At 33.8% G+C, this 61,669-nt stretch overlaps 1 protein-coding gene and 1 long non-coding RNA gene across 2 annotated transcripts; both read left to right on the forward strand.

Annotated features, from left to right (window-relative positions):
- The first annotated feature begins 1,262 nt into the window (after positions 1-1,262).
- Dyrk2 (Dual-specificity tyrosine phosphorylation-regulated kinase 2) lies at positions 1,263-51,238 on the forward strand. The gene is made up of 7 exons (XM_017623000.1): positions 1,263-1,441; positions 5,065-5,623; positions 8,960-9,129; positions 9,307-9,584; positions 35,327-35,465; positions 36,242-36,413; positions 49,425-51,238. The coding sequence occupies exons 1-7, from the start codon at positions 1,418-1,420 to the stop codon at positions 50,558-50,560; spliced, it is 2,478 nt and encodes an 825-aa protein (XP_017478489.1). The 5' UTR covers positions 1,263-1,417; the 3' UTR covers positions 50,561-51,238.
- Positions 51,239-57,713: 6,475 nt separating this feature from the next.
- On the forward strand, positions 57,714-58,674 carry LOC108368205 (uncharacterized). Its single transcript, XR_001848341.1, has 2 exons — positions 57,714-57,937; positions 58,089-58,674. It is a non-coding gene; the product is annotated as an uncharacterized LOC108368205 (long non-coding RNA).
- Positions 58,675-61,669: the final 2,995 nt, after the last annotated feature.

A 61,669-nucleotide genomic window follows, 5' to 3' on the forward strand; every position in this document is an offset into this window, starting at 1 on the left:
CTATCGGAAAACTCTGTTTATCGGCAGGAGATTCCCAATAATAATACCCCATTGTTTTTTTAATCATTTTCTCATCGCAACTATAATTTATAGGTCCACCTAAAATGCCCAAAAATGCAATGGGGGGACAAATAAAAAATCGTTAGTATTTAAAAAGGACTAAATAAACAATTATGTATTATTACTAAAAGTCTCCTGAAGAGAACCACAGTTTTCCGATCGAAAAATATTGATTTTCGAGAATTCTATACCATTTCTACGAAATATTTTATTTTCCCATATAAAAACGCATGGAAAACTTTGAGCGCTTTGAGCGACCTGTAAATATTTTTTGATTTCAAAATAAAAAAATTGGCGTATAATTTTTTTTTTTTGATATAGAACAATCCTAGGGGGTGAGCGCATTAAAATTCCGACTTTACTGTTTTTGGATCACCCTAATGTACATAGTTTGGCGTGAGAACTTTATATACTAAGCTAGGGCCATAAGTATGTGAGTATAGAAAAATATGTTTTTAAACGCAGGTTCGTAAATAAAAACGGCTTAGTAAAGATATTTTTATGCAATATTTTTTACCGATGTATCTTTTTTTATGTAAAATGCATCGATTCTATAAAGAAGTTTTGTGAGAAGATTGAAAAAAGGGGCATTTGGCGGCGAAGCTACTACTTTTACATTCAAGTAACAATGGATTTCAAAAACTTCCAGACTTAAGCGATTAATTTTCTCCAAAAATTGCACACAAAAAAAAAACATTTTCATCAATTTTTTAAGGCAATTGGCAACTCTGTTTAATAAAGGTTGAGCGTGAAACCTTTCCAAAACATCTTCACGTTTACTGAGCTAAATTTTCTAACAAATTAAAAAAAAAATGCACGAAAATTTTAAATAGGTGGCAACTTCAATAAAAATTTGTTTTTAACAATATTGAGATATTTTACTTAACGTACTTATCGTTTAATTTTCGAAACAGCTAGCAATCCTCACCAATAATTCTGCGTTATGTATATATAAAATTGAATTAGATTTTATCCAGTTGGCAACCCTATCCGAAATATGCCCTGTTTAACTTTTCTCGAAACCTTTATCAATTGCTGCACATATTGAGCTTTTGATTGTGAAAATAAAAACATAATTTAGCTGTTGTGAATTCTTATGCAAAATCTTTAAACATAAGAAAATAAGATAAGATATTAGATCGATTCCGCTATTATTTTTAAAAACTAGTTTATTTTTATTGAACTACTACATATGTACTAATCAAAGTTACCGCTTTCATTTATTTCAGCTCTCCGCAACACAAATCGCAAATGTACGCGTGTCCGGTAAAACTAGACAAATTTCCTTAAACTGAACTATAAAAGTAAAATCCTTGAGGATTCTTAAAAAACATTCTCAATTTGAGAATATTGGAAAATGTTGGATCGTTGCGAAATGCCGGTGAGTAGAATTTTTATTTCCTATATAAAAAATATTTAAGCATGAACGAGTTAATTTATATTACTTCACAAATCAAATGAAAATTTAGACTTAAAGCACTCGTTATATAATTTTTTGTTCATCACTTGTTTAGATACAAAGTAGGTAAGTAGAAATTTGGGTGCTAGCACAATTATTTTGTAAAAAAAAAAAAGTAGAGGGAAACAAAGCATAATCCAGCCTATCGTTTTCTTACTATCAAGCTTATCTTAGTAAAAAACTAAAAACCTTTTGGCGTCTTAAACCTTTGTCTACCATTGGACCCCTATGCAAGCAACAATGTGGGTTCAACGGACCCGGGCTGGTAGTTCCCGCTAGATTTGCAATAACAATACCAATTGCATATTAAAAAAAAAAATATATATATATTTAAAGAATAGACTACATGAAAATATGCAAAGTAAAGCAGTTACGGAGTTCAAAATCATCAGACATTGAAAATCTCATTCGGGTCCATTGGACGCGGGCGGTAGAAAAAGCGTTAATACAAAATTCATCAAAATTTCAAACTCTTGAGTAGGAGTTTCGTACTAAAGAGAAGAGTTTTCCAAAACAGTCCCCTTTCTAATTTTATTTTGCATTTGCTTTACTCTAAAACCCAAACCAAAAGGGAAGGTTTGGTACATAGATGGATCCGAACTTGATGATGGTAAAACTGGCCCCGGCATATTTGGCCCCACTTCAAAAAATCTATACGAATGGGTACCTAACTCACCGTCTTTCAAGCGAAGGTTCATGCAATAGAAATTTGCGGCAGAGAATGCACATCGTTAGTTAGGCAGTCCTACTGACACTTAAGTGCCACAAAACGAATTATCGGCTAGCACATGACTGCTTCAGTGTCCCAAATGCCCCTAGAGCTAAGAATATAGTTCTATTAGGATGAGTATCGAGGCATGAGGGACATGATGGCAACGAGGAAGCTGACTACCTAGTGAAACAAGGAGCCACCGCTGTATTTCATGTTCCGGAACCCTTTTGTGGGCTCGCCAAAGCACACACAAAGGGGGTCATAAATGACTAGGCAGAAAAAATGTTCAACAGGAACTGAATGTAATGTGGGTACAGGTCAGCGGTAAGCCAAGCGATTTATCTGTATTTCAAATGAAGCTTCAAAGGAACTACTTAATTTAAGCAAAGAGGACCTTAAAACTCTGACTGGGTACTACACGGGACACTGCTCCCTTCGGTACCATCTTAGTAAAATGAACCTCTCAGAAACAAACGACTGTCGATTTTGTGAGCTGGACGAAGAAATGCCAGAACACATCCTCTGTGAGTGTGAAGCTCTTCTAATCCGTTTGGAAACATGGAAAAAAGCTCTTGTAAGTTCTAGGCTACATCAAAAGCCTTCCCATATAGGGCAGATGGTTACGAAGATGAGAGCACTTTAGAGGTTGCATATGGCTTAAAATAATAACTTATTTTTAAGGGACATTGTTTAATTACAAGGCAAATGTCTTTGCTAATAATTCTACCCCTGTGATCATTCAATGATGAGATTCAACCATAAATAACTTTGTCGCCAAGATTAAATCCTTTTTCCTTTGAAATTTTCAATTTCCTGTATTCTAAGTATTGTGCTCCAGTGCCTACAAGTTGCTGCTTAAGAGCATGGTATATATTACATACATATATGTATGGTGAGTGGTGAGTGAGGGCCTCCACTCTTATAACACCGCGAGCAGATTGATCTATTTTTCCCCCCTAATAAGGTGCTCGTTATTTAGTGTACTTAGATTTAGAAATTGAATAAGCTCCTTCTGTGGTATTACTGTTAGTTGCATAAGAATTTCGTTCTTCTAGTTGTTAGCGGTAAAGTGTTCCATTGTCCCCTTAAAATAACCGCAGAATCTACATTTGTTAGTATTGATTATACCAAATTGTTTAAAATGCTTATCACACTTATGGTGGCTCGTTAGTGTCCCACACAGAGTTTTCAGCTGTCTCCTATCAGATTCAGCTCTTTTAGCATTATACAAAGGTGAAGAGGTTTTTCCAAATTCCCAAGGTCATTAAGGTTATTCCAGTGTGGGTGTGTGTATTTTAGTCGCTAGTTTTAAATATCCCGCTTTAATTGTCTCTTACTAAATCCAAGCAGTGGGATGGGATCTGGGAAAATGTCTTCAGCTCCCTTCTCCCTATTCCAGCTCCTACTCAATGGAATGTTCCGGTACTATTCGTCTACCACTTTTGTAATTTTTTAACTCATTTGGGTTTGTGTACCACATCTCTTTGGTGGGAGAAGGACTATATTTCCCTTATGAAATATTATTATATATTTCGAAGAACAGGCCTCACGAACGAATCGTCTGCATATGCCATCATTTTTCGGCCATTTTGTAACTCTATCGGTTCGTCTTTGTCTTGCTTTGCGAATACATTGAACTCGTTTTGGTTACATTGAAACTTGGGTATAACAGCGATTTTTAGATTGAACTTTTTAAATTAGAAAATTGCCTTAAAACCTAAGCGAAAATATAATTTTCCCACATTTTCTCATATGGCAACACAGTAGAAATGGATGCCCATATTTCCTTTTCCTTATTATTGAAATTTTTTTAGTCATTGCATATACATATATGGCAAAGCAATCCTTTCCCAAAAATCCTTCGAATTCAAAAGAAAGTCCTGAAAGGAGGAGTTTGGTATCTACTTTAAGAATACGTATACAAAAATCTTTTTGCGTTAAAGATTAATTTCCTGGAAAATTAAATAAAAATTAAAAGAATCGGCGTTAAAACAACTGGGAATAAAAAACTGCACCCAATGAAAAAATCATCATTTTCTTGTAGAAATCGTCAAATCATCAAGACAGTTAAAAATCTTCCAAATGACGACCAAATCTTCAATCTGGCAACACTGACTGAAACCCAAGATTTCTGCTTATTCGTAAAAAGTTTTTGTAGCTACAGCTTTTAACTAAAAACTCACTCATATGTACACACATACGTATATTTTATTCCACTCGTTTACGATTCGCCTAAAATCATACAACAAAATCGTTTTTATTCGGCAGAAATTTATTTAAGCTGAAATTAGTCAAGAACGTAAACCTACCGGTACGTAAACCCGAGTCAGCTGACACGATCTGTCTTACCAAAGCGCCATGTAAATGAAAACTCAACACCGCAGAATTTTTCTGTAGTTGTAGCCCGTAGCGCAGAAATCTGCGGAATTTAGATTTTTCCGTGTCAGCTGATTTCTCCTTCTTTAGATGGTTGCCACTTCGTCAGTTTTGCAGATGGTAAAAAAGTTATAAGTTCCTATTCGAAATATGTTTAAAATATTTGAAATTTACTATTAAATAAGGTTTTTGTTGAAAACTAAGTAGTTTATATTTAGTTACAATCTATTATAGCACGAAAAATTGTGGTTGAAAGGGTAAGTTTATGAAAAGGCATTGAAGAGTGGCAACACTGTAGTAAGCAACACTGAGGGCTCCAGTAATCGACAAAATTCTGCGTATACAGACTACGTTTAAGTATACGTTCTGCGTTCTCGACTAATTTTAGCTTTACACTTTCATTCAATTTCGTTCTGTAATTTTTTTTTTCTCCCTCTCTCTCTCTCTCTCATTGCAGATTCAAATAGACAACGATAAGTTGCGGCGCGTTAGCGCCGTTGTCGATCGCGACAATCGTCTCTCAAATTCACGCATCGATTTGCCAAATGTATGCAATGGGGGCGTGGGTGGTGGTGGTGGTGTCGGTAGTATTGCTGGTGGTGGCAATGGTACAACGCGTGGCTCATCGCGCTCCAGCCGTTGCCTAGATGCACACAATAATCATTTGAATAGTCACAGCCATAGTCATCACAATGGCCATCATCAGCGCAGCCCAACTAGTGGCAACAACAACAATAACAGTAACAGCAACACTAATACAAATAACAAAATTCAACAACAACAACAACAAACAATTAATGCCAGCAAACAAAACAACAGCAGCGGCAGCAACAACAACAACAACAACAACAACAATAACAATAATATTGGTTCACCAGTATCATCGACAACGATCTCATCGCATGGCAACAGCTCGACAAGCGGCGGTGAGCGGGGCTCATCGACCAAATCGAATAGCAGCAGCGGCAGTGGCAGCAGTGACAATATGAAATGCATTACACCGATGACGCCGGCAGGTGGGTGCAACAAATACATACATACATACCTACAACAAAAAAGATACAAAAAAAAATTAAATTAAATAGAAAGAGTGTACGCTGTTTGGGTGTGTTTGGGGATTTGTTTTAGTTTGTCCTTCAACTGCTTGTTGGGCGCACTCATTCGTATGTGTGTGTGTGTGTGTGTGTATGTATTTACCTTGTGTTAACGTATTTATTCAAGTTCAGCTAACCATATTTGCGCTCTGAGCTGAGGCTATTTACGCTTGACGCTTATTTGCTTAACAATTTCATTTCCCACAACCCACCTTCCTCGTGCTGCTAGTATGACGTTCAACGTTCGACGCTTGCTCGTTTGGCCCGCTCAGCCAATGGCAGGATATGACCGATAGCATTTAGTGAAAGTTTTTTTTTTTCAATTTTATATTTATTTTTTGCTAGTTTCAGCAGCATTATACGCATCACTGTCATTCAATACCTCGCAACTCTCGCTTGAGTGTGCGCTTGTATGCGCTGCTAACCACAAGCATTTTGCCTCTTTGAATGCTCTTCGCGTTGTTGCTAATTAAATTTTAAATAAATAATATTAAGGTCAAGGATAACTGCGGCGGCTAGAGAAATAGCAAAAAAAGTGAATGGCAGAAGGCAAAAGGCAAAAGGCAGAAGGCAGAAGGCAAGAGAAATTAAAGCTATGTCAAGCGAAAATGTAAAAGTGAAAAGCGCAAGTGAAACTAAATTAAATAAATAAGGCGCTTTAGTTTCGTTGGCGAATTGCATAGATGCCCAGCAAGCAATAATAAAAGTGATGCATTTTCTAAGAGAAAGGGCCACGATAGGTTATTGCTGTAGATTTGTTTATCGATAAATTTATACACAATGCATGCGAGCAATCTGTTAATAGTGGTGTCGATTGCTAAATCGATAATATTATTGTTAAAGTTATAAAGAGCGAATGTGATAAATAGTCGATAACTTAATCGATAGCACCATCGGTCAGTTAAAATGGCGATTCATGTATCGACAGAAGTGCCGATTATTAAACTGAAAACATGTTCGATAGATTTATGGATAACATCAGTGTTAAATATACATAAAAACATTGAAAAATAAAAGGAAAAATCGGTAAACCGACAAATGTTTCGATAATTTTATAGCTGCATATATCGATAACAAATTCGATGTACATATATAACCAATGAACACATCGACAGATATCTTTACAGCTTAAACCTATTTTGATTGCAGCATCAATATGTTGAACAACACCCGATAAACATTTCGATAAAATCATGAATGCGTATATCGATAAGGTCGTTGTAATATATACATATCGAATGCGATTCAGATGAAGGATCTTTAACAAAACAACCGAGTTTCCCTTAAAAAATTTTTTCATATAGTAACGAATCAGTATACCATTTTTTTCTAATATATTCATAGGTTTTCGGTTTAAAGGAGTTATGATACATTCTCGTTAAGTTCTGAGAGGAAAATACTGATATTTAGCTTTGACCCGGTCTTCATTATTCTATGAGAGTATTTGATCTAACGGATTACCAACAAAATAACTGATTATATTCCCAGTTTAGCCCGCTTATTGGATATCGTGGATTTGGAAAAAGTGAGTAGCGATCACGTCAGCGCAGTTAAAAGGAATATCACTTATGGCTTAGCTTTATATAAGCAAATCTTACGAGTTGCTTTTTCAGTATACATAATTCCTTTCTCTCGCCAGAAAAAAGCGCTAAAACATTCTTGAATTTATTTGAATTAATGGAGTTGCAGAAACAAATACAATCAAAAATAAATCAAGTATTTAAACAATTTTAGCCTTACAAGGCTTATTTGGGCGAAAAAGTAACGAAATTACAAATTTTTGTTATTGTCACTCGACAAAATCGTAATTGTCTTTTTTAATAACTTTGGGAAGTTTTCAAATTGAATGTTCATATTAGAAGCAGTGAAAGTTGGCATCAAGTAAAGCATATCTGAGAAGTTTCAAGAGTGTGCCACCGAATTAAAAAACAAATGGCAGCATGCAAAATATCTGTCGCAGCTATTTTGTAATTTTTAAAATTTAACGATTTTTTCATTTAAAAGTTTAAGATACTTCAAAATTGTTAACATTAAACGGTGAAACTTTTTTTCTTGCTAAAACAAACCAATCAATAAAACTATTGTGCCACCAAATGAAAAAAAAATACATTGATTATAAGGAAGGTGACCATGATTCGCGAAAGAAAAATTCCAATCTTCTTTTTTTTTCTGGCACACTCGAAATGCAATCTTAAATTATTATATGCATGAAGAAATTAATATATATATTCGTGAAGAATACTGCAGAAAAACTTTCCATGCCAATATTTAATTACTTTTAAATAATATGACTTTTAAATTAAGGAGTGCGAGTAAACGTGTTCGCTGACTGTTTATGGTACTACGGAGCACGTATGTACGTTTCATACACAATTACGGGTATATGAGCAGGAGTTTTTATTTAAATTTTTTAGTATATCTTTTTTAAGTTTTCATTTAAACACAATTTCGCGATGGAATCCATAGGTCACATATTGATGCCACAAATTCTGATAACACAAATTTCAAATATACATACAAAAAGTAATAAAAAAAAAATTTAAAAAATTTACAAATTTAATTGCCCAATGCTCTACTGGGTGTAAATTCAAATAAAAATTATACTTATAAAATATTAATTAAATCATTTTTTCAGTGACGACCAGCACTGTTACTGAAATGGCTGAACATAAAATAGGATTTGTTTATTTCTATGTTTTATCTCTTTTGAACATTCGGCCCTCCTCATATATGCGAGTACCTATGTATGTATGTATGTATGTATGTATGTATGTATTTAAATGAATTTCCATTTGACGGAGCTAACGAGTGCGCTGATATTTTATTCATATCCGAGTACAAATGGATTTCATGTGTAAAAATAAATTGAAAATTTGCGTTTTTTTTTTTTAATTCGTACGTAATTTAAATGCACTCAGCGAGGAGAGAGGCGTTAAATGGCAGCGGGGTTTTGACGTACATGTAAATACGTAAATGCGTGTTTGTTTGAGGCTTTGACAGACACATGGAAATGCATGGAAATGTTAAGCAGTCTCTAGCAAATGGTAGCAAGGTAGCCTACGTTAAGGATATATTTGCAGTAGGCGTACGTGAAATGCAAAGCGTGTATTTTTAATTTAACTTAATTTTAAACTTTGATTTTTTTTTTTTTGTTATTGGCGCTATTTTTTCGAGTTTATATTCCCTCTATTTATTCTTATTTTTTCATTATTTAAGTTAAGAAATTTTTAACCAAGTTATTGTCTTTTATTTTCGCAGAGCTCGTTAAGAAGTACCGCAACTATTTGACTGATGTGGAATTTGAAGAACTAAAAGTTTACAAAGAGATTTGGTATTTCGGACAAAATGCCAGCAAAAATTACAATAAGACCACAACGAACGGAACTGCCAATGCGGGCTTCGATGATGATAATGGAAATTATAAAATTGTGAGTAGCAACGATTGTTAAAAAAAAAAAAATAATTCCTTAACTTGTCAGTCCAAAAGTTTAGGGTTTTTCGATTCGCAAAATGAAAAAGAACATGGCTCTTTTATGTGAATTATATTTGTTTTATTGTGAATAAAAAATACTCTGAATTTCTTTGCATTATTCATTTCCTCACAGATTGAACACGATCACATTGCCTTCCGCTATGAGATACTCGAAGTAATCGGTAAGGGTAGCTTCGGTCAAGTTATACGCGCCATGGATCACAAAACCAATACATACGTGGCCATTAAGATTATACGCAATAAGAGGCGTTTCCTCAATCAGGCTGTGGTAGAATTGAATATTTTGGATGAATTGCGCGAAAAGGATGCCGATGGATCTCACAATGTCATACATATGCTGGATTATACATATTTCCGCAAGCATTTATGCATTACATTCGAGTTGTTGAGGTGAGTGAAATAAGTAGATAAAAAGCTGAAGATTAATTGAAAAGAAAAAGCACTAGTTGTGCAAAGACAAAAGTGAATTACAATTGCTATGGGAGATAAATTTATTATCGATAGCGATAAGTACTTATTAACTAAAAGTATTTTCTTGCTATTTGCCTTTAACACTTATTGTGGTTACCTTAGACCTTTCTAGTCCTGGATAGGAAGACTTAGGTTGCAATAGTTAAGGATTTTTTCGACATATTTCAGTCCAGAGGTTTCGATAGGGTGCCAGTCATGCACCCGTTAACCTTTGAACAAGTCTTCGGAACTTCTTCTCTGCTAACCGTCTTCAAGTAAAACTACTGAGGTCTTTTAGGTTGTAGCTCACCGTTCTTGGAGGCGATTTTGCTTACGTTTTAACCACCTTCAAGAAACCAGTAGAGGTAACCCACATCATGCGCTATTATTTCGTCCTGAATTCTTCGCATGCTCTTTGCTAGGGTACACAACGCCGAGAACATTGAAAGCTCAGCTGCTAACAATGCCATCTGTTCGCGTGTCTTGGAGCTTTGGAAGAAAATACCGTTCGGGTATAGTTACATCCTAAACGTACAACCGCCTGCTGTCCGCCGACTACTTCACCGCGCGAAATTCCCAATCTGCAGCGGAAGGAAGGGTCCCGTTCTTGAAGGACTTAACGGTCTGTTGCAGGTGTTTTCATTGAACAAACTAACCTAATGCTAAACGTCCGCCTACCAGACCATGCACTCGTTTTCGCGGGAAAAATGTTTGCAATTAAGGAGGCGAGAACGCTGGTGAATATCTGCTTAGATAGCCAAGCGACTGTTCAAGCACTCTCTTCTACCTCTGATCGTTCTAAACTAGTGCATGACCGTAAAAGACAGCTGGCTCCGATTTCTGATCAATACGGAAATTAACCTTACATGGGTCCTGGGACATACTAGGGACATTTACAGAAACGAGACAGCGGACGAACAAGCGAGGTGCGGCTCAGCACTGAATCTGTCGCACGCGGTAGAAATGGGTGCCTCGCTCCAGGATATCAAAGGCAGAATTTCCGAAATTTATCATTCGAAGACTTGAAAGAGGTAGTAGTAGTAGGATTACCCACCAGTGCTGGGTGTCTTATGGCCCAAATAAAACCAGGGTTTTTTCGGGAATAAGCAATACCTGCAAACTCACGGCAGTCTGTAAAGAATTGGCATATACTTTATGTGACATATGTATGTGCGGCAATCATATGAATATATAAGTAGGTAATTAAATTATGTACAGCTACAATTAAATACTTGCACTAGCTGGTAAAAAATTTCAAACCACACACTCCGCTATTCGAAAAACTTTGCTTCTTCGAATATTAGATACTGAAAAATGCCACTTCATCTACATACATACTCGTATAACAAAAAAAAAGGGTTCGTTTTGCTCTCCAGTCAATAATTTTATGTTTATATGGCACATACGTATATGTATGTATGTACATTTTAGCTGTGGAATACATACATATCTTTTGCTCACCCCTGCCCCCTTGTCTGAACTAATTCAAATGTCAAAAGTGAATTTCGAACTTTTACTGCTCACTTTCAATCGAACCGCCAACTGTCTGAATTGTTTCCGTGCATTTCCTATTTTTTTGCTTGTTCGTTGCTCGCACTCCTTTCCTACTACTATTGTAGGTAAATGACGTGTGACGTTTTGGCATGTGGTTTGTGGCGTGCAGCATGTGACGTGTGCAGCGTACTTATTTGCGTATGCCAATGCGAGTTACCCGACAGCAAATGGGACTGTCTGGCAAACTAGTGGGACATTGCTAAATTTTGGGCATTTTAAATGCACATACATACATTTGTCGAGAAGTAGTAGTTTTGACTACCAATCGCTGTCAGTCAGATCAATTCAAGAAAACACAGACAATGGCCCACAACAGAGGTATTTTTTTACTCTCCGCAGTGGTAACTAAAAGCAAACACGAGCAAGTTGCATCTGAGTACAAAGGACCGATACTGAACTAGTCTTTTTACGCGACTTCAAAAATGTACTCCATTGGCTATTTACAAAATTTTAATCTGTACTTTAATTTATTTACTTTGCGGTCTACCGGCTGCTCTCTTTAATTTATTTGTTTTTTCTGTTAAGCACAAAACAAAGTTACCCATGTCTATTTGTTGGTAAAATTTTAAAGTTTGCAAGTTGTCAGTTGGCAGTTGTGCTGTGCCTAGCACCGGCATATGGATTCCCAAGTCATAGTTCCTCCACAAAAACGGTACGAGGGAATGCGAAGCGTGCATTTTGCTGCGTGTACGGAAATATCTGGCGCACATTTTGTCTATACATACATACATATGTACAGACAACCATGCTTGCATTTAGTTAAAGCTGCTTGTTGGTAGGTTGGCTTACTCCTTTTTTTTTTGTATTTACTACCACTCAACAATTTTGTGGGCTTCCACTTATCAACAATTCAATCACGACAAGTAAACAATTCCGCGAGAAGTCGTCGCTGGCAGGGTAGAGAATATTGGTGGCCATGGCCGTGACAATGGCGGTGTGGGGGCATGGTTGTTTGTTGTTGTGCACTTTGCTGTTGTGCTGTTTGGGCTTGCGAGTAGGTATTTAATTGGTTCATATTTAATTTTATTGCAGTTGAAAGTTGGTTTGTTTTATTTTTTGGGGACTTTTATTGTCATATGAAATCCATGAGCGGCATTTCACTGATATTTTGCTTGGAGGCTCCTTTCAACATTTTTATAATTTGTTGCGAATACTACAGGGTAGAGCTGGAACACCTCATATTTCGAACAAGAAATTTATACGACACAATCTTTGCTCTTTTAGGGTAATATTTATTTGCGTAGCTTGCAGAATTTAGGTTGGACTTACAAAATAAATGGTTTCGTTGGCTAGAGAAGACTAACGGGGCGTTTTCTGCGAAATGTATTTTATTTCATACACATGAAGAAAAATATGGCCTAAAAGTAGGCAGCATTGCATGCCACAGTAACTTTTGTTTATTCCTACTTAGCAAAGGCATTTATGGACTTCTCGAATGGCGAATGAAACACTTCATTGAAGTGAATACAAGAATTCATGTATGTGAAATTAAATTTTGTAAGCTACTGATAGAAAACCGAAGGGTTATAGAAAACGGGGCTTCCATGAAATGAACTGGAAATGGAAAGGCGCGCGACTTGGAGATTTTCGTGGCTTAAAGCCCTTTATTTAATAATGAAAATGAAATTTTTATTTTTAAGAACTCAAAAAATTATATTTTGTCAAAGTAAATATCAAAATGAAATAATTTTTATCCGACTTATTTATAAATTTTTGAGCAGTGAATCCATAATAAACTGAAAACTACCCATCTTCCCTCTCTAAAATGGAGGGAAATATTTCTTATTGAAAAAGGCAAACATTTCAGCTTCCAAATCGGGCATGCTCTATCTTTTGTTCGTATGACCGCCCTCCGGTTTCGACCGTAAATAGATTAAAATATTCAACATGTTTTTACTACAGATATGAATTCTGACAATACAAATACGTAAGTTTTGTTTGAAACTTTTTTCTCGGAGGCGCCTTTTTCAATCCTTAAATGACCTTCGAATTGCAACTGGTCCTAGACTTCCGAAATGAGTGAAAATTTTATTTTTGGAAAAGGAAAAACTGTGAACTACCAAGTCGGGGATGCTATATATTTTGGTCATATTACCGACTTGCGGTGTAGAAAGTTGAATTTTCTGATACTTGAATGCGATTTTGCTGCTCCTTTTGAAGCTTCTGATCCTTTTTTTCCGATTTCAGCGATGGCTTCGTACTTTTACGAGGAAGGTAAAGCAATTGCATTTGTCAAATTGTCTTCGCTAACATTACGTGACTTTTTTTCAGTGAAGATCCTCCTCCAAGATCTTTCTCCACCTCTCTCACCTCGAGTTATGTTTTTATTGTCGTCAGCTGGGTTGCGCCTCTTAAGGCAAAGGTTCATAAGTAGTACTCCACGACATTATCCGAATTACGTGTATAGCGTTCGGCCGTCTTATTCGCAAGTTTATACGGAATGCAGTTCCAGTTTCCTACTTCAAGGAAGGCTTCTTCCCCTGATCTCAAAGCCTTTTCACAGCCTCTTTTATCCTAACCAGCGAGGTTTTGTACTTTCATTTAATTATTTTGACACCGCTGTATGACCATGCTCTGTCAAATGCTGAGGAGTGGCTTCACTCTGATCAATGAATGCTACAATCAAGCCCTCGACATCGGAGACTTTTCGCCGACGCGCCTTACTCTAGATGTCATAGACATCGTTCTGAACTCCAACAATTTAGATGGCATCATCATCTTAGCTTCCTGGAAGCATCGTCTCTTCCCCACTACCTGATTGATCCAATTTGCGAACCTCGAGTAAAGAGTGGTCTCGCCATCCACTCCAATTTCCATTTCATTCTTAGAGGAAACCAACTGTCACGCTTCTTCCTTTATCGGGCTGAACTTATAGTTAAGCAGGTGTAGCTGCCTTGTTAAGTGCTTTTCCGTCCAAATCCATAATTGCTGGGCTTAATCCTAAGCCTTTTAATAGCTGCCATATTAACATACTCATTTGGATCCAGCCGTAAAGCATATTTAGAAGAGCATTTTCTTCGGCAATATCGACGTTAGTAGAGCTCCCAGGGTTCGAGCTTTCTGGGGCGCTCACACCTGTGCGTTTCGTGCTTTTTCGGCGGTCACAATACAATTACCGCGAACTGTTTACTTTATAGTGGAGGCAGCGCCACTGGCGCCAGAGCTTAAAAGTTTGCTGTGTCCATTCCCACAGACTTCTTGGCTGATATATATACCAGACCGAGTTTCTACTCCCTTTATTGCCAAAGCGTGTTCTTATAGTGCTGAAAGGGTTCAAACGTATATGTCCAAATTCAAAAAAAGAATTATTGGGCTAAAGGATTTCCGCTTCCGTTCGTCATTAAGGTTACACCGCCAATTACAAATCACACAAATAAACGCGCAGAATAGTGTTTGTAAGCAATTGTTATATAAAAGGTCATATTTAATTGCTGGGCGTATTGTTGGTGGCATGCGAAACTGAAATTAAAAATGTGACTCCAGACCAAAGAGGAAAGAGAAAGAAAGGTAATGCCAGAGAAAGCACCAGAAAAATCAGTAGAAAATATAAAACTGAAAATAAAGCAAAAACTTTCACAGTTTACCAATTTTTTCAAATTACGCCTACACTTGCGCAAGTAAATGGAGCGCGCGCATATGCACAATCGAAAGCGCACAGCAAGCTCACTAGCGGTGCGCCTAATAGCATGCAATGCGCTTTTATGGATTTATGAAACGTCAAAACTTTTGAAGTGTGTGCATAGCTGCACCCATGTGTGTATGTATGTGTGTGCATGTGTATAAGAGGCGCATTTTGACCTTCATTGCTTGTAGCGGAATTATGGCGGCACTAAAATTTAATCAAATGATTTTATAATTACCTACACTGTTACAGCAAATGCCAAGCGCCAATTTTTTTACGATGATGATGTCGCTGAGTCGCGTGCAAGGCGTAATTTCTTGTTGTAACGATATTGCTGTTTTTATGGAGTTCACTCTACCCCTCCGCTACATTTCGCATATGAGGAGCAGCAGCAAATTTCGCTTCAACTATGAACATAGTATAAGTGTAGTATGTACATACATACGTATGTACTACGTACTGCGCTTATAAGTTGCAAGTCGTGTAGCGCCACTCAAGCTCTAATCCAGGGGTAATTTGCAAAAGCACATGTGATTTGTGCAAACATTACGACAGGCAATCAATTTATTTCGCCCTTTTTTCTGCCGCTGGCGTAGTTGCCAGTTTACTGCCAGCATTTGATGTGCCATTGAATTGTCAAAATAAAGCACAACCAATTAAATGCCACACATGGTTACCTGCATGTGTACCTGCGGGTTTGCAACTCAAGTTGCCATAAAAAAAAAGTAGCCAACAGGTGGGCCAATGGTGTATAAAAAGGTTCGCATGCCTTTGCGCCCATCATTAGCCATAAATAAAATGTTTCAACTGACACTTTCGTACAACTAACATATAACTCTATTTTCAAAGCCCAGAAGGACATACGTGTGCGGGTAAGCGTGAGAGCTTACTTGGCTTTTAGAAGATTTATGGCTTGGTATCAGCGTACATATAAGCCCGTATGTAGGTATGAATATTCGTAGGCTTCCATCGCTCTGAAATATTTTCGTATTTTTTCGTCTGTAGATAGGTACATTTTGTTAGGTCTTTGCATATTTATGTATATCGTACCACACGTTGCAAGAAATAGCGCACGCGTGCTGCTAATAAAAATGTTATTTTACGTATTTCTTGTATTGGAATGTATGGAAATCATGTGAAAACACTCATGGGTTTTGCCTGGCTTGGGGCGCAAAGACACATACATAATTGAATTGCAAGAATATTGGCTATGCGTGGGAATATTTTTAGCAAGTTACGGTTGACATATGAAAACTTACATTTATGTATTCAATTTTTGGCTTACGAAATTTATATAAGTAGACAAGTATAAGTACTTTTAAAGTATTCGAAGTTTATTTACCACAAAAAATTTAAGCAAACACAGTCAGAAAATGTGTCGTTATGCGGCTAAATATACTTGTATAGTACCTCCTTTGCAACAACAAAGCTAAACACGAGGATAAAAAATAATTCAAATAAAGGAGGCAATAAAATATTTAGGAACTTTGAGCTCTCAGCTATAAGCTCTCATACCGGGCTGATCGCGCTTTGCTCGGAATGCATAAACATTTTAAATTTTTCAAAATTTGGATATCAAATTGACCACTATTGCATAACTTTAATTAAAAGATATTTTTATACAATACCACTTTCCATAAAAATTATGTCGACAAAAAAATATTATCAATGTGTAATCAATTATGTATCAATTCGTTCATATTATATTAACAACAGTGACACAAAATAAAAATAAAAAAAACTTTGAAAAATAATGTTAATTAGCAAAAATATTATAAAAATTTTCACAAAATTTATTGTTTTTGGAAACCACTATGGTAAGCAGAGTATTTTCGATTTCAACTATGATATGGAGGAATTATTTAAAACTTAGATTTTAACAATACTAAATAGTCTTTATCTATAATTTTGTCGTAGACATTTTCCTGAGAACCTTTTTGTATTTGTCAGAACTAAAACACAAAAGCAAAGCATGCAGAAAACAGCAGTCAGTACCTCAGAATTCTAGAAAAAAATGTTTTTAAAACAAATTTAAAAAAAATTCCTTTTTGAATCTTGCAAATTTAAAAAATAAATAAGAAGTACGCCAGGTTGATTAATACACATTTTTAGTACTTTTGATGTACTTAACTTACTATACCGTAAAGAGTAATATTGTATCTTAGTTTTCTAAATAAAAAAATTAAATAAAAATACGTTAGAAAATAGGTGGCAGCCCTATTCAAAAATACTTTTGAATTAGGGATTTTCAAAATACTTTCCATTTGATACTATGATGTGCTATTTAGTTAGTACTTAATTTCGTATAGGTGGCAACTTTATAAGAATTTTTTTGGGAGATAAAACCTACCTAGACAGCGCTAAAATGCAAACATATGAATTAAAAATTTCAACAAAATCGTTAGAGCTTTTTCCGCTGAGAAGAACCCTCCCTTTAAAGCGATTGACTAGGCGTGGATAAGAAAAAAGTTTTTTACATAGGAAGTGCAATCATTTCGGGCTTGCAATTAGTTGTCTAGCATTCACAGCTGCTGATATAAACAAAATATTTCTTGTGCCATGTAGGAAGTGTATAAATACGCATAAGGAAAAAATAAACATGAATGCGAATTTTTTTTCATAAACTTTAGTTGCAGGAAGGCTTTCCTTTCAGTCTTGGCAAAAAATATTTTTGGGATTTCAGCAGCCAAATAACATTTTTCAAAACATCAAAATCAGTCCCTAAATGATTTGTAAGTTGGAGTAGCCATAAACTTTAACAAACATTCGGTCTTGCAAGACAAGGCTGTTCTTTAATGGGCGGTATATAGCCTGAGTGCTGTTTTCTGCATGCTTTTGATTTGATAAAAACAAAAAGGTTCTCAGGAAAATGTCTGCGACAAAATTATAGATAAAGACTATTTAGTATTGTTAAAATCTAAGTTTTAAATAATTCCTCGATATGATAGTTGAAATTGAAAATACTCTGTTTACCATAGTGGTTCCCAAAAACAATAAATTTTGTGAAAATCTGATTTTAACTGCCTGAACTGTCTGCATGTCAAAATAAATTCATGTTCAAATACCTTCATTTCATACGTAAGAAAACGTATTCGTAAATATGTATGTATGTATATCCATTGTTTATAGTTCACACTAAAAAATACAAACACAAATACATACATACATAAAATTACTACAGCAGCAGAGAATGAAAAATTATTGGCAGTAGGTGCTGTGTCAACGCCTACAACTATAAATATTTAATTGACGCTGTCAGGAGAAAGAAAAATAAGAGCACGAAAGCCCGCTGCGAAAAAGGTAGTAAAGAGTTGAAAGATAGACATTAATCATTTATGCTGCTGGCAGGTAAACAATGTAAATGCTCAAGTATGTTAGTGAAAAAAAAAAAAATAAGAAGAAGTTACAGATTAAAGGCTGAAGAATGAGGTGGAATTAAAAAGATTTCTTGTGAAAAAATTCAAAATACCTAAGGTTTGAAAATCAAAAATTGTCTTCATATTGGAGCCAAACGCGAGAATATTGCCAAACTTGCTTTGGTATCTAGGCTAGTAAACAATCTGAATTTTTCACAACAAAAAAATTCACACATAAATCACGCAAAGTCCGAATTACACTTAGTCACCTGCACCAATACGCCAATAAAATTGTGTCACCACGAACTAACCAAAAGAAAAAAAAAAAAAAACACAAAATAAAGGCAACACTCGCCTCCATTTCAGCAGCTGCGTAAACCTACACTCACCTACATAGAGCCATAACGATTCAATGTGTCCACTAACATTTAAGTGTTGCCATAATTTACTATTTTATGGCAACACTTTAGCATTACGCCCATTGAATTTTCATGCTGCTCCGTGAGTCGAAGGCGTCAAAAGCTTGGCGTTGTGTGTGTGTGCGTGAGTGTTGGACACAAACAAAGCTCCACCGGTCTGAACAGAGCAAAATATGCTTAACATTGTTGCTATGTTTGATGTTTAGGTGGTCACTTGTGTGGCATTACTGGCACTTTACGACATAAGACCACTGCAATTTTCATGTATGTACATAAATATGTACCATATGTTCGTATGTACATGCATAAATATACAACAAAGCAAGCAAGCAAGCAAAGGCTACACACACCCATACACATCTTGTAAGCAAGTAAGCTCATTTCAATGTATGTATATGCAGTAATTGTTGTTGTGTGAGGTCATGTCTGGGTTAGTATTTAGGTTTTAGTAAAGAAAATGTCATTGGGGCATTGCGAAGCTTCTAAATTGCACGTTAAGTAGGTTGCTTTGTAGTAAACACATGCAGGACATTCGGCTATGTGTGTGCATGTGTGGCAAAAAAGAAGAAGAAAAAAAAAAAACAAATTTGCTGTCCAAAAATTTGGAAATTTAGTCCTTTAGCAAACCGAAAATCGGTATGAAGCATTAAGTTAAGCCTCCAACCTCGAAAGCGATTTGAGCTTCCCATGAATGCGGGTACATACATACATACATAATTACACACCTATGTACTATGTACATGCATTCATAGGTATATTCTCTATTATATGCTGGTGTTAACCTGAATATATATTACTTGATTGCTGCTGGGAATTGCTGATTGTATCAGTAATTGTATGCGGCAGCCAGGTGAAATATGTACAGGGCACGTGTATGTTTCTGTATGCAGCATATTGGGGTGTTAAACCGAGTATATTAGCTGCCCAAAAATTATGCACCAAAAGATTAAATTTATGCACATTTGTGTGCGGCCAGATTCAAGCCATTGGTTTATGTATTTACAAGCGAATAATTGTGTGGTTTAAGAAATTAAATTGGCAAATTGAACATGAATAATGGATGAGTAAGTAATATCACCTTCAGGATTAGGATAGGCTCGGGATTGAGGATTATTGTAATTAACACAAGAGAAATTTAACCAGCTGTCACATTAACTTGTTTCTCTAGAATTTTTTATACCTACTCGCCAAGCACGTCTTGAAAATGCGCTTTTATTAAATTTTATCTTTTTAAGTTAATAAAGTTTGCAGTACGAAATTCGATGATGAGATTGTGGGTATATTAGACCTCAAACAATAATTAAAACAAAAAGAAAAAATTGTGGAAATTTTCGAGGATATAAATATAAGGGCAAAAGTTGAAAAAATATTTTTCATATATTTTATAAGTTAGAATTCTACAGAATTTTTTCTTTTATATGATAGCTATACTGTTATCCTACTTTGCACTAAATTTTTTAAACAATTTTTTGAAATAATCATATTTTTTAAATTTCAAAGTCCTAAAAAAAAAATTCTGACGTCAGAAAGAAAAACTAAAAACACAGTTTTACTATATTTGGCCCATAGTTTCAGAGTATATCGATTCGTTTTTGTGTGTGTTTGAAACTTTTTTTTTACTATAGTTTACCCATAGTTTCGCGAATATATTTTTTTGTGTGTCAAATTTACTGTCGCACGGTGTAATAACTCAAAGTTTAACAAGGAAAAATAACACTTTATGGTATTTTTTTATTTCTATTAAAGCTGGTTCTGTTTCCAAAAAATAAAACTGCTAACGATGAATATCGGTACATAAATAAACCACTTTTGAATGGTCAAATGAAAATGTGTAATAATTTTTTGTATGAAATATAAGCAGGAAATAATGTTACTCATACGCCATATCGTACATGTCCATAGTCTTACATACATTTTCGATATTAAAATTTGAATTTAAAACATAAAATGAAAATATTTGGAGAAACCGACGTGATTGTAAAAAACTGTATATAGATCCGTAATCAAAAACTTAAAATTAAATTTACGTGTCTTGAGTGTTATTGAATTAGCGCCTGTAAGTATGTAACGTGACACATTGCACTTCGCAAATGCCCCATTAGAAAATTTCTTTAATACGGTGTTTGCATGAGGCGATTTTCCAGGCAGCTTTAGAGGCGATTAGTTGATTCAAAAATTGGCTGCCCACCAACTTCATTGGAAGCGATTATTTGAAAGGCCGTTCACACCAGGCGATTGTTGATTTCAACTAATGGTTGTCTGTAAAATCGCCTCATGTGAACACCGTATAAGTGCAGTAAAAGTTGCTAAATACAGATGAATTAAAGCGTCGGAAACAAATTTGTGTGAAAATTACAGAGAGACGGTATTGCATATAAACCCTCAATATGTTTATTTTCTAATTTTATTTTCGAGTTTTATCGCAGAATGACCTCAATTTTTGTTTTGTTTTTTTTGTGTAAATGAACCGATCGTTCGAACGTTTGACTAACTGGCGAGGAAGTGGCAATTTCGCCGCTAGTGGGGCGTATTTTTTTATCAAAAATAAATATAATTAATATAACTATTCTTTTTTGCGTTGTTATTATTTTTTATCAAAAGTAATCATTGTTTTATGAGTTTTATTTTCCTGGCCAGAAATAATCATTATTTATTGAGTTTAACTTTTTTAGTCTTTAATTTTTTTTTTTTGCCAGATGGAAACGAATCTCCGTCCAAAAATTTCAACAAGCTTATTAATCGTATTATACTTTTTTTGTAACCGCACGCATTAATTTTTTCTAATTTTTGAGTGGATATCGTCGCTACCATGTAAGACTATCGACTGTGCCAAAATGCCTTTTCATTTTCGATACTTTACGCATGCGTTTAGAATGGTGGCAAATCGTTGAATTTCTAGTCTTCTTAGCAGAAGCTGCAGATACTGGATTTAACAAAGTATCGAATCCGACACTTTTTCTTAATGACAAGAAGTTTTACAACAGTTTTTTTTTTGCTCTCGTGAAAAGTACCCGTTTTCACATTTGATAATTTGACATGGTAGCCACGACATGTGGACGAGAGCACAGCAAAAAGTAATTACCACAAAAAACTGGTTAGAAAATCGGTGGGCCGTTTTGAGTTTTTCGATCAGAAAAAAAAATAATAGAGACCAAAACATAATTTTAATTTTTGAGAGAAAAAATAAAACTCAATAAATGTGTTTTATTATCGATACAAAAAAATATAAGAATAAAAAAATAATCATTATTTTGAGTGAAAAAAATAAAACTAAAAAAACAAAAAAAAAAATATTTTTTCTGGTCAGAAAAAATTAAACGTAAAAATAAATTACACTCGATAAATTATTTTTATTTTTCTGAGCGATTAATAAAGATCAAAATGTTATTAATTATAATTTTTGTTGATATTTTTCACAAATTTGTAGATCGTAACGGCTTCGAATCATTATAAATAATAATTTTTTCGGTCCCTGATAAAACATAGTTTCCAAACCTTACCTGGTCCCGAACATTTTCCTTTCATTGAACATCTATTATCACAATAATTCTGACTAATGTATACAAACACAGCTATCACAAAAAACGCGATCAGATTTCTGAACTCATTAAAAATAAATATCAAATATGCTAGGAATTGAGCTGGAATATCGCTTGCTACAGGCTTACTATGTTTATCAGTATAAAAACTAAATGATGAACCTGTATATATTAACTTACATACATACATATGTATGCACATTGCAAACATACATACATACATACATTCATATGTGTATGCAATTTACTATTATTAACGCAACAGATCTCAACAAATGGGCACTTAACTTTTGATGCAATACATACAAGTTATAAGAACAACACTACATATACATAACCATACTTCAATTAGTGTGCGAATAATTAAATTCTGCTGCCAGTTGGTGAATGTAAAAACTTTCTGCTAACCAGAGCTCACATCATTTATGGCTGCACAAACATCAGCATTACTATGGTTGAGAAATCTAATTTACTGTAAGTTTATATGCCTAGACACAGTTTTACAAGTCAACATTGGTAATGTTAAAAATAGAGTTGTCCAGCTAGGCGTATACGCAACATTGCTCTTTAGTACAGCCAAAGCAAAACTGTACACACTTCTATCAGTAAGTCCACGTACATTTATATACATATGTATATGTATATGTACATACATACGTAGATTTGTTTTTCTTTCCATTCCAACATTTACTATGACTAATTGCCATTTGATGTGCTTATTTAACGAAGGTAACTAAATTAGTGCCACATTTCGCTGGCAATTTCCTGTGCAGAAATGCCTCCTACACAAACGCTATTAACACATATGTAGATGTGGAGAATGCCGTAAGTGTGTGCGCTCCAGATACATTTGCCACTCACTGCATATATGTATATGTCAAACTGTAAAGCAAATATTTTTCAACAAATTTTTCAAACTTTCGAGCAGCATAGTCTACTCATGCCTGCTCGCCCGTCGCTTCATCAAGAGTCTGCTGTCAGTCATGTTTGTTTACTTACCTTTACTTACTGGCTTGCGAATTTTCTTTCAGCTATGTGAACTTNACGCTATTAAACACTACTGGTGCCCTCTGTTGACAATCCTTTAAAATTTACTTGTCTATCAAAAAATTTCACAAATGTTCTTTTTTTTGTTACGCACATTATTTAGACCGTAAATGTTGTTCACTAATGCACGTGATGACGTTTGGAGCACATAAATGCATTTCGTTGATTAATTGAAAATAATTTGTTTAATGAATAAATGAATCAAACAATTTTATTCGACGTGCGCAACTCCTTCACATTAGAGTGGGTAAGAAAAGAGTTCAGTTGACTCCATAAAGCGGTTACATGAACCGCAAATAATTGTTCATAACATTCGCTTGTTGAAATCGAATAAACAAATTCGGCAGCGCAGTTTGAATGAAATTGTAGTGAAATTGAATATAAGTAGTATGTCGTATGCTAATATTGACTGCGTGCGACAAGGCTGTTAACGAAGTTTATGTGTGCTAAAAAAAAAAAAAGAACTTGTTGAAATTTCTGATGAGTTTACGACTCGTTGTTAATGACATTAAAAACGATTAATATTGCTCGTAGTTTGAGTGCTACAACGACCTTTAGTTGGTATGCGAGTCACCACATAACAATCACTCTAGCTTTTGCCGCCTTTGAGCGTCATTCACCACACGCTCTAACCACTAAATAATGGAATTTCATTAGATACGCTTTATCTTGCACAAAATTAAATCAATTTCTTCCACCCTAGACGNAATGACATTAAAAACGATTAATATTGCTCGTAGTTTGAGTGCTACAACGAGCTTTAGTTGGTATGCGAGTCACCACATAACAATCACTCTAGCTTTTGCCGCCTTTGAGCGTCATTCGCCACACGCTCTAACCACTAAATAATGGAATTTCATTAGATACGCTTTATCTTGCACAAAATTAAATCAATTTCTTCCACCCTAGACACCGTGTAAGAATAATTAACTCAAGCATTTATGGGTATGTGGGAAGTGGTAGACGAATAAATTTCCATAAACATAAATGCGCATTTATTGCATTTTTGTTGCCGTGTTGACATATTTTTAGGCGCTTGGTATTTAAATATGTAAGACTTTTCCTGCTGATTTTAGTAAGAAACCTCATAAATTAAATTCTACTAAATTTGCAAGCCATAAAAATGACATTGTGTGTATTAAAAACATTTGGAATTTATTTTGCTTAAACTTTTTAACAGCCTTTCTACGCATAGCTTAATAAGATTTTCTGCTCTAAGGCGGTTCTTGCAATTAAAGAGAGAAGCTGAACACATTCACTTGAAACATTTCACGCTTGTGTAAACGTTGGCATGTGCCTTTGGCGCCACGAAGTATGTAGGTGCTGCTTTTACGCATTCATGGCTTAAGTATGCGTCGTCAACGAAGAAAGAGAAGAAAAAATGGAGAAAAGTTCCTACATACTTTTTTATGCGGCTTAGATGGTATGCACCTATGGGTCATTCCAGCGAAGACGACGAAGATTAACAGTTATTACGAGACTAAAAAAGGAAACGTTTGGATTTTTCAGTTATTATTGGACTTTTGCCCAATAAGTTCGAAAAACNTAAGATTTTCTGCTCTAAGGCGGTTCTTGCAATTAAAGAGAGAAGCTGAAAACATTCACTTGAAACATTTCACGCTTGTGTAAACGTTGGCATGTGCCTTTGGCGCCACGAAGTATGTAGGTGCTGCTTTTATGCATTCATGGCTTAAGTATGCGTCGTCAACAAAGAAAGAGAAGAAAAAATGGAGAAAAGTTGCTGCATACTTTTTTATGCGGCTTAGATGGTATGCACCTATGGGTCATTCCAGCGAAGACGACGAAGATTAACAGTTATTACTAGACTAAAAAAGGAAACGTTTGGATTTTTCAGTTATTATTGGACTTTTGCCCAATAAGTTCGAAAAATAAAATGAATCTAGGATTCTTGTCAAGGAGGTCCTATGAACAAAGAAACATTGATAGACTTCTTTTACGACAATGTTTTATAACGTTGAAAAAGGTAACTGTCATTTTCGGTCCCTGCTTTAAAATTGTGCTGAGTTATTACAAAAATTAATTTACGGTGCGAAGTTGTAAACTTTCAACAAAATGCTTTTTGGATGTAGCAGAGTTCATTTTATTCACAAACTACATCGTCACTCCGTAAGAAGAGTAGCACATCTCAAATTACCGTGGAAGACTAGCACATTTCAGATTTTTGCGTGGAAGACTAGCACATTTCAGATTGTCGTAAAATTTATTTGTAATTTGATTTGTTNACATCTCAAATTACCGTGGAAGACTAGCACATTTCAGATTTTTGCGTGGAGAAGTAGCACATTTCAGATTTTTGCGTGGAAGACTAGCACATTTCAGATTGTCGTAAAATTTATTTGTAATTTGATTTGTCAACCAAATACGTCGACCAAATGCGAAATCAAATTTATTTATGATTTAATTTGTAGAGCAAATCAATTTGATTCGTGATTTTTCAACTAAATACATAAGGGGTATTCTCTGAGTCTTGCGAAGCCCCTGTATGGTGCACAGATTGCACGGTAAAAACCGGTTTTCATATGGGAAGCTTTGCAAACCGTGCAATCCGTGCACCGTGTAAGGGTTTTGCAAGACTCAGAGAATACCCCTATAATAATTTTTTTGTGCAACGCAAATGCGATTTTCAAGTATTTTACAACTTCCAGTTCTACGCAAAGTAGTGCTTACCAAGATTGTAATTAATTATTATATTTCGGGATTCTCGGAACTACTTCGGGATTGTCAAAACAACTCCGAGATTCTCGGAATTCTTGGGACTGGAAATTTTTGATAGTACTAAGGGATTTTTGGTATTCTCGAGACTATATCGGAACCTTTGGGACTATTTCCGGATTTTCGAGACTTCCAGAATTCTATCGATTTTTCGAGACTTAATTTATGTATATCGATAAATATATGGATAAAAATATCGATAAATATATCTTTAAATATATCGATAGAAACATATGTCGATAACATTATCGATAATTTTCGATAACAACATGTATTGATATATATAGATAAATATATCGATAACAACATTGATAAACATATCGATAACTATATCGTAAAATACAAAGATTGCAAAATCGATAAAGTTATCGATGTCAAGATCGATAAATATAACAAATGTTCTGAAATAGTCCCGAAAATGCGGAAAATGGTCCAGAAAGTCCCGAAGTAGTTTCGAAGATAACGAAAAATCTCGAAAATCCCGCCATTTTTGGTAGAACTGTAAGTTAGAAAATATTGAAAATCATATTTGCGTTGCATAAAAAAGTATTATTTAGTTGAAAAATTCCGAATAAAATTTATTCGCTCTGCTAATCAAATCACATTTTTTATTTGCTTGACGAATCAAATAACAATTAAATTTGATTTCAATAAATTGTATTTCTTATTAATTAATTAATTAATTAATTAATTAATTATTTGGTTGACAAATCAAATCACAAACAAAAATTATTTTATATTTGATTGATGAATCATATCACAATTAGATTTTATTTTTTATTTCCTCGACAAATAAAATCACAAATACAATTTATTTAGGATTTGATGCAACTTTCAATTCAGAAATAAATTTGATTAATGAAATTGTGATTTGACTAATTCAAAATCTCGCAACCCTGATTACTTATAAGTTTTGTCTTCCGCGCGACAATCTGAAATGTGCTACTTTTCCACACAAAAATCCTAAATGTGCTACAGCGCAAGCCATTTTTTATCTTGTGGATGTGCTAAATTTGAAATTATTTTCTATGTAAAAAAGCTTTACGTTGCACAAATGCCTCTCTCAGCTGATTTTTTGCTCATATTGGTATTCATAAAATTTTATCTCACTGATCATAATTGAAGGGCGATACGCCTATTATTATGCTACGCTAATATTCCTTTTTATGAGTATTTATTTACTTATCTTGTCATGGCATGCTAAAAATAGATGCTCATTTAACTTTACGACTGGCATCGATTTTACGTCATTCGCTTACTTCTTTGACTCACAATCAGCTGTTCAGCTATTGCTTGCCCCAAAAGGTATGCCCGCACATGCCATTGAACCAATAGAAAAGTCATCAAAATGCTATAAATGCCATGTTGTTTTTCATTGCTACATTTGGTATTTTACCTGCGTCGCTTCGGAGCCACCCTCCCTATTGTTGAATTATTTTTACATTATTTTGGCATTTGTTGCATAAGCTCAAGGCGCAAAAGCCGCATACGGCTGACTGAACTTGAAATTTTAGCAACCAATGGCGTAGGACTTTTTTTTCGTAGAGTCTACTGATCTTTTTATTCGGATTTTTGTTGATAAGCTTTTTGTGCCGCAGACGCTTTAATTCGATTTGATGGTTGACTTTAAGTTTTTCGGTTCTTTTTAACTATTTTGTTTTCTTTACATTTTACTTACTTATTTTTGTAATTTTTTTTTTTATCGAGGTTCATAATCAGCTAATACAAATTAAATAAACAACAGCCTAAATAAGTATGTAACAAGCTACTCTAACAACTGTTCTCGGCATTGACAATGTTTTTCGCACTGCGCCTAACAAGCATGCGAGTTGGTAATCATCCCCTGCTCCTCCTTCTCCACCTTTTTATATACGAGTATATATGTACGTCAAAATTTGGCTGCGGAAAATTTCTGTTTATAAATCGTCTAGTGACATGCAATGCTTGGTAACGAGCTACTAATATTTATAAATTTATCTACATTTGACTGCCGAGAAATTGCTTGCTGTGCGCTTAAGTATCGCGGCTTTGACTGCATGATGGCAGTGGTGGCGGAGAGAGAGTGTGGTTGGCTTTGTGAAAGAAGATGGTAGGTGCATAGCCGTTAGCCTGTCATCGAAATAGTTGTCTTTGACATTTCTACATTCACACTTGCAGTTTTATTTAACCAACAAAAAAAAACAAAATGGCATTTAAATTCCGGAAATTGTATGAGAATTTTGCTTTTAACCTTCAATTTTGGATAAGCGAATTTTTTCTACTTGCTTAACGATACTGGCCTGGGGCTATAAAAATTTATCTGATTTTAGTTAACTGTGCAATTAAAGGTAATTCCAATGGCTATGAGTTTTCAGATCCTTGATAGCATTGCAATAGAATTATCGCTTGCCAAACATATGTACATATGTACGAGTGAACCTTTCGATATCGTTACTGTCTTATTCTTCCAAATAATTAACGAGATTTTTAAAGAAGTAAGCAAATAGAAAATATTAGCGATACGTAGACATAATTAAAAAAAAAAAACAAGCGATGTTTCTCTATATATTTATCGATGTTTTTATCGAGATATTATCGATATTGTAATCGTCATTTATCGAAATCGATATCATAATTATAATTATTATAACTATAGTATAGATCTTGCACCTGCCTTTGAACCTTCAAGCTAAGCATTTTAATATATCAGCAAAACTGATGAATGTTATCGACATTATAATCGTCATATTGTAGATATCGATATCATAATGATACAACAAGACCTTTTGCCGCTCTCTCGATCTAAAAATGTTAACATCTAGGCAAAATTATAGGCGCAAAACCGATGCCTTGTAACAAAGCTTTTTGATTAAAGCTCCTCACTGGCTCTTTTGCAGAGAAAGGACATAGGATATCTGCTTAACGGTTGGGTCGTTTAGGCCATGTAAGCAGAATTTGGGAAAGTGTAGAAGAGAAGGTAAATGAAGAGCATAAGTCTAGTGGAAGCCATATGTGCTCTGCTATTTTCTCTTCTTCGCTACCCAATCTAAAAATGAAGAAAAGAAATGATGGGAAAAACAGTTTGGAATTCCGGAATCATTGATCCTCGTACCAGACTCATAGATAAATCTTAGTAGTTGCTGAGGAAAACCGGATGTAACTCGTCCACTTTCAATAGATTTGCCTCAAAACTGATTTTTGAAGTGTTTTTTGGATCCCCGTTTTTTATGAAAGGTATGCGGTAGGTTGCCAATGACGCAATAATGACCGTAAGCTGGCCATTTTCTGCGTGAATGGAATATCGCCAGCACTCTATCTCGTCACTTTAGGAAACTCTTTATTATATTGCATCAAGAGTTTTCATTAGCCTTAACCGTAAAATTCTTTGCGCCTGGCAGTTAGTTCATCCCTATAACTGGCTCCAAAGTACGGCAGTTCTCAAATTCATCATTGGTTGTGTGGACTTCTACACTGTTTTGCTGCATGAAAAGTATGGTTGATATGTTAAAATGAGTTTTGTGCATTCAAAACTCCCTAGCTCATTCAAATTCTTCTACATAATTTCTTCTCTATATACGTGGCCCCTGAATTTAATTAAAGTAAAGTGGCATTTGTGATGCGAAAATGATTTCAATCATTGCTTTAGAATTGAATCACCTAACATAAGTATGATTCCAGAACTCATTCATAACGACAAAGACCTCAAGGCCATTATAATGTGCAAACTAACATTTCATCTGGCAACTGGTTTCTGCAAATCTCCAACCAGCATATATGTACATATGTATGCACACTAGGGTGGCCCAAATATACATAGGAAAATCTACTTTTTGATTTTTCCTTGCTGCCGACCCGCAAACTGAAAAATATCAAAAAATAAAGAGACACGTATTTTTTTATTTGGAATCGGTATTTTGAATTGCCATAAAATCGTTAGAAATACAAAATTTTGTTTTATCGAATAAGACTATTTCCCTTCAGAAAACCTCAAAAGGCAACACTATGGTGCTTACTTAACTTAAAAATTTTACTAAGTGTGTTTTAATAACACGATAATCCTGTCTGTTGTAAACAAAAATTAGTTATTTTATGTTTTCATAACCACAGCACGCAAAACAGCTCAACGGATGTGTTTATGTAGGTTTGTGGTGAAAAAATTTGAAAAATGGAGTTGCCAGATATTTGCAAATTAAAAATTATTTAACTTCTCAATAAAATAAGTAAGTTTCCTCATCAAAACTAAAAGTGTTTGAAGAGGTTTAAGAAATATTTTTGTACGGGGTTGCCACCTTTCTAAAAAATACAACAACGGTTATTAAAAATTTAAGCTTATTTAATTATTTATTTAAAATATGGGTTTTAAATACCGTTGCATAATCTTCAGACCTGGCGGGTGGCTGAACAGATGAAACAATGTTTAGCCACCCTAATGTACACCCATACTTCCTATGTACATTTTTGCTAGAAATGTGCAAATCCTCAACCCACTCGTACATATTTCATCCATACAACCAACTGAACTTTCCTGCTAAAGATTTCAATAGCTGCTCAAAACAAATAGTCATATAGTTTACAGCTTTTGAACAAACTGACATTACATATGTTGTAATTGCGGCATCATCTGTCTGCTGAGTGGCATAAGTGCACTTTGTATAAAGGACTTAAACACAAATGCAAGCAGAAGCCAAGCCATAGACCATTGTAACGCCAACGTGGTTTGAATGGCAGTCACAATTCTGGTAGATAACTCGTACTGCTGCTATTTTTAATGCCCTACGTGCTCGTCTTAGTATGAATATTAAAGCATCCTGTCCTGGTTAACATAAGAAGCTGTGAATTTAAGTATTGAAGAAAATTGCTTGAACATTAATAGAAAGCTGAAGCAAACCTACTATGTCTATATTTCAATTAATATTAATTTCATAGGTCTAACACAAGATCTATGCTATTTGTGTCGAGAACTTGAAACTGGAAATCTAGATAATTCGGTTCGTTTCAGTTCACAAATTCGCTGTAAGCCTCATTCGAAAAATTTTTCTTGTGCAATCTAGAATTTTTAATTTTTAGTTTCGAATTTTTCATTTACTGCCAAATGTTAAACACTTTTAGGAAAAGTTTTATTTTCAACAGCATGCATACACTCTCGCCAGGCATTCCTTGCAAACTTTTCCTGTCTCTTTCGCGTTTTGCTATTCTATTGGCATGCGCTACAAGCAGCGTTTTAATTGCATTTTCGTTATCAAATTTTGCACAATGTCGCGCACCAAGTGTCTTAGTAAAGCAGCAAACACACGGTACCGCTATACTACATACTTCGTACATTCACGATATGTCTCTATGAAAATAACGACATAATTTGTTCGAACCCTCTAAGAAAAAATTAACTACAAAATTACTTTTGAAATAACAAATCTTGTAGAATAGACTAAACATTGAATATGAAATGGTTTTGACTTTGCATGAAACTATTGATCTTTCATTTATCGATATTTTCAATATTGATAATTATAAATTTGAAAATAATTGATAATTACTTAAATTTTTTTTTATTTTTAGCAAGAAATCTTAATACTTTCAGTATTGCTTTCAATAAAAATTTGCCTATTTATTTTATATCAGAAATTTCTCGCAGTTTCCATTTTTTTTTTAATTTCCGAAAAAATGTAGAAGGGTCCAAAAGAGTTCCAGTTCCGATAAAATCCCTAGAGAGCCACAACATATTCTATAAACTCTCAAAAATTTACAGAAAAGTTGCCAAAACACCTAAACTCATTGCTTAAAGAAAGATAGAAGTTTTCAGCTAAAAAAATTTAATTTAAAAATTCCTTCTTGCTCAAATCTCTGAGAAAAATAATTCTGAATTCGAGTTTTTCACTTTTCGGCAATAAGCTTATTTAATTTTCCAATTGTTTTAACATTTTCTCAAGAAAGGTTTAAACTCTTTAAAAGGGTAGTTGTGTTTAAATTAAAGGTCTGATAATTGCATACTTCGCATAACTTCGCACAACCATTTGTACCAGTGCAATAAAAATATAACTTAAGAAAATGTGAAGCAAAATCTAAACTAAACAGATCGCTATGTTTTTAAAAGTTCCGTTAATTTCTGGGTAATGGAATACATACAAAATACATACAAAGAACACACGAAATTACAGTTTGAATGTTATGCGAAGTTGTGCGAAGTTATGCGAAGTATGGCCATAAGTCACCCTCACATGCTAAATGACATTTGAAGATATCTTATGAGCACAGATTTGAGCGCTACCACGCTATAAAAAATCGCTGCCACGCTACTCGTATGGACAAGAAGTAAATTTATTCAGAGAAAATCACGGTAGGCAGTGAATAAAAACTCAAAGTATTAGAAAATCGCGACAAAAAATCATCGATTCTGAATGTTTGGGCTGATTGTTTAGGTCTAAAAAATCACAAGTGGAGGATATATTTTATTAATATTGTTGTTTTGATATATAAAAGGTAACAATTCTGTTTTTGGTGGGCGTTGGAAATACATACCTTGAATCGATTTCGCTTTTTTTTCAGGTGTCTCAGGATTGAGTGAATTTTTGCCTTGGTTTCGTTTTCGGCGATGTACATACATAAATCATTCCGAATATCAATTTCATTAGGTAAAAAGATGATAGATAAAGCCACTCGAATTTCGTGCAGGGTTTATGCATACTGATAAACACATTTAGCCGAGCAATCATATGAAGAAAGAGCTGGAAACTTTTTCGGTATTCACCAAACTGCTCATACATGCATATATCGCACACCGTCTTCAAAGGGGACATAACTCCAATTTACACGTTTGTCAGAAAATGCGAAAAACTATTTCTTAGCACATGATTATCATATGGGCAAGGGAGACTTTACCTTAGGTTTTTTTCTGACAGATTATAACAAAAATTTACTCCTGCTTTTGCTGAAAGTTAAATAAAAGTTCTAAGTACATTTTTAGCACAATGTAATTTCAAAAATGCCAAATTTTGAGTTGTGTCTCTTTTGAAGGTGATGTGCAATATGTATGGCTATTTCGATGTAAAAAGATCCTATTTTATGTTATTTAACTTTATAGGAAATTAAATAAAATTTGGGTAAACATTTTTTAAATGCCACTAAAAAAGAGATAATGAAATCTAACTAAAATATTAAGCGAATGCTTTGTTTAATATTGTTGGGCTTCGCTTACATATACAAATGTATGTATAACAAACAAACATACATACATGACTACAAACGCACATACATACAATATCCAATTTAACTCAATCTTCCTCAGTACATATGTACATATTTCCATTGTATGGAAGCTGCTATTCAGTGTTACGTATACGCCACGCAGACCCTCGAGTGGCTTGCAGTTATCAACAGATAGTGTGCAACTCTGTGTGCCACTTGCTTTGTGAGTTTGCTGAGCACTTTTTAGCACTCTCTTGCTTTGTCATAACTCTATAGAATTACATTCATGCATACATTACAGCAGTCGATTTGCTGGTATTCTCCCGTGTAATCGCCTAGACTCAATACATAACTTCGACAAGTACGGACGAAGTTTTAAATTCGATGCAGTTTGGGAGGCGCTTTATGGTAGCTCAATGAATGCATGCAAAATTTAAGAATTAAGGACGAAGAAAATTTAAATTAATACTTGCAATATGAAAAATCTTTATATTAATACGCTAACATACATTTTGCAACCGTTCGTTTGGCGATTCTACCGAACCGATTTCAAAACCAAGAACACCATTGGAAAGCTATTTTTCTGTAGATGAGCATATTTTTAATGGTTCCACAATTGGCCAAAATCGTCGTTTGAAAATTTCCGTATTTGTGTATAGTTGTTGTTGGAACCTACCAAAATTGTGTTGCTTTCGAATTTGTTTCACTTCGTTTTTGAAGTAATAAAGATAAATGTGATGATGAAGAAATAAATGATAAGAATAATTAAGAAAAATATGTGGGCAAAATTGAAGATAAAGACGAAAATGAAAATAATTAGAAATACATAAGAATTAGAGTAACGGAAAAGGTAGGAAAATGTATTGAAATTTTTCGATAGGCATCGAAATAAATTCAGCCATAACAAATGTAAAGTTATCAAGTTATCGAAATTAGTCGAAGTTTATGGTTATCGAAATTTATCGAGTTATTCATGTTTATTGAATTACAGCAATGTATCGTATTATTCAAATTGCTCAATGTTTATTGAGTTGTCGAAATTTATAGACACAGAAAAGTAGTCGAAATTTACGGATATTTATCGAGCTATAAAAATGTATGGAATTTTCGAAATTTATCAAGTCAATGACATTTATAAAGTTATCGATATTTATTGAATTATCATTATTTATAAACGAAGCTTGCCGAATTTCGTAATGCATCGACATATTTCAACCTATCGAGTTATCGCTATTTATCGTTATTCAATTATATGTATATAAGTAATTTCAATTACATATAAGTTTATCGAGTTATGACTGCTTATCAAATTTTAACAGAATTTTTAGAGAAATTTGTCGATAACTTTCGAAAAATATGGAGATATCAAAATTTGTTAACCGAGTTATCGAAATTTACAGACGTATCCAGAGTTTATCGAGTTAGCGATTTATATTGAGGTAGATACATAAATTTTTTAGTCGTCAAAATATATTGAGTCCCTAAAACGACCGAACGACGCGAAATTTATCGAAATCAGTCGAGTTATCGAATTTTTTTTATCGGATTTTAGTCTTTTCTAAATGAGTTCAATTATCGATATGTATCAAATTATCGAAATTTATCGACAAACTGGAATGCATGTAACTTTTAAATTAAATGAAGTTCAATGATGTGCTAAGTTACAAAAACCTCTCCAAGAGTCTTAAAAAACTAGAAATGGGGAAAAAATGATGTTATCTAAAAATTTCTTAATCAGTATGCAGCGCTGAACAAAAAAAAAAAAAAATTCGTACCAAGGCGCATTAAACATGTAGCAGCAGTAGAGCAGCTTAAATGAAATTTTTTGCAAATTATTTTGTCTCTAAACTGTCAAATATTTAAAATTGTTTCACAACAATTCTTGAATGGCAAAATCTATTTGCATAAACGCTGATTATTGGACCGTGAATGAAAGAAAGTCACAAAAATTTTAAACTTTTTTTATTTCAATTTTTGTTGTTTTGTATAATTAAAAAGTTAGATAATTTCTTGACATTTTAGATACCAGTTTTTGCTCCAATGCTACTTCGCATATTTATTTCCAATGCTGGGTTTGTATATTTATTTATCCAAGAAAATTTACAGCAAAAGCAATGCACCTATTTAAGTAACAGAAATTAGGAAAAATATCTCTTGTGATTTTTCCTACTAGCTACTTATAAACTTTAGAATAAATCTATGTTTTTACAACAGCCATTATTTAAACCATCTCTTTTTCCTTCCTTTACAGTCTCAATCTCTATGAATTGATCAAGAAGAATAACTACAATGGTTTCAGCATGAGTTTGATTCGACGTTTTTGTAACTCGATCGTTAAATGCTTGCGTCTGCTTTACAAAGAGAATATCATACACTGTGATCTCAAACCGGTAAGTATGGATGCCATTTTTTGTATGCGTCAAACATCTGTGGTTAAAATATGGAATGCCGAGCGAGACTTTGGGGTCAAACTGTGTATATTTTAGGCAACCGCTGCTTAATTAGGATCCATAAAACGATCTTTGTGGAGGCTATAGGCCACAAAGATACACACAAGGAGTACGATTAACCTATTGAAATTTTAGTTAATGCAGCTCCACTTTACTATAATTAGTTGGACTTTGTTCAAGAAACAAAACTATTATTTTCTACCTTTTAGTTGTGAATAGCGAACACAACCAGAAAAGCTTTTAAAGGTGTTCGAAGCGAGCTAAACTCATGCTTTAAGAATACTTTCAGGAGTCGCTTTAGAGGCTCAATAGCTCCAAAAACCCCCCAAAAAAAATTCTTTGATTCCAGCTTAGTCATCTTACAAGTAATTTTCTATCTAAATTTAAGTTTTCTAAAAATGTTAAGCAGCAAGCAATATCTTTCCAATTTTGGTGCCACTGCTTCATTCGATTTTTTGTAGTCCCTTTTTATTGTCAATCAAACTGTCTATCTATCTGATGGCGGAAATAAGTACTTCTCTATCTGTTGAAATTTACAAAACACGCTTCTTCTTTAAGAAAACCAAACTGGCAAAAAATAAGCCCTTTTTGCTGACTCACCGATTCAACAAAATACCCAGCTTCGTTTTTCCTTTTTTATGTACACAGTTTGTCACTTTCCCATAGCATGAAATGCCAAATACTCTTTATGGCTTTCACTTTATTATCTTTTACAGGAAAATATTCTGCTTAAACAACGTGGCAGTAGTTCAATAAAAGTCATCGATTTTGGCAGCTCTTGCTATGTGAGTCGTAAAATTTACACATACATACAATCGAGATTTTATCGCTCACCAGAAGTGATACTTGGACTGCAATATGGCACCGCCATCGATATGTGGAGCTTAGGTGAGTTGGTAGAAAACAACTGGATTTTTTATAAAAATATTTGAAAACGAACTGCTTTTACAAGCAAAATGAATGAATGATAAATATAATTTGGGCTATGTAGTGTTGTTAGCAAGGCACATTAAACAGGTAGTATCAGTAGAGCAAAAACAACATTTGCGTGTATTTTGTTGTTGCTTCTGGTATCGAAAGTGTTAACAACTGTTCTGAATTTTTTCTTCTAAATCAAAGCGTGCCATGTGAAATACAAAAAATTATAAAAAATTAAAAATTGAAATTGGAAAAAATAAAAATTGATGCAACTTTCTTTCCTAGTAAATTTGTTTGCTTCTCGAAGCATTGATCCATCCTTTGCAAGGCCCAGTAATCAGCGGTCGTGCTGCCGAGTTGGGCGAACGTTCCAAAAGCTGCTATTCAATCGCTTGTTTTGTATGGAAAAAGGTTTCACAAGCAAATGGATTTTAACAACTTATAATTTTCGTGAGAAAAAATTAAAAATATTTGACATTTTGGAGACCAAATAATTTGAAAATAAATCAAATCAGCTGCTCTACTGATACTACCTGCTCAATGTACCTTGGTTGTTAGTTTTGTTACGGTCTATGCACACCTCTCTATTGGGAAGATAGGCTTTCAGGTGGTCTTCAAACTATCAATCAATAGGAAGAGAGAGAACAGGGTAAAAATTTAGAGAACCAATGTGAAATGCGATCAAAGCGGAAAAATTAAGCAAAATATATATTTCGTGTCCTACTTTTAGGCGCAATTTGCCACAGAGCGCGGACGAGTTCGAATCGACGTTAAATCGAATTCATTTTTTCCGTACAAAATTTGTACTCTATTACACAAAATTTAATGAGCTATAAAATTGCTTTATATTTTTTCTTTTAATTCAGATCGAAAAGTATGAAATTTTTAGGAATGCTTGCTAATTTTTTTTTTAAATATTGCACACAGTTTGAAATTCGATTTATAAGGTTTTTGTTAAATCGTTTTGGCGGCTCGTCGGCGAACTGTGATTTTCATCCGACGGCGAGTTGTTCACCAGAACGAGTAGGAAACGACGTCGTTACGAAGTTGTTTGGCAAATTGGGAAATGCAGGTTTATAATTTTTTAGGAATGTTCATTGCAAATCAGAGACAAAGGGCTTATACGATCAGACCCTAGATGGATCGTGAAACTCAGGTAGGTGAAAATGTATAAAGTAGGCAATGACGTTTTCCAGTATCGCACTATTTAATTGCGTTTACTTTGGTGCCTTTACATTCTTTTGTAGACTATGTTAGATAAATTAAAGTCTCAAAAAGTGAAGTCTGTAAAAAGATTATTTTCTCTGAGCTAAGATTCACCCTACACCTGAAAGTGAAGCTGCTTTTGTATTTTCTCAAACATAAAATAACGCAAGGATGTGTTTGTTTTTTTCTCTTCAAAACCACTCACCGACATCTACATTCACAAATGTCATGGAAAATGTTGACACAGAAATGCGTTATGCGTTGCACTCAAATGCAAATTCATATTTCTACTTACGCTAATGGCTGCACTGTGGCTTTGAGATAATATCAAGTAAAATGTTTTACCACACTGCATGTTATATACAACAACAAAAACACCTACCCTGAATGCATTTGTGATCAAAGGTGTAACTTGGAGTGAGAGTGTTGGTAAGCATACACACTTAAGTATATACATATGCAGGTGAGCGCATGCACTTACACCTTCGGAGTGCATTCAGTGGATGCAAGGATAAGTGAATTCTGCGCTTATGGATCTCAGCATATTCATATGTACATACATATGCATGTATTTATGCAGATTTATGTGTACATATGTATGTATATTTAGAGGTGTTCACGCTTAACACAAAAGAATTTTTTCATGATATTTATGCATGTATGCTTGCTTTTTTCCCGCTGCATTAAAAAAAAGTACTTTTATGCAAGGGTAGAAAAAAAAAAAAATATTGTGTGTCATACATTTTTTTGCAGCAGCATACATAGGTACGTGCGTACACTTAACTCATAAGCTATATACTTTTTTCGTGAATTCGGTTTCGTACTGCTTCCGATGACTTTTTGGTTTACTCGAGGAAAAAAAAAAATAATAAAAATTTATAACACCAAAATATGATTTTCATCGCTTAAAGGCAAAAGAAAACGCATCCAACAGAGATGCAAGATAACAAAAATGTATTTAAAAAAAAATATATATATATAATTATAATTTGGAATTTTTGTCGTCCGCTTAATGCGTCGAAATATGAAAAGGGGGTAAACTAAATATTTATCTACACAAGAATAAAAAATAAAATACCGTGCGATGCAACATAAGTTCTACTAAAATCACACAAGCTCTTATGTATATCAAAGGCATAGCCATTAAGTACCAGAGAGCTGCCTGCTTCAGCCAATCAGAAAGAGTCAAAACCTTGCAAAAATTTATATTCACAAAAATATTGAAAATTAAAAATTGTCAAAAAATAGCAAATTTAGTTATTTCCCACCATTTTTAAGCATCTGAGGGTCAAATTTGGACTTGGCCCTAAATAAATCGTATGCGTTAAAATAATGGAGCAGACAGTCGCACAAAAAAAAAAATCGAAACAAAAGAAATGATCTAGAATATTTTTTATTTTCAGTCAAACAAGTGTCAAAATCAGGCCAACATAGAAAATAAGCGAATTTGGTTTTATTATTATTAGCTTGAAATGGTTAATTAAAACTCGCTTTTTTTAGTGTTTGAATATAATTTTGGGCTTGCAGGCGCAGCAACTTGCATGGATAGAGCGCATTCTGCAGGTATAGGTTGATGAAATGGAAAACCAAACTGAACAATATTGACAATAGCATTGCCATTGCATCAGAGCAATTTGTGATCGTAACAAAGCACTCTACAGTTAAAGACTTCAATCAACTTTCAGTTGCATAAATTAAGAGAAAGTAGATTTTAAATAAATCAATTTAAACTGCATAATTACAAATCTCTAAGCAACCCTACTGACACCCTGCAGCGGTCGGCGAAAATTACGCACTATGCCGTTTTAACAGAGTCAAACCTAAGGCAAAGAAGTGTTAAATAGATGAGTGGGTTTTTAGTTGGCAAGAGAGGAGTTGTTTTGTGTCCATAAGCCTGAACCTTATTTTGTATGCCGTCGTCGATTCTGGATAAATTATCCAGACTAAACTTATCCTGAATTTCTCTGGTCAGTTCTAGCTCTTCTTCAAGAGCAGCTGCCGAGTGCACTTCTTGAAATGCATCCCTAGCGATTCAATGCTCATGAAGGTGTTGTTATACGCCCTATGGATAGCGTTTAATCTTCTCTACAGTCAGCCAGTTCCAAAGGAATCAACTCTGCTTCTGGTGGCTAACCGAAAACGCGACATCTGCGTGATCGTGCATTTCCAATGAAGTGTATTTTGTATAATTATTTGTAGGGGAATTAGCCGTAGAGGCTATAGGCCTCATTTTTTGGAACCGTCAAACGGAGCTCTTTTCAGTGGAAATATCTATTATAGTAGCTACGACTATTAGTGCTTGATTATTTCCATTTGCTGTAAATTCTCTACTAGGTTCAATGAATGGAAATACATACATACATACATACATATGTCCATATGTTTTACACTTTCTCCCCATAACTTTGCGTTGCTTTGATTATTGCTGCTCAAGTATTTGCCGAAGGTTGATGCTTACTATGCACTGGATTTCCATTTAAATGTTTTTATACTTCAAAATAAAAGATTTGTGCAAAACAAGGTGAGCGTAAATCTTTCATAAAATGTGTTGCTCACTTTGCGCAGCTAGTAAAGCTGTGCCACGATAGTTACTTCTGATGCTGCCCTTTTTTTAGGTTTCAGAATATCTTTAAAAAAAAAATGCTATTAAAATATTTTGCAAAGGACAACCTTGCTATGAAATTTTAATGCAGTAACAAAATTGCAGGTTGTAATTAAAAATTTCACAAACAGCGTCGAGTTGGCTAAACGAGCAGAAGAAAATCTCGGAGATTTGCTAGCAGTAAAAGCTTTTAACTTTTCTTTTCTATTTTATGTTTATATTATTGTGGTATGTTTATATTTATTTTAAAGGTAGTTTTGAGCTTTATACCACGATTTATGTTTAGAAAAAACAAAAGGAGTAAAACGGACATTACCACATCCTCTCATCAGACTCCTTTTTCTAGACTTCAGGTGGGATCGTAACCGTAGAAGTGATGTGCTTTTACACTTGAGATAACGTATGCCTTGTTGAGATCTAAAAAAAAGCATTCTGTTTTTCCTTGCAAGTAAAACTAGGGACGGAAAATAATCATTTTGCCTTAAATTTTGACTTCTCGAGTTTAAACAATAAACATTAAAATTAATAACAACAATGATTATTATTTTTGAGCGAAAAAAAAAGAAAAATCATAAAATATCGATGAAGCGCTTTTTACGTATATTGATTACCATCCCTGAGCAAAGCAACCAAAAAAACCAACCAAATTGCGATTGAAATGGGATAAGCATTTTTTTAGTTAGTCATCTATATATATATACTTTTTTTAAAAAGAGTTGCAACCATTTAAAATATTATATTCAAATTATTAAAAAAATAAAAAAATCGACCATTACAAAATTTTTGTTTCTTAGCTGAACTATGGGAGGGTTGCCACCTGTTTAAAAAATCATATTAGGTAAGAAAAATATGTATCACCATATGGGTCACCAAATGAAAGGGGTTTCAGAAAGTATTAGTTTGAAAATGTTTTGAAGAGGGTTGCCACCTGCTTGAAATGTCGAAGTTAGTTTACTTATACACAAGGTGGTATATGAAACTTCAAAATATGGATGTCAAACGAAGGAGTGTTAAGAAATCTTTAATTTGAACGTCAGAATATTTTTGAGGTGTTGAAAGAGGGCTGCCACCGGTTTAAAAAGTTTAATTCAAATTATTTAATAAGTTTAAAGAATTATTAAAATATGGGTATAGTCGATTGGGGTTTAAAAAACTTTTATTTCTGAACTGTACTTGGCGGGGTTGCCACATGTTAAAAAAATCAAATTCCACTTAATTCATCAGTTAACTAACATATGTATCGCAATGTCAAGCGAAGGAGAGTTAACAAGGATTAAGCTTAAAAACACTTTTGAAGAGGGCTGCCACATGTTTGAAAGGTCTAACTCAATTAACTAATACAAAAAGTATATGAAATATCAAAATACCGTAGTCAAAAGAAAGAATGTTACGAAATCTTTAGTTTGACCATTTGGAATGTTTGAAGAGGGTTTGCTACGTGTTTAAAAAGATACGTTCAAATTATAAATTTATTTAGGAGGGTTGCCGTTTGTTACAAAAATCCAATTCAAATAAGTTCTTCAGTTTATTGAAATACATGTGTATCCCAATGTCTGATGAAATAGATTTAAGAAGGTTTTAGTTTGGGAATACTTTTGAAAGAGAATTTCAAAAATGAGAGGTCAAATTAAAAATTTTTCCCGTAGATGTGTGGGAAATTTTTTAAAACTGACTTCCAAAAAAGGAGGAGGTTTGGACCACGTCAACCGATTTCGATAATTCTTTTTGCATCGGAAAGGTAGTGTCTCAGAGGTGGTGCCATACTAATCTGATTAAGATCCGATCAGTGGATCATGAGCTATATATATATATATATATATATTTGTTTTATATGAGAGTTGAAGTCGGTTTTTTTTTGCTAAAAATTACTTGTTCATTTTTTTTTTGAATTAAGAACTTTTTTCATCGGTATAGGGTGGTTTAAAATTTGATGAAACTAAAAACATGTACTATTCCAGACTGCTATCCACTGGCACTCGAATCTCTTGTAACTCGGACTAACATTTGGAACATTTTTTAAGTTTTGAAATTAAGTTTTGGGCGTAGAGTAATTTAAATTCAAAAAAAAAAGTTTTGGGCGTTTTAACGCCATGCGAAATCACTAGTTTTATTTATCTTTCAACTTATTTGATTTTCCCACCTATTTCTTTAACTACTTTTTACCTTTTACATAAATTACACATTCAATTTTTCTTTCTAAGCTTCACATTTACATACTTAATAAAAGCCTTCCCTGCGACCTGAAATCAATTTCAAATATACCGCAATATTTAACCTTGCATTTTATCCTGATTAATATATCATTTTCAGCTTCCTCGCAACCCAAATCTATCCTCATTTAACTCTATAAATGCGAAAGTCAAAGCCGCAGACACCGCACTCTCTAAATATTTATACAAACATACATTGGTACATAATTTTATTTATAACACCGGCTGATGCTAATCTAACCACAAACCATAAAATGTCCCCTTAAAATAGAGACATGAATTCCATTAGACATTTTGACCGCAAAGTGATAAATTACAAAAGCCATGACAAACAATTTGTATGGATGCTACGCCAAAGGCGAAAACAATGGCCAAAGCAATACATACTTAAACACAACATAATGGCAATAGCAGAGCAAGGCGCTAACCAAATGAAGGACCAGCTACACTGTGCTTGCGTATAATAACAGAGCAACCCCAAGTTAGGCTACATTTAGATGTAATAATCACAGCAATGAAGTGGAGGAATTTCAATTCAATACTGCTTAGTATACGCTGTATTGTTACACTTCAAGAGATACACCACTGACTGTGTTGTATGTATTTTATTTGCCTTCGATGCGCTCCAAATTGAAAATAAACGAAATATTTAACTAGCCTGCGGTAGCTGAGAAAGATGGTTTGGATAATCAGCATTGCGCCACCAAGGAATCAATTAAATACGTTGCTAAGCTGACCTTGACTGAGCAATGTTGCGCACTGAGTTTGAGTGGCAAACAAGCAGATGATAAATTTTGCTTTTCCATTTGCATAAATGAGCAGTACATGAAATGCCAAAAGAGTAACATTGAGTGTATAGTATTTTATTAAAGGGAATTTTAATTCATTTGTGGCGCACTGTAGAAGCTCGAGTGATAAGGAAAAAATTTTGGGGTGTTTTAGGCTGAAATTGAAACCCGATCAAAAGCAGCGAAGCCCGTAACTCTGGTGGTAGACCAATATCATTAACAAAAAATTATCCCCTGCTGCCACGCTTTTTGACTGTGATATCTTTGAAGTAGTAGATAATCTCTTCTAAATATTTTCACTCAGAAAAAAGTAATATGTTTTTTTTTTTCAAAAATAAACATTTTTGGTTTTTCCGTGTTAGCGATTTAAAATTTCAGAACAGAGCAAATATTTTCTAAACAAATTTCAAATTAAATTAGTTTGAATAAATAATTTTAATAATTTTAATTTAAACAAATAATTTTTTAATTGGTCATAATTCTGATTATTCAAAACACGTGTTGATAAAAAAAAAATATTTGAAATCTAAGTAACTTTGCTCATTTTCTTCGAGTTTGCTTTCAAAGCAAATTAAGTTTTTTTTATAATATATATTTGCGACAATTAATCAAATATTATGTTGAATCTAAAATAATTTTCTATGATTAATTAATTAATAAGGTTTCGATTAATCAGCTTGTTCGATTAATTGATTACTCGCGAGTCAGACGCACCCTGTATGCCGCCTATAAAAATGAATAAATGACAAATTTATCTCAATGTATGCCACATGCAAGGAACAAGTTCCAATGCTTTTAAAAGCTCTCTGACATAAAATAAAAGCTCTTATCGGCCAATATTGCATACAAGCTCTCTATGCACTTCAAAGTGCTACTCCCTAGAAGAGCTTTTATAAACTTTATATATATATTGCGTAGACGTGTTCAGCTTGAAAGCTCTATCTTCACATTTTAGTCCTGCTCGTTTGCAGACCTCTTTTGATTTTCCTATAAAAGCTCTCTATTCCCGTCTAAAGCTTTTACAATAAATAAAGCTTTAAAGATCTTCAACCACAGAAAATGTTTTGGTTGTGACTGCGACGTGAAATATACATATGTAGAAGATTTTCAAAGTGATACCCTCATATCATGCGGAAGAGCTTTATCAAGCTTTATATTGATCTTACATGAGCGCGCACTTAATAATAGCTCTCCATGACCACTCTAGAGTGGTGAAGAACAGGGCTTTGGGATCATGCAGAGCTTTTTTAGGGGTGAGATTTCTCTCTAGCCACTACTGTTCTAATGCAGCGTCGACTATACTCCGTTCGTCTGACTGGTGAAAAAAAAATAAACTGCTTGCTTTAGAATCTATACCTTGTATTAAAGGTATTCCATAGTTTCATACATACATATGTACATCGACATCGCTGTTCCCAAACTATATCTAATTTTTCTATCTACCGCTACAACTTTGCCATTAACAGCATCAAAGCCAGAAGCAATTGAATTACTTCCTTCAAACGTCTATATATTTCTATAACCATATTGTGTAACAGCTATACAATCAACGAGACCGCCATTTAAATACATACGCCCAAGCTCTTTACCGCTCTACCCTTCTCTACTACATGTTTTCAATCACAACCAACACGCACTTTAACAATTAAACCTACCAAGGCGACTAACTAGCATCGAAACTATAGTAGCCACAGAAGAGAGAGGCGCATAAGTGTGCGAAAAAACACTTAACTTATTTCAAAGTGGGCGAGTGATAAATATCAATTGTGCAAAAAGTGCGAAAAAAATGTATGTCATTGATAGTTTTACACTTCGAGTTATCAAAGGAAAGCAGAAATATTTATAGCTAACCTAGCGCCACCTGCTTTTAAAGCATTGAAAGCACTGCTACAGAGCTGCTTTATTTGAATAACTTTCTTGCATTAACGAGGTGCCAACAATTTCCTTACATTCTTCCTGCCTACCCTCATTACTTCCTTCCGTGGCTTCCTTCCGCGAATTCCAACTGCACTTTCCATTCCAACTTATCGTCCCCTTCAGAAAGTGTCTAAATACATATTTGAGTAAGGCCTACTACACTTGCACTGCGTGGAAAGTTCACTTGCAAGTATTTTTCGAACCGCCTCTGGGCAATTTTGATATCACCATCAATCAGAATGGTAATTGTTTGTTGTATGTGCGGCTGTGTAGGCTGAAAGCCAACCTGTAGTAGGCTTATGCAGGTTTTTGATTTGAACGCATTGAGTAAGGGTAGATATAGAGCGGGTGTTTGTGACGCCGACTTGGTGCTTGGTAGCTTTTGTTATCGATATTGAAAGTCATAGAAATAGTTTTATCAATCCAATATCCAATAATATATCGATAACAATTTTGATATCACAACTGATATCAATAAATGTATTAATAGTATGGTGGTTAATAGCAAAGGGCATTTATATCTATAACGAAGGCGTGATAGGTATAACAATGATGATAACGATCAATATGTTCCTACAACGATTTCGATTTTCAATAAATTCCTGTTGTTATTATATTGAGTACATCGATAGCAATTTCGATAATAATATCGAAAAATATATCGAAAATTTTATCGATAAAAAACTTTTTTGTCAAAAATACAGATAAAAATATCCATGTATAGCAGGGACCGTAACAGTTACCAACTTTTATCAAAAAAATCGCACTTTAACAGTTATTTTATTTTTTAAATCCCTCTAATAAAAGTCATTTTTATAAGTCGTAGTAAACTTTTGTTCTCCAACACCTTCTTAACTGTGAAAAATGTTAATGAATTTTGTACTGTTTAAATGTAAAAGTCACTGACTGATTTTTATTGATGACTTTTATAAATAAAAGCCTTCGATAACTGTTATCTAAGACATATAATATAAAAATTAAAAATAACTGTTATTTGCAGATTATTTAGATAAAAATCAAAAATAATTGTTATTTTGGATTTACATAAAAATTACAAATACAAATTTATTTTCAAATTTGATTTGAAAAAAGAAATCGATTGATATGTATCACTTAGTGGTAGAACAGTTCCTTCATAGTGAATTTTTCAATGACAGTTTTCATCAATAACTGTTATGTTCGGTCTCTGATGAATAGCTTTATTGTTGGCGATATTGATAGATACATCCATAATTTTTCCGATTATAATATCGATATCCATAGAGCATGATAAATGTATATATATATTTTTGTTCGTCTGCCCATACCCTCTTTCTTATTTCCATTTTTTTTTTATTTTTATAAAACTTACATCCACTACATTACGAATTACCTAAAAATAATACGAATGTCCTTCAAACTTCCATGGCAAACATTTCACATTAGCTAATTTGCGATTGCATTTTCAATGTACGAAATTCACAATCCATTCATTTCCACTAAAAAAAAAAGAACCTCAAAAATGAACAATTGAAATTAAAGTAAAAGCTTTTAAGCACCGCTGGATATGCATACATAGTAAATATTAGTACTTACATAAGTCAAATACGAATGCGATTTGGTATTGGCATTGGCAACTGAAATCAGTAGTAGCAGACAACTGGCATTGTTGCCAAAAAGTTTTGCTGCGCATTATGCATTAGAATGTGGATAAAAGCAAACTTTTGTTGAGTATATAATTTTTGCAAAGCATCATTGATGGTGCACAGCATGTCATAAAACTGTTTTTGGTTAGAAATTAATGCGCATACAACTAGCGGTATAAGGATGAAGCAGATTTTCATAATAAAGCGCAAGTAAAAAACAAAAAATTAAAATAAACTGTAGAAATTGCAGAGTAAATGTTCGCGGAATAAGCGAATTTTGGAGCCCGAAATTTTTACATTTTTTTTTTTTATTCCTCAAAGATGCATTCCATACTATTGTGACCCACCCTAATTTACACACATTTGTATGCAAGTTAAGCTTCCTATTGTCATTGGTTTGCTTCGCATGCAGCTGACAATAATTTGGCAAAGATATCGGTTACTGACTGCGTCAAAATTGGCTCAATAAGCGAGAGCATGAGAAAATTCGATTTTCATTGTTATTTAAGGGGATTAAGAAATTTCTAGAGTAATCTTAAAATAACTTGAATGAAAACTGTTTACCCAATTGATTTGTTAGCAGAAATCAAACACTTGAGAAATGTAAAATTTAGCTGCTTATCGCTCACATACATATGTATGTATTTAAAGCGAGGTTACACATACACCACGGCAACCATAGTTCAATGTAAATGGATATGAATGCAGCTCCTGAAAACGCATGTAAATAAATGTAACTTATTACTATTCACGTTCATCACATAGTACTTTTTAATAAAATTATATCGATTCCGTAACAATGATACAACTCTTGGTGCCGCAACAGTCTTTTTTGGTCTGCACAAGCCACACAAAGTCAAGGTCAGTTGTACGCTTTGCAGTGTTTGCGCCTTCTATGTCCTTATGCTGCTATGTGGCAGTGAATATAGAAGATATATAGCCGCTTTATTACATCATTTCATCTGCCTTATACTTCAATACTGTCCTCGCATTCGTAAGTAGTAGTGGTAAAGCCGAAATTAATCATTCCAAATGGTCGCTGTGTAAAAATTTTGTTCACTCTATATGACGGTAAGTTTTCAATAACGTTGCATAAAAAAGCACATTACTAAAGGTCAAATGCCTAAGTAGTGTAGAGCATAAGCAAGAAGGCAGCAAAAAAATTGGTAGAAGCAAGAAAATCTTCAGCGGCAATTGGCTGTGTATTGGCAGAAAAATGAGTGTGACCTCAGCCAGACTGGCAGCTTAGCTGCAGCCACCATCATTAGCACTTAGCGAAGAAAACTTCCGACTTGAAATTAAGTGTTATTTTGATAATTTCATATTCAAAAATAAAAATTTTCGCAAAATTTTATTTTAAGAGAAAACAATTTTATTGCTCGAATTTCACTTTTCTAATTAAATTTAATTAATATGTAGTATATATATATAATATGTTAAATATCCTGATTCTTAACTATTAGTAACAAAAATTAGCATTTTTTAGAATGTGAACTGTTGCTAACTTTTTTCTTGAAACAAGTAGACGTAAATTGGGGGTTTGAAATTTTTTTCGATTTCAGATTTTAAGCATTTTTTATTTAATTTGAAGGATGGTCTAATTTTTTACTTTCTATTAAAATAAGCAATTAATGGTTTGTTAACCTTAACCATAAATAAGTCTTGCTCGATAACATGCGACTCAATTTTAAATTTTTGTTTATCGATATCTAAGTATAATCGACAAAGTTTTGGAGACATGATCTGTTAAGTGGATCAGTAGTAGTAACAGTTTTTTTATTTTTTTTATTTTGAATTTCGAATTGTGTCGTTATTGCAGAGTACCATCGATATGTATACGCCAGTGGGCGGCGACACGCCCATTTACCAAAAATGTATGATAATATCTTTTTCTGCTAAGAGATTATTGCAAACAACAATTTTGAGTGAATTAGCTTAAGTGGTTGCAGATTTATGGCAGTTTTCGGATTTCTGTAAATCACTGTTATGTGGGAGAAGGGCGTGGTTATTGTCCATTTTGAAAATATTCAACGAGTTTGTTTGCGAGACTCTAGGGGTTTAATAAAGTGGCTGATAAGATACAGCATTTCATCACAACTGGGCGGTGCCACGCCCCTTTACAAAAATGTCAACATTGTCTTATTTTATGCCAAAATTCCAATTCACCTTCCAAATTTCAACGACTAGGATCAAGTCTTGCGAAAATATCGTAGCTTTTGCATTTTTGAAAAAATACCGTTATATGTGAGGTGGGCGTGGTTACAGTCCGATTTTATTATTATATGACACATACATATTCATTATCGATATTTTTAGTGGATTTTTTTATCGTTTTGGATGTACATAGGTATTTTAGGCAGCCTCCACTTTGGTTGACGAACGCCCTATCTCAGAAAATTTTTAATGTATTTTCAAATTCAAGAAAATTCTGAGATAGGATATTTTTCAATTAAACTCCGTAATAGCGCGTTCATCAATCAAATTCTGAAGTAGGGCGTTCTTGAAAAGTTTTTTGAGATAGGGTGTTTTCGAACCTAAATATCCATTTATCTACAGCGAAAAATTAAGAAAATCCTCACCAAATCGTTACTATAATTTTTTCTAAACTACTTTTTTCTTTTCTATTCGCGCAGGTTGCATTCTCGCCGAGCTCTACACCGGCTTTCCGCTCTTCCCCGGCGAGAACGAAGTCGAGCAGTTGGCCTGCATTATGGAAGTGATTGGCCTGCCACCGAAGGACCTCATCGCCAACGCCACCCGACGCCGTTTGTTCTTCGATTCACGTGGCGCACCACGTTGCACCACCAACTCCAAGGGTCGCAAGCGCTTGCCAGGCGGCAAGTCACTCTCACAGATACTCTTCTGCCAAGATCGTTATTTCATCAACTTCCTGCAACGCTGCCTTGAATGGGATCCAGCGGAGCGCATGACACCCGAGGAGGCGGCACACCATGAATTCCTGCAGCTCTCCTCATCCAATCGTCACCGTAGCTGCCGCATGTCCAACTCATCATCGACCGGCGGTCTCAACAACAGCTCTTCACAGAAATCATCCTGCTACAGTTTCACCGAAGTCTCGCCACCCACAAATGCCACAAATGCGAACACCGCCAATAACGGTAGCGCTAGTGGCTGTGGCAATGGTAACGGCAACGGCAACGGCAGCAGCAATGGCGCCGTAGTCGCCTCCATCACCAGCACTACAGCGGTCAGTAATGCTGCCATCACGACGACGACGAGCAAAGCTACCACCACCACACAATCACGCGCCAACGGCGGGCTGGCGCATCACGCACACCACGCCGCCTCCTCTGGTCATCTGCCCGACATCAAGCTCAGCGCCAGCGACAAGTACAGCAGCATGCAGAAGGTTGCCGTACGCTCGAAGATCACCTCGTCTGTGTCCGATTTGGATGCGGTGCCGCAATATGCGTTGCATCGCAGCATTTACGGCACAAATGGGCTAACGCATAGCGGCACCGCAGCGCGCAAGCATCTCATTACAAGCGGCACCATTGCCACAACATCAAGCAAATATGGCTTGGGCTTAGGTGGTAGCGGCGGCGGTGGCAGTGGCGTGCATAATCACCTCATGCATCAGAGCACAACACTGGGAAATGTGGCGCACCACGGCGGCGGCGCTGGTGGTGTTGGTGGAGGTAATAGTAATGGTCACAGCGGCGGTGGCGGCGGGGGCAGCAGTGCCAGCAACAATATGTCACACTCACAATCGACGGGCGACGTGTCAGCGATCTTCGGAAGGGCTTGACTTCGCGCGCGTCCCACCAAACTTGAGCTCAAAAAATGCAAACTAGTCAATATGGTGGATTTTTGGAGCTAGAAGTGGAAGTAAGTGGAGTGGCGCGGAGCGGCGGTGGCTGCGGCGGCATCGTCGACGGCGAGGGAAGGAGGAGGCGTGTGGCGTAGAATTTAGAATTTCATATGAAAGTGAAAGCATTGGGAAGCAGAGCATCGAGCAAGCCCGGCCGTTCTACTGTCTTTGAAGGTTACTCATACGCCCGGGCTGTACCGCAGAGGATCTTGGCGAATGTGGCGCCACACAGCAGGCGGCAAACATTGTGCTGCATTATATAGATTATAATTTTAACTGAATATGAATAAAACATATATCGATTGTGTGTATATTGTAAGAGAAGTCACTTTTTGACTACCATGCAAAGGTGGAGAGAGCAAGAAGAAAGGTTGGAAATTTGAAAATCATTTTGAAAGATGAAGTACAAATACATAAGTAAACAAAAAGGAAAAGATTTAGATAGCCACACCTTTTCATAAAAGAACCTTTTCATAAAAAAATCAAAGTCATGGGCTTATATTGTTTTAGTTCAAAAAAGATTTCTTTAAACAAACTGTGCGAAATTTTTTGAAAGCTGTGTGTTTAAAAAAAAAAAAAATAATAGAAAAAAATTATCTCTCATTTCTTTTTTTAAGAAAAATCTATTTTTCCATAGAGCTTGATTAGTTAATTTCAAAAATATTTTTTCCAAAAATTTCAATACAAAAATTTATTCGACTTTTCGGAAAAATTTAAATTATTTGCGGGACAACAAGTTTGTGTATATGCTTGTAATTCTAACACTACAGAGTAAAACAATTCCAATAAAATTTTCAATTTTTTTTTTTTGGAAAAATATAACAAATTAAAAAATGGAAATAAAAATTTTGAAGCTTAATTGAAGACGTAAAGATGCCGATCTTTTTAGTTAATATTTTTTTTAATTCTGAAACATTCAAAAACGGGCTTAATTAATTATAGAGAGTTTCAGGAGAATTTGTGTTTATAATTTTTCAGAGACAAAAATTGACTTATAAGCGTTAAAAAAAAATTCGACTTGATGGTTTAAATGCACGAATAAAAGTAGTAAGCTAATTTTGTGGTAGTAAAAATCAAGTTTTCCAATTTTTTTTTAATCTTGCAAATCTGAAAAAATTAGAAAGTAACATCTTACAGTATGTGCTATTCAACTAAATACTTATGCCCTTATTCATGAAAAAAATAAAATAGTTTAAAAAGCTTTATAAAGTGAGATTTTAACACAAATTTTCGTTTTCCTTAATTTTTATTTTCAAGAAAAAGTGCGAAACTTTTATTGGAAATAAAGAAAGTTATTGAAATGTCAATGAGTTTGTTTTAAAGTTTGCAAAAACAATTTTGAGTTTATTTTTGAAATAAGGCCAAACTTAAAAAAAATTCCTTAAACAATTTTGAAATAATGATTATTTGCTAAGAAATTTTAAGAAACCTGATATGTCACCATATTTTTCTTGCTCTCTTCGCTCAACCGGCATGACTTTACGCTCATTTTCTTGTGAAAAACTTTGTGAGCGCACTTTAGACTAAATTTCAGAATTATGTTTGTATGTGTATGAGTGCTTCTGAAGTAGTTTTACTTATATAATTTAGTGTAATTGTTGTAAGTTACAAACAAAATAAACCATGTAGCTAGTAAATGAGTTTCAATGGCATAAAAATAAAGAAATGAAATGAAGTACTGGAAAAAAAATTTAAATGATTACAATATAATTATAGGAATAAAAAATATTAAAAAAACATTGATTAAAAAAAGTAAGCATAAGTAACATTTTGTTGAACTATTCAAATTGTAACGAAATAATTTACTGAAATACTTTAAAATTTAAATATTCAAAAATATATAAAGAATGCAAAAGACTATATATAGATTTTTGCATATATGTATACATATATATGTATGTCAAAAATTTTTAAGAATCATACCTTCAAAATTCATTGAAAAATTTTAAATCAATTTTCGCTCACATTCTTGACATACAAATAAAATCTTCCATATATTTAGTTTTACTGCTTTTAGTAAATTTTTACATTAAACTGCCTTTGATTCAATGTAAATAAATGCATACTTATGTTTATGTTGACACATAAATATTATAAATAATAATAAAAATAAATAAGTAATAAGTAAAATTTCATTGCCATGCATCACAAAAACATTTCTTGAAGCATATCCTGTAAAATAATAACATATTAAAAAAAAGAAAAACAAAAAACGTAAAATCACACTGCAACAAACACTGCTGTAATTTTAATAAATTCTAATAAATACAATTTACTTTCTAGAAAAAATATTTTAGGCATACTACATATGCCAGCGTATAAGCTTTTGACTTTATTAATTTTTTTTTTTTTTTTTTTTTTGGTTCCTAATACAACTTTTGTTTTTTAATACACACATGCATTCATGTTGCAATAATTTTAAGATATAAAATTTAAAATTCCAAAATTAATTATTCTTACTTTTTTTAAATTTCTTTATTTCAAAATTATTATTTTTTAATTTATTTCACTAAAATAAGTTTTTTTATAATGAATTCGTGAACATAAGATTTTAAAAATTATATATGTACATATGTACTTCTAAAACTTGCTTCAATACACTACACTTTGCTCAATCATGCCAAATTTTGTAATAATTTTTATTTTACTTTTTTAATAACCCTTAAATATTTAGCGGTTATATTCACTTTTCTCCATTTTCTTCGTAGTTGGTTTTAAAAGAAAAAAACCTTAGCGCAGATTTGCCGGCATTTTCATAACAAATATGCATGTATGTCACGCTGTGTTCGAATTTATCAAATTTAGTTAAAAGTAATGAGCTGCATAAAATAATTTTAAGTAGATAAATAAGCGTATTGATTTTGTGAATTACGATTAAAAGTGGAACAAATTGTGTAAATTATGTTTACATAGGTCCGGGCCTGCGTTTGTGTATTGTAAATTGTATACATAAATTACATGCATACATATATAAATATGTACATGCCTACCGGCAAACACGTAAATATTTACATAGATTCATACATACATATAATGCGAACAATTAATTATTCAATTTAAAACAATAAATATAATCGAATGAATTTATTAAATATAAAATTTTGTTTGTGTTTTAATTTTCGTTAGTTATTTATATATTTGTTTGATTTTTAATACAAGTTTTGATAGTTTTTCTAAATTTTCATTATTTTAAATGCCTCTCGCACGGAAAGCAATAATTCGAAATCTAAAATGTCTGACTTATTTATAACAAGATACTCTGCCATAATTGGAGCAATATCTCAACATGAAATTGTAATATAGAGAAAATATTTCAGAGCATCAATTCAGAGCTAATGTCCTCATACATAAACTCAAAATATGTTAACCCATTTCAGTTTTGCAAAAAGCACTATTATGGCAGTTTTTACCACATACTATTTTGTCATTTATACTCCCGTACTCCTCAAGGGTAGATCATTCTACTATTTTGAGAATAGTTAACTTTTATACATATTAAATTTTATATGAATTTTATGGCTGAAGCACAAATGTTTGTTCCACGAATAGCCTTTAGCCCCTCCATCTCTTCTAGTCTGTGATGAATATTTCATTTATATAATTTCTAAAGATGGCTTTAATAGCTGCAGGTAGAATTACTATTGCTGAACTGTCTGACTCAGCCCTTTTTATTCAAATGAGCAGAAATCTTATTATCGTTATTTCCCATGCGATCTGTCACTTATTTAAAGTAAAACTAGTTCGCTATATTTACCAAAGTAATTTGCCAAAACAGAGCTGATCATACAGCCCAATTAGGAATACTCCCAAGATGTTTAGTCTCCGGGAATTTTTTTTCTCCCGACAAAGAAATCCTCCAATATTTAACTTCCAGGGAGTAGCATTTTCCCCTAAAATTTGGGAGGAGGAAATTCGAACTTCGAAAAAGCTGTTTGACTCTTTTTTAACAGCTCAACTCCGCCAATTAATATAAAAAATCGTCAGGGAATTTTTATTCATGATAGGTGGAAGGGGAAGGAGAGAAAACTCCCAGGGAGTTTCTGTTCTGAATCAGCCCGAATGTCTTGAGCACATTTGAGGAAATACTATTTGACCTATTTTCCACCATGTTGTCTCTCTCCTTGAGGGCTGCAAGTAATATGACTTGGAATACCGAGGCATATTCCCTAAGAGATAAGTGAAGACTTCAGAATTCAACATTGTGTAAGGGTTGTAATTACTTTAGAACTAAGCCTCGGCCAAATCAGCGTTGTATAATCTTTTCAGAGAAAAGGGTATCGTACTATCCTCCGGCATTGAGAAACACGTCTCGATCTCTCTCTCCATGAATGCTGCATGATAATTACGTCAGAAAAACATTAACAGATTGCAAAAAAATACCAATGCTTTCTTTTGCTGAGAAACAGAGAGGGAGGTTGAAAATGACTGAAACTCTGCTTGCTTAATGCCCGAATGTCCACTTAGGTTATGTTAGGTTGTTGCGGTCCTCTAGACGACTCACTTAGGCTCAAGGCTCATTGCGTTGCCGCATGTGGGGTCAGCAACTCACAATGCTGCCTAAAACCATTTAGACTCTCGCAGATATTTTAGAAGATCCCTGATTTTCATGCATCTAAGGTCTTCCAAGTTATCGAAGAATTGTCTAGCTAGAATGGAGACGAAGGATAGGGCAGGGCAGTATCGTTTACTCCTCCTCCTTATCTTAGCAACTTCTACAGAAGACATGTAATCGTACGCCAAGTCGATAGACATGCTTGTCGGCCATAATACTGTCTGGCAGTTTTGCAAGTTATTTTATCATGCCATCTGTCGTTTGCTACTTTAGTGAGCCTCTCGGAAATAAGTAGCTTGCTAGTTTGTAAGGGTATTCCTATTTCATAATTTATATTCTCAATAAACAGTGTGTGGTAAAGTCGCGCCAGTTCATCCGCCTTACAGTTCCCCTCAAAGTCGCAGTGTCCCGGAACCCATATCACGTTTAAGCGAAATTCCTCAGCCATCTCTTTAAGAGATATGCGGCATTTCATGGCAGTGTATCGACTGCTTTGTAAGGGATATGATTGCCGTCTGGCTGTCAGCGAAGACTTAGTTATCAGCTTGGGTTATCTTATGACACTTTACCAGTTTTATGGTCCAATCTATTGACATCACTTCCGCCTGAAAAAACACTACAGTGGTTCGGAAGACAAAAGCTGAGAGAGAATGGCCCCTTACTGTCAAGCAGAGACATTTTAAAAATAGGAATTCGGGTAGGAAATTAATACAAAATGTTTATAGCAGTTTAAATTAGAATATGTCCGGGTTATGTAGGTAGTACGGAGGTGCTTTCTCCTAATCGCTTTCTGTTTTATGCAGCACACTCCGTAAGTTTTAAAATAGGCTAAATTGTACGACTCGACAACATTGGCATTATCTACTGTCGCGCCGAAATAAGTAAACGACGAAAATCGTCGAAAACTATACAGTGCTGCAACGTTTTTCCGTTTTAATACACTAGTCGAGTGGAAATTTTAGGCATTCACGTGACATGCATTGCTCAAGGGCAACTAAGAGGTTAATTTAATTAGAATGTACATATGTATGTATGTATGAAGATATGTATCAATGAATACTTATGGTCTGATTATGCATACTTCGCATAAATTCGCTCAACCTCGCATGAACTTCAAATTGTAATTTCGTACGTACTCTGTATGTATTTTGTATGTATTCCGTTACCCATAAATTAGCAGAGCTTTTAAAAACGTAGCGATCTGTTGAGTTTAGATTTTGCTTCACATTTCTTTAAGTTACATTTTTATTGCACTGGTACAAATGGTTATGCGAAGTTATGCGAAGTATGCATAATCAGACCTTTAGTTGGCTGCAAGTTAGATTACTGAGAAGGTTAATTTCTGTTGCCTACATTTCGGCTGTAGCATTATTCCACACATAGATACACTGGATTGCCGCGATTATCGAATCCCAGTCTGCTTTCAGGCACACATTTATTTGAACTGCAAGCTAAATTGCTACGGAGTAATTCTGTCCCATAGTCAAACGGATTTCTGGAGCACATTTTCTGGATATATTATTGCAAAAAAAAGATTATTAAAACTCTGAGCTACATCTGTGGAGAAGAAATAAAAATTTTAGTTTTCAAAGGGGATTTGTAGATATTGTGAGTTAAGGCGGCAAAAACAGACTACTACGCCTCCTTGAATGATCGGAAATGTTTTATAAATCTGTAAACAAATCTCCTTTAAAAGCTATGTAGGCTTCTGCTGATTTATTCAAAATAGCTCCATAGCAATAGTTTAATGCTTTTTGGTGAGCTTTAATTTACTGGCATTAGGGCGGTACGTTAGGGTAATAAGAACTGAGATCTAGTGGGTAAGTACTAGAACGACGTACTTCAATGAACTTTGAAACAAAAAAGACAAAAACGATATATCATACTGTAAGATCGGACTTTAAATGCCGAAGTGTGACGAAAAATATAAAAACCCGAAAGGAAAACTTTGTTTTTTGTCGAAATTGCTGGCAAAAGTACGGTGTACGGTGAACTGTGCGGTCTAATGTATATAAACTATATATCTACATTATAGTGGTTCAAGTTTTGTATGACGAAAAAAGTGCCATCGTAGAAAACGTGGCCTAGTTGTTTCATTTTAATATTTTTTTAATATCTTTACCAACTTTCAATTTTCTACGGTAACCAATAAAGAGGGCTCACTGACCTTGATATGCGACACTGAATCGCATGGAAACTGACAAAACTATTGATTATTTTTTATAAAAAGCTACAGGTGCCATGTTGTGTTGAAATATTCTTAGGCTGCTTAACCAATTGTTTGGTTAATAAGTGTACAAAATTCTTCTAGAGTAAAATATAAAGATTTCATAGGCATCCTCAAAATGTATGCTTGGGAACGAAAAGATTGGTGTCAGTACCTTCTTCGGCAAGAGGTAAAATTTTGGAAGGTCCCCCAAACCCCTATCTCGGAAATTTTTAATTTTTATTGGACCACTCGAATATACATATATGTATAATAACATATGTACATATTATATTTTATTGAATACTTATTTAATATTAAAATAATTGGTATTTAATTTGGTACATATTTAAAATAATCACAGAATTGTTTTTTATAATGCCTTATTTTCTCACTGGGTATGACGATACTTATAATCATAAAGATAAGGATGAATGGCATTACTTCATTGTCACTTTAATGCCTGTTGGAAATTCGGTTTGAGCTTTTCAAGTATAAGTAAATGCAGTGAAAATTCCCTAACTGAACGGATAGTAACTTTTCTTGTCATAATAGGGTTTTTATAAAGTAGCAGATAAACCAAAAGAAAAAAATGTGAACTATAACCACCAAATATAGTCAATAGGCTTATATTAGACAACAAAATTTGAAAATAATTGAAAAAGTATGCATGNCTGAACGGATAGTAACTTTTCTTGTCATAATAGGGTTTTTATAAAGTAGCAGATAAACCAAAAGAAAAAAATGTGAACTATAACCACCAAATATAGTCAATAGGCTTATAATAGACAACAAAATTTGAAAATAATTGAAAAAGTATGTATGTACTTATATATAGAAATTCATATATTTGCAATTTTTAACAGTACTAAGATTTTCTTAGTAAGACAATATAAAAACAATTAAAATTAAATAAAAATAGAGGGTATGATACGAGTTAAACTGAAGACAAGGAAGATACTGCTAACAAAAGGAGGTGTAATAAAGTATACCGTGGTAGTAAAAAATAGCTAATAAGCAAGGAAATAAGTAAATAAGAAAAAAACTTAATACATTGTAAGTAGATAAGCTTCTAATAAAATAAATAGCAAATACAATTAAATAGAAATAGCCGATTAAAATATCGGTTGAAGTTTGTAGCAATCAGCAAGTAAGTTATGTAAAACATATGTATGTAAATTAGTAAGAAAAATATATTATTAAACAAAGTAGTAGAAATATTTATGTAGTATTTATGAATAACAACTATTGACTTAAACTATAAATAATAAATACATACACAAGTATTAAGAATAATACATATACCCTACTACATATAAAATTTCTCAAGNTATGTAAATTAGTAAGAAAAATATATTATTAAACAAAGTAGTAGAAATATGTAGTATTTATGAATAACAACTATTGACTTAAATTATAAATAATAAATACGTACACAAGTATTAAGAATAATACATATACCCTACTACATATAAAATTTCTCAAGAATAGAAATAATTTTAATACAAAGGATGTCTAATGTGGAAAAGAAAAATTTTGTTCAGTCTTAAATGAAATATGTCACGCAGAGTTGCCGATATTAGATTTTCAATTGTGGAACTGCGAGTAATTCAAATCTCAAGCTCACTAGAGAAGAATGGGATGCAATTTTCATCGCTGTGTGAAGAATACATTTTACNATAGCCGATTAAAATATCGGTTGAAGTTTGTAGCAATCAGCAAGTAAGTTATGTAAAACATATGTATGTAAATTAGTAAGAAAAATATATTATTAAACAAAGTAGTAGAAATATTTATGTAGTATTTATGAATAACAACTATTGACTTAAACTATAAATAATAAATACATACACAAGTATTAAGAATAATACATATACCCTACTACATATAAAATTTCTCAAGAATAGAAATAATTTTAATACAAAGGATGTCTAATGTGGAAAAGAAAAATATAGTTCAGTCTTAAATGAAATATGTCACGCAGAGTTGCCGATATTAGATTTTCAATTGTGGAACTGCGAGTAATTCAAGCTCACTAGAAAAGAATGTGATGCAATTTTCATCGCTGTGTGAAGAATACATTTTGTCAAGCTTTTACTGGCGATCAGCATTGAAAGATAAAAAACTTATTATTCAATGGAAAGATTTTTATAGTGGGCGGAGCAAACTGGTTAAAAAGAAGAAAAAAAAAATTAATTAAGCGATACAAAATTTGTATGCAACATATTCGTATTATTTTTAAGAGAATTGGAGTTTACTGAGTTCTCTCAGTCAGTGTAATCAATAAAACATAATTCTGTAAATATGTTTGTACATATATATGTAGAGTAGTCTAAGCTGTTTAAAATTTTTTTTACAAAATATCCAAGTAATGTGATCAAAATATATGGACTTAATAATATCTAAAGTAAACAAGCTATTTAACCTAGAATTTACTTTATATGTATGTATATATGTTTGTATATGTATGTAGATGTAGAAACTGTGAAAAACTAGTGCTAGTAATCAAAAATATCATTGAAGAAACATACACAAGAACAGCTTGAAAAAGAAGAAACTAAGCTATTTAGTTTATTACCTAATGTAATGTGAGTAACACTTTGTAATATACATAAAACCAAAAAAAAAAAAAAACACAAAAACTAGAAAAAATACATATGGACATATAAAAAAACTGCAGAACTTAACATCAAATAGTATATCTAGTAAACTTTTCAAATTTTCACAGTTAAACTTGTATACTCAATACTTAATAATCAATATTCAATATTCAAATTATAAATTCTCAATATTAAATTCTCAATACTTTAAAATAACATAGTAACAATATGCAATCAGAATAATAATGGCGAATTATCAATGAATATGCACACTACAGATGGACAAAAGAGCAACTGTGAACATGTATTGTTTTAAACAAGCATTAATTTTGGGTATTTTAAAAATGAAATATATTCCTTTTTCTTCAGACCGAAAATAAAAAGCTCCCGTTAAAGTGCTGATTTGAGAAAATATACAATTTTATGTTTTTGCAAAATAAGCAATGCTTTGTAAAANACAATATGCAATCAGAATAATAATGGCGAATTATCAATGAATATGCACACAACAGATGGACAAAAGAGCAACCGTGAACAAGCATTAATTTTGGGTATTTTAAAAATGAAATATATTCCTTTTTCTTGACACCGAAAATAAAAAGCTCCCGTTAAAGTGCTGATTTGAGAAAATATACAATTTTATGTTGTTGCAAAATAAGCAATGCTTTGTAAACAATCCAATGGAAAAATTTGTAAATGCATGTGCCAAAGGAATACTGAAAAATGTAAAGCAATTGCGGAAAACATCTAATGAAAAGAGCAAGCGATAACTTCAAGGCAGTTCGGATTAAAATAAAAGAGTATCATTGCGTTTTTGTAGCAAACTCAAATCAGTAAGCGAACTTGTAATTTTTCCGTTATAAAAATATATTATAAATTTATGTGCAATGTACAATATATATTTACATATTTATATCAATTATAATCGCACTCAAATCCATAACAAAAGATTATATTTAANTAAAAATATATTATAAATTTATGTGCAATGTACAATATATATTTACATATGTATATCAATTCTAATCGCACTCAAATCCATAACAAAAGATTATATTTATCTCATCATATATATAATTTATTAGCGGCCATAGTAAAATACACAAATGCGAACATACATATATTTTAAAGTCATACATTGGTAATTCTCAAAGTATGCTAAAATGTCTCAAAATGCGACATATTATATAATACACACATACAGTCATATGTTTTTACTGATTTTGAGTATAATTTAAGTGAAAAGCATTACAAAGCACAATTCAATAAAGAAGAACTGGGTGAAATTGAGACGAATGCAAATGAAATGTTTTGAAAATGCAATAATAAAAATTACAAAAGAAAATTGTATACATATCGTGTTGTTGTTGTAATTTTTATGTCGGATAATACATTTCTAAGGTGAGGCCCACTATAATGGAAAACTTAATTTTTAGGTGTGAGGCAGCAGTTACATTTGCCGATCGTTTGCTAGCTCCAGATAACGGTATCGCTGCGGTAAGTGTATCTATCCAATGGCGAGAGTATCGGTGTGAGTTGCTTGGTGCCGCTGGCCAACGGTGAGAGGATGCTGCTTCCGATGGTGATGGCCTAAGAAAAGTTATTTAAATATCCCACATGGCAGCACTCAGTGTACACCAATGCCATCCCGGGCCCCCTTTTTTTGGGTCACGAAATACCGGAATATA

This window comes from Rhagoletis zephyria, unplaced genomic scaffold (genome assembly GCF_001687245.7).
Source record: "Rhagoletis zephyria isolate East Lansing unplaced genomic scaffold, Rhagoletis_zephyria_1.1 Rzeph_scaffold_03009, whole genome shotgun sequence".
Taxonomy (NCBI): domain Eukaryota; kingdom Metazoa; phylum Arthropoda; class Insecta; order Diptera; family Tephritidae; genus Rhagoletis; species Rhagoletis zephyria.

Bases quoted from the DNA above. Each gene is read 5' to 3' on its own strand.
- Dyrk2 (XM_017623000.1), top strand. From the start codon at position 1,418: ATGTTGGATCGTTGCGAAATGCCG. The intron at 5,624-8,959 runs GTGGGTGCAACA...TTATTTTCGCAG, and splicing joins TACACCGATGACGCCGGCAG to AGCTCGTTAAGAAGTACCGC. The intron at 36,414-49,424 runs GTGAGTTGGTAG...CTATTCGCGCAG, and splicing joins CATCGATATGTGGAGCTTAG to GTTGCATTCTCGCCGAGCTC.